The following is a 61,494-nucleotide window of genomic DNA, read 5'->3' on the forward strand; positions in this document are numbered from 1 at the left end:
CTTCTCGCCGGGACTCTGCCCTGGTCTCCCAGTCTGTCGATGTTTACAGAGTCTCTCAGCCAATATCTCCCTGCGTTACCTCAGTCGGTCGGGCTCAATGGACCAGCCTGGCTCCTCCCTCCATCACTACTGCCATGGGTCGCCTCCATCATGGCTTCTCCTCGGTTGCTCTGGGATCTCATCGGCCATCCACTCCTCCATGAGCCCTTCCACCATCATCTTCTCCATGGCTCCTCCTACTGTCAACAACTCCATAGTTCCTCCCATCAGCTCCTCCATAGCTTCTTCCGCCGTCTTCTCCGTCTTCCACCCTGGTTCCTCCCATCTACCACCCTATGGGTTTTTAGCGCTTCACCAGTCACTCGTCCACCTCCTGAACATCCACCCTTCTTCCATTTGAGCCATCCATCATGGCGTTAGACCGCGCCTTCCAGAAAGGGGGCGTTCTGTCACAATCTGTATATTTAGTTTCTCTCTTATGGACTTTTAGTTTCTTTTAGACATTTCATTTAGACATCTCGTGTAGACATCTCGTGTATTTAAGTTCCTCTGTGTGCTCACTTGGTATTGTCTTGTTTTGTATTTCACTTGGTACAAAACAGAGCTTGACACAGTCCTGACCTGCTTGAATGAAGATGGCTTAATTCCTGACAGCTGATTTAATCATTTTCTCTGATTAGCCTGAAGATAATCGGACGCAGGTAAGTGACAGATGACCGGAGGTGGCAGCCTGTGTGATAACAACAGCCTCAGATCAGATAAGAGAACAGACTGATGCAATTGAGCTAAAGCTCTGGTTTGAGTTTGTCCTCCTGTAAGCCAATCAGCAGGCTTTCCGTTCATGACGGAGAACACAAAACTTGCTCTTAGATCAGTCCGTTACAAAATCAGTCCGCACAGCGTCCAATCACGCCACCACTCGGCAATCTGTTCAACAAATTGTGGGCCCTCGACCAGGGAATCAAATTTGTCATTCTGGTTGGACCACCAGAGCCTGTTTCTCAGTCCATCCCTGCCTCCTTTAGTGAACTGAACATCTGCTGGCCTGCTGAAGCCACGACTCCTCAGTCACTCCCTCTCTCCGCATGAAAACAACAGAGGGACGTGTGAGCGGAGGGAGCCAGGAGAGTCCTTTACAGTGCAGATGCTGCCGGTCCGCCGCATGCTGCGTTCTCATTCACACTGTTTTCCTGCACAATCAAGTGGGTGAGATGCACACACAAACACACATCTCTTTTCAACACTGCACCAGGAGAGGCTTGGATTGGAAAAATGTCTGTGAGAAGAAAAGAACAAAACAAGATGCATGATTGAAAGACATCCACTTAGACATTCATTTCAAAACAGAGAGAGAGAAAGATGGACAGTGAAATGATCTGTTGACCAGAAGCATTGGAGCCCCTATGTAGCAATACTAGCATATGTATCTACTTGGAATGAGAGACGTGACAGAGTCTTTGGGGGATATTCGGGTTGTTTTCTTCATGCCTCATGCTTTTTTTCCTTTGTGATTGGGAAGAATCGCAGCCTGAGCCGAGCTTGGGATTCAGCACACATGATTAGAATTCTACCAACCCTGCTTGGCCTCTGAAGCAAATCATTTGCCAGGTCCTGAGGGGGTTAAAGGCAACACATTTTACATATTAGTATCTATCAGCTGACACAATGCAAGGGTAGTGATGCCGATACAACAGACTGCTGCTTGAAACAGCAGCAGCACACATAAAACACAAGTCGCTAAATGTTCTCCACATGAAATAACACATCCTCAGCCCTTAAAGGCACAGTTCACTCAAAAATTTAAATACACATCCTTAAACATAAATCGCACATTTTTGAAGAATCATTGGCTCTAACTATAGAACAGTTCATAGTGCCCATTACAAAAAAGCTTTGTGTGATGGACAGGCTGACATTTAGGTGATTATTTACAGATAATCTTGCCTTCCCATGGAACTCATGTTTAGCCTATGTTCATGTCCAGAATTTAAAAATGTCCAACATGCTCTCACGACTAAATTTGTACGAGGTGACTAAATTGTATATTGTAAGGCTTCAACGGGGCTAAAGGTGCACTGGGGTAAAAGGTGCATTTGACTTTAATCTCTTTTAAACCACTAGATGGTACAAAAATTCAGCTCAGCACTTTTTATGATGCACGTGGAAATTTGCCTGATCCTTGATGTGATCATGGACAGAAAAGATTTAATATTTCATGTTTTTTAAAATGTTGTAGATTTATGAAGCAAATGAGAATTGATACATTTCTAAATTTTGAGACAAAGGTCTTATTAATGATTTTCAGTTTTGTTCAAGGTAATTAAAGCAACAGTTTATCAATTACAGAAGAATATGCAAAAGTATAGTATTTGGGGTAAAACCAGGTGAACTGTTCTATAGTTGGAGCCAATGATTCTTAGAAAAATTGTGATTTATGTTTTTTTTTTTTTTTTTTTTTACTGTGGGACATAAGTTACATGAGTTACATAAGTACAACAGAACTTTTGTTTTTGTGAATGGATTTCATTTTTGTGAAAGGATGTGAATTTTCATTTTTGTGTGGTATTTGGTATTTGGGCTAAAGGCACAATAATTAACATGACAATAAACAGCCGGCTGACTTTTCCATTTGTTGACATGACATGGTTAGATTCAGATGGTAAATATCATATATTAAGCTGGGTGTCCACTTCAGAGATAATCACCATATTTATAATGAGACCATCATATTTAACAAAATATTAGATTAATCATATAATATAATAAAATTCTACTGTAGAGTTATATAAAATAATTATGGGATCTCATTCAATGCTTTCAGAATCTTTACTTTTTAAAATAATTTAGTTTCTGTATTTTTAAAATGAATATATTTTATGAAAATTAAATCTTTTATTTATCAAAATAAACCGAAAATAGTACAAATTTAGCTAAAGTGATTAGTTTGAACAAGTATTAACTTGGACATTATGCAAAACATATTATTTTAGCTATGTATAAATAATGTGTGTCTTTTGCCTCATGCTAGTGAGCCTGTGTGGGGTATAGGCCCACCTTTTCACCTCATACATTTATAAGATTTTTAAACAACATATTTTTTTTTCTGCAATCATACACTATGGGAGTAGTGAAAATCCCATTTTTCTTAGGGTGTGCCTGTAGCCCCGTTGTACCCTACATCTCAGTTTGTAGAAAAAAGGTTTTGACTTTTATGGGGTTTTTTTTCCCTATTAAAATCATGGTTAGGTTAGCGGTTGGACGTTATAGTTAGGTTTAATTTTGGTGGTGTTTTTATTTGACCCAATCCATCATTTTTTCCAACTTCTCATGAGACCAGGTTAGATGTGTCATGTTTGGTTAAAACAAATGTGAAAACCAATTGCATCTTGGCCTTAACAGCATCAGCACACATATTTTGAAATCGAAACTCATCTGTGAAAATTAGTGGATCATGACTAACCGTATATGCCTACTTCCCTACTATATAGGTGGAAAACAGTATGTGAAAAGTCATTATATGAATGCAAAGCATTTATAAAAGAGTAGGCAAAAAGTACTTGGATGACCTACTACTACCGCACTTGGACTACTACTTGGATGACCTAAGTGAGCATCTGATGGAGACTTTACTACCCCACCATTAGGCCACGGGAGAGGAGTTGTGAATGGCAGTAAAATGAGACAACTGACACTGACAGTCACATGACAATGACACTATGGTGGATGTATATACGGATTTCATTGATAAACACACCATTTAGAGCATAGTTTTTTAATAATCACAAATATCTTTATTCAAATGTGGAACCCACTTAGTATGTAAATTAAGATGCATGGTTGGAATATGGTGCGTGTGTTTTTTAGAGCTTATGTTTAATGATTGTTCAAAAATGTCCACTTTTGTGTTTAACAGAAGAAAAGAAAAATAGTATGGATTTGAAATAATCCATACGAGAAAATAATGACAAATCTTTTTTTTGGCAAATTATTCCTTTAACAAATTGACTAAGGATTGATTCATTCTGAGGAAAAAATACGATAAAGAACATTTTAAAAAGATGTACCATGCATTATGAAAGAGAGATGTCTGGCTCACAGCATAAATTGTTTCTGATAAATGTAAATCATTCATTGAATTCAACAGGTCATCAATTGAATGGCTTTACAAAACAGATCAAAGGATACCATTAATTAATTCAGTGCTGATATTTCCATCAAATCCACTTAATCTCATTTTAGGTGCTGCATATGTGAATATAAATCTCTTTTCTCACTTGAATTTCATAATCCTCAAGTTGTATCAGGAAGATCTTTGTCAAGGCATTGTTTGGCATGCGGGAGCATGGTAATCACCACTGCCAATCCTCAACAGTGAGAGACCATTACAAGCTAACCCATGTGCTGAAGCATCAAAACCTGGAACTGACTTTGTGTCCTGCTTGAAGAGGTGGCGCTGAATTAAGGATGACATCTCATTGGAATTTCTGGAAAAATACCAACACACAGTTTGACGCACTTCAACAAATCTGGACACATTGACATTGACACACTCCTTGGCTAGGGGATGTCCCTGGTCTGTAACAAAGGTACAGCGGTAAAGCATTAGTCTCAGTTTCTCTTTCTATCCACATAAGCCCCTGGAGAAGGGTAGGCACTGCCCCACCATCTGCTAACTGCGTCTGGAAGAGCCAGAATGGCTGCCAGGACCCAGATGACAGAACTGGCCAGCAAAAAAATCCATGCATGATAAACCTGCAACTGTACCTATTACCTCTTCCACACTATTCAATTTGTGATGCTTGGAGCAAGGAGAATAGTGTCAGAAGACCATGAGGCTATAATTGGTACGTACATCAATAGGATGTCAGATATATTCACTTGAACCAGCTGGATGCAAACTGGATACAGATGTGAACAACCTGGATCCAACAGGAAAGGGCTGTAACATGTGAAATGTGTATTCTCATTTATAGACATCTACCAAGGGTTTTTATGAGAATACCAGACAGGAGAGCATTATAGTCCAGTCTATAAATTAGTCAGTTTCCCTAGACTACTTAAGAGAGAAACTGTTTGCTTAATGCATAATAGATGACACTGCAGTTTTGGATGATACCAAATGTGGATCTCATATTCAAATATTAGCTTCCATCCCATCTTCCATTGGCTAGAAAACAGATAGCCCTTCCTCAAACTAATGCTATAGAGTTAGTTTAAGAGTTATAAGCAATGAAGCCAACGAGGTTAATTACAACACTACAAACTTAGTTTTGAAGCAAAAAATATTAAAAAGAATCATACAAAAAGACAAAGTTCAAAACTACGTACTTAACAGTTTTAATGAGGTTAAGTACTACAATATCATGAAGCAATGCAAAATGGCAAATTAAAAATGATCGAGAAATTTAAAACTACTCATTTAAAGATGCTCATTATGTATATAAAAAAACAACACATTTTACATTATTGCAAAGTATGCATACCTGTATTTAAGTCATTGAACATTTGCAGTGCTTAAGAAGAGAGGGCTGGTGCTAAATAGTTCTTTTAGGCCAATTTACATGGCACAATTCTCTGATTGGTTGAGATTTCTCTGCAGAATTGGTGTAGTTTTTCACCAGGATTTCTGCTGTTAAACGTGATCATAAAAAAAAAAAAAGTGCTTCAACAAAAGCTTATATCGATTAACAACCTTGTAGGCATGTCTCACAGTAGGCATGTCTTTAAAGGTTTATTAGTTAGTCAAACTCAGTTAGCCTATAAAAAAGGAGAGCCTTTTTTAAGAAAGCAGACAGCATATCTTTGCAGACGTTCTAACCAATTAGGAGCATCTCTCCTCTTGTTGCTCTCTATTTTCCCCTTTATCCTCTTTCTTTTCTTTCTGTCTTCTCTTCATTCTCTGTGCACCTCTTTTCATCTCTATTGGCGTGGATAAGGCAATCTAATGTGGGACTACTCCTATGAGCTCTCTTTATTTTGCACCTTTGCAAAATCATAGGGGAGGAAAGGGGAAAGAATGAGAGATCGCAAAGAGAAAGATGAAGGAGAAACAATAAAGAGAGAATGAGAGGAAAAGAGAGAAATGGTGGGGGCCTGGGAGTGCACGTCAGCGCTGCTGAGAAGAACCTCATTTTCCAAGACCATCTGTTACCAGTCCCTGAGCTGAAAGCTCCATTTATGTCATTCTTACCACTGCCACACAAGCAAAGTGTCCTCTCTACTGCTGCATGCACCACAACTCTTTCATCAGCAACTCACTGTCATTCTAACAATCATATGGCAGATTGATAGCCTAAACATAAAACAATATTTAAGCAATATCACACTAGAGTGCTGTTGTTCTGAATACTGCTGTAATTCGGCTGCAGGTATTGTCATGGATGATGTTGCTTTTATACAACACTTCAATAAGCTGGAAGTAATTATGGAGTAACTTACATTTTACACACAATTGCCAACAGTTGCCTACTTCTGCTTCACCAAGGAAAATTATGAACTAATGAATTCAAAACAAAACCAACACTAAATTGAGCAGCGTGTCTATAAGCAACACACTGTTTTTTTAATTCAATGAATCAGTTGAGTGAATGATTCAATGGCTCGCTCATAAGATTTTTTCGTTTTTGTTAAGAATTTGTTTCTGAATTAATCAGCAGTGTGAAAGACTTGGGCTGCGTCCAAAATCGCATACTCTCTTGAGTAGGCACTTATTTTGAATAAGTAACGACTTAAATATATAAAAAAATATGTTCTATATAGTATGAGTGTCTATGGTATGAACGTAATCCGGACGTACTACATTCGCCATATTGTCAATTTCACGTGACCAACCAGCGTCAGTTGCGTCGCTTCACTGTCATTCATAAAAATTCTCCCGTGGCCTCATGGGATAGTAAGTGTCCATCATATGCGCACTTCAGAATCTTTTTCTCGCCTACGATATAGTAAGGAAGTATGCGATTTCGGATGCAGCCTCGGTTTATTCATGAATCAGTGTTGTTTTAACAAATCGGATGTATGAATGATTCACTGACTTACGGGGACGGGGCGAACTGTCACTGGATTTTGTCTGCAATCTTTTAATTTACTGTTGGCAAGAAAAAAATCATTTAAAAAGGGCTAAAATCATGTAGTGTGTGGGGAAAATAAGGGCTTACAATGCTTTCGGGAAACGCAAAACTTTTGACAGTTCTTCTGAAACTCACAAAGTGGAGTGATACAAACGGTGAAAAGTTCCAGCGCTGTTGGATTGAAGCTAATAAAAATAAATAAATAAAATCTGTAAAAAGTTGACTTTTTCCAAAAATACCACAGCATGATTAATAATGCCAGAATGCACATGCATCTTGATGCACATGTAAAACTGTTTTATTGCTCTGCTCTGTTATCTCTGATATAAAGCATAAAATATTCAAATCAACAGCTGCCAGAACTGTACTTTTTTACAAAATGGCCTGGTTTCACTAGCCTGACTACGTCAGACTTCCTACTTCCGCTCAATTTCATTTCGCTTCTGTAGTCAGTCTGAGATAGCAGCCTATCTTTCAGTTTTCCAGCGGCCTTCGGACGGCCGGGCCAATCAACGAACAGAGGGCGGGCTGAGAGCCGTGACGTAGACGCTGATTGTCCCGTGGATGCGTAGATTTACTTCACATAATCTGCAAAAGTCGTTCACAGCCATGTTTACTCCGGTATTTCGCTCGATGGTTTTGTTTTCGCATCATACATGGGTTTACAGTGGAAGTTAGATGCGGCTGAGTATGCGCATAACACACGCCATAACCAAACGTCATGTGATTGGCTTACGGGTAACCAATGATTTTAACTTCAGACAAGCGACCCCCCGCGAGAGAGAAAACGCTTCTCTATTATGCCATTCCAGACTCTGTCTACGAAGCAAAGCGAAGTAGCAGAGTTTGGTATTACCAGGCTATGGTTTCACAGACATGGCTTAGATTAAACCAGGATTAGGCTTTAGTTCAATTTGGACATTTAAATAGCTTTTATAAGCACGCCTTTGAAAAACATTACTGGTGTGCATCTTGAGACAAAACAATGGCACTGACATATTTTAAGATATGTCAATGCAAGTTTCTTTCAGTCAAAACAGCTTAAGCATGCATTTTAGTCTAGGACCAGGCTTAAAACTTGTCTGTGAAACTGGGGGTATAAGTCTGAAGTGTAGCGAAGGCAACATAAGTAGAGGATTGACAGTGAATAGCTGAGAAACAGAGACGAAACACTGCAGGGGGTTAAGAAATAGGCACGGAAAATGGAAAAGGCCATGCATGCTGTGTTCAAAGCACTGCCTGAACACTGTAGTTTACCTGGCTGACTCTTTTCTATTGATGGGTGCTGGATTGTTTGCACTATACTGTGACTGAGTGAGACACTCCTTAAATCAATTTGTGGGGAGATCACGCTGTAACCTTTGCAGCGAGATGCAGGGGTGGTCAGGAGATATCGAACGTAAGGGCGCCCACACACTATACCTGTATTGAAAAGATGTCTGGTTAGCCTAACCTGGTAACCTAACAACATAGAAAAACTCTGTGTGTCCGTGCGTAATAGTTATGTAAATACAATATGATTGTACATAAAAATACTATAGATAATAAAAAAAAGTAGTTATATGCCATCAGATCATCACTTGCATTTGTACATTCTGTGTCAAAAATATGTAGACTAAACACAAATATCTATAGGCCCTATGTCATATAATAATATATATGTCATCAATTAGCCTAAGGATTCCCTTCCAGACATTTTGAAAGAAATTAATACTTCAATTTATCGCATTCAAATTATTAAAAGTGACTGTAAATATTTTTACATTGTTACAAAACCAGTCGTTCTCATGCACCGGTAGAAGTCTGATTTCCTCAGGCTGGTGTTTAACTTTCTTAACCGCTCAAAGCAAATTGTCAGCAAAAAGTTGAATTTTAGCATCGTCATCACATTGACTATGACCTTTTAAAGAAGAAATTTGCATAGAAACAGAGGTCCTTGATTACAAAAGATGCATGCAGATGACTGTCTTCGAGGTTACAAATTTAAAGAGGTTCGGCGAAGGCTCACAACCTGAGGAAAACTTAATTGGATGTAGTGATGTGACCATTGCAATATGACTTGACAGCAGATCTTTATCGCCTCTCTCTCTCTCTCCCTCTCTCTCTTTCTCTCTCTCAGTGAAACTGAGCTTATGACACACTTTACTTTGACCAACTCTTAAGTAGGTCGAACGAGTTGAGACGTCCTTGGTGTCTGTCTCAGTGCGCTATGAAGAACAAAACACGAGGTCTCCTTGACTTTCCCATACTGTATTTTCAGTCAGAAATATTTTCTATTCACCACCCTCTCTGCATCTGTGAAAATTATCTGTTAGCGTTCAGTCAGGTAGGCTACATAACAACCGGTATCAGGACACTGGTTATTTTCTTAACGTTTTAACAGTCATTATGGACTCCATTCTCAAGGGCACAATAATAGTCATAGGTGAACTCAAAACCTTTTCACCATTTGAACCTTTTAAGACCAAAATTTCAACTGATATGCCTACTTGTACAAGGTTTAAGAATTCAGGTAAACTGGGACCATTAAATTGAGATGCCTATTACTATATACAGTTCAAAAGTTTGGGTTTTTGAACGTTTTTGAAAATAAGTCTCTAATGCTCACCAAGGCTGCATTTATTTGAACAAAAATACAGAAAAAAAGGAGAAAAATCTATAGGCTATATATATATATATATATATATATATATATATATATATATATATATATACTGGTTTGCTATACATATATATATATATATATATATATATATATATATATATATATATATATATATATTGGGTGGGAGACATATAAGCCTGAAAAAAGTTTTTATTTTTTACTTCAAATATTAGGCATAAAAAATATTGAGTTTTGTTGTACTGACTCTTGCATTTCCCACAATATATGTGGTCTTTTAGATTTTGTATTTTAAATTGGATTTATTCACCAATTTGTTGCATTAGTGCCTAAAATTGTCATATGGTGTGACATAAAAGTTATTCTATATAAAATGAAAATGTGATATACTCTCCCAAAGTAACTAACTTCAACATAAATTGTTTTCATTACTATCTTAAGATTTAACATTTCTTTTGTGCAGATTCATTAGATTTTGTATTGTTTTTCTAAATCATCATGCAAAGTAAGTCATCTCTCCTCAACCTTTCCATATATTTTAGATTAATTATGTTAAACCCGGTTATAAATCTATGAAAATGCTTGTGACTCTTGCTGATACTATTTCTCTTGTCTTCCGTTGACTTTTTTATGATTTATAATTAAGAAAGTATTTTTACTGGCACAATTCTGAATGTCACACCACATGATATAGTGTCACGCTATATGATGAACTGCACCACTCCACAATTTGTCAATGCAAAAAAAAATTATTTTATTTGCATTCAACATTTATTTAATTCAATTCAGTTAACATTGATCAAAATATTAATCAAAAATTTTTAAAATTATAAGAAACTCATAAATATGAGTAAATCAAACACCATCTCACTTCAAGAACATTAAATTAAGTATAAAATTGAGAAGAAATACATTAATTGTATAGGTAATTTAATGTTCACTATTAAACATTCACTATTATCATTGAATATGTTTTGAATAGTTATTTATTTATCATTTAAAAAGGTGTATGTAATATTGTGTGACAAATATATCATATGGTGTGACTAGAAAAACAAGTCACACCATATGATACAGTGTCACACCATATGACGTTTTGTTCAGTTAAGCTAATCTCTTGGTTAACTAAAAACAGCTAGCTTATACTTGGCATGTAAATTGCCACATGGCAGGAATGATTTTTAAGAATTAAGAAGTAAAATTTGTATAAAAGTGTTTTATTTTTATGTAAATAATGTCACACCATAAGACACAAAACATTGACCACTAGTGAGCATATCAGATACAGAGCTTTTTAATTAAAAATTAAAAAGCCAGAACTCAACTCTTGACCTTGCAAACCGCTCCAGAGATGACACTGTAACTTCCTGGTTGAGTGTGGACCTCTTCATCATAATGATATCCAAATTATTCCCCGTTCAAAATATAGATTGCAGTGTCCCACCATATGACACCCATTTTACGGACAAAATGTATTTGGCCAGAACTTGCTTAAAAATCATCCACAGACATCAACACTTTCTGTGTCTGTTGAAATGGCCTAATTCTGTTACTTAAGCTGTAAATCAATCAATTATTTATACTTTTCTGATATATCTTGTCATATTAGTAAGGTCACACATATCCCGGACAGTCACACCACATGACAATTTTGATGTTTAGATAAAAATTTGAAGTAGAGGTCTTTATACACCAACTACAGTTATGGCATGCTGTAATAATATATTATCAGAGGAACAACATGAAGATATATATTTTTAACAAATACCTATTTTTAGTAGGTAATGACATCATGGACGGGTAGAATTGCATGTCATGTCTCCCACCCATATATAGGCCTATATATATATATATATATATATATATATATATATATATATATATATATATATATATATATATATATATATATATAGGCCTATATATATAGCAAACCAGTCATCTGTGTTTTACACAATCTTTCAGAAATCATTCTAATATTCTGATTTGGTGCTCAAGTATAGGCTAACATTAACAGAACTGGAAAAAGTCGAAAGTCGGAAACTGTGATAATTAATAGAAAATTTCAATGAACAGCATTCATTTGAAACAGTGGTTTTCGAACAGCTACGCACTTGGCAAAAAGACCACGACAAACTCAAGTGTGTGTAGAACACAGAGCAAAAGGAAACACCGCTCTACTATCGCCACTCACAAAGACGCATGGAAGAACACGCGATAGAGCAGCAAAATGAGATAATTCACTGTGATATTAATGATATATCTTTCTCATACGTGACATTCATTTAGAAAACCCAAACTGGCAGACGCCAGGTTCGCAGACGTGTAGAAGCAGGAGTGTTTTGACATATTAAATGACTGCAGACACAGTGGTGCTCTCCCCGCTCTGCATTCAGCCCACGTTTCCGGAACATTCTGAGCGCGCGCTCCTGTGGCTCTGCCTGACCCACCGCCAGCCCTCCTCAGATCACATTCAAAGTGATTGTGCTGTTCAATATTTCATTGACATCAGCCTCAAAGATTGTTGCTACAGTGACACCAGAGATAATTATTTTTACCAGTCTTTTTTGAGATGTTTTTACCCCCTCCTCTCCCTGGCTCCAGCCATTCCTGTGGAGAATTGTTCTGCATAAATCAGCTGATGGAATATTGAATCAGCCTCACCGCAGGGAATGTGTTTTTGTGTGTGGTATGTGTGACTGATTACTATTACAACGAGTCAATGCGCAAAACCAGGCAAACAGTGCCGCGAAGTGGGCAGTTCTGGAACACAAAACATGAACATTCAGTCATCGTTTAATCACCTTCATGTCGTTGCAAATGCTAACCCATATTATTAGCTATTATTATTTTTTTATTATTATAGTCCAGTGATTGACGTTACTGACTTAGAGGTTTGAAATCAATCAGGTTCTGGTGTAACAGATTATCTGCCTCGTACAGAAATCATATTGCGCGGAAAGAGCGCCGCCTTAAGCAGTGTCACAATATAATTATAATCATATTGCCCAAGGTAAGGACATCTGCCAGGCAAATAAATGTTATAATGCAATGCAAACGTCTGAGATCCTTGGGGAAACACTATTGTTATCCACAAGCTGTGATTATGTGCACATTTAATAGCTTTTTTACAGGCATTCTAATGAAATACTCTTCAAAAAAGATGTCGAACAGGTCTTGCACGCACGTTGCATAATATCCATAAAGTTGAATAAATAAATTTTGGCATTCCAGCCCCAGATCAACTGTTGGAGGGGAGTCAGTTTAGTCTAACTGCCAAAGAAACCTTGAAAGCAACAGTAGATCGTTTATTGTTTGATCTACATACATGAAACCAATTAGTGCAAGAAATTTGCTATTACAAAGTAATAATACAAAGTATTGTCTCAGAACACAGTGCATGCTTAGTATGTGCTTTGCAATGCACCTGTGCGCGTTGTCATTAAAATATTCCTCTGAGAAATGCAATACCCTGAGGAAGGAACACAAAGAGGCATAAAATCTTCATTTTTCCCCCTCCGGTTCACTGTTTTTATGAATCACTAATCACTAGGCCAACACAGCTCTCTGCAGACAGGCGCCCGGGGTTACTGTGGTTACATGGGAACCCTGCAGACATCATTTGCACAAGACTGTCAGAGACTGTTAACACCCCACCCCACATCAGGAGACCTTGAACAGGTCAGTGCTGCTAATTAATTGCATGGACACATATTTAAGAAGACTTGAGCTGTCCACACAGATTTTTTAAAAATGAACTACATTGTATAGAAGTACACAATCCCATTCATGTCTATCATAATTCTGCCGGATCGAGGGTCCACAGCCCAATGGTTTGAGTTCTTTCGTAGACCAACAACAGGCTGCAATGCAATAGTAAATCGATATGAGCTGACAATTACTCTGCACTGGAATCTTTTTTAGTTCAGGTTGACTTTGGTAAAATTGGTTTGCGTTTTCTTGCTCAGTTTGTTGTATCCAAACATTTAAAGGTAGGGTAGGCAATTTCAGAGAGGCTAGCAATAGCAAGCAGCTAGCCTCCCACCCTCCCTTCAGAGCTATCTAAAGCCACGCCTCCTCCAAAACACATGAACACACAGAGACAGAGCAGATTCTGCAAAGCATCACGCAATATGACTTTAAATTACCTCATGCCTCAAATCACATAACATTGCAATAATAATAAACGTAAACGACTTACAGAGCTCTTACTAGTACTGCTGCAGACTCATTTCAGCATTGATAGTGTTGACAGTAACGCATAAATCCGAGTCTGAGTGAACAGCTCCGGGTAGAATGTCACAGGTTGCCATCTCGTATTTACAGTTATGATGGCGTGAAGGCAGCATAAGATCGTTGTTTTGGTTCAGGAAGAACTGTAAAAGGCGGCTGCTGTTTGTTTTTGGTGCTCAGTGGCTGTCTGTGTCTACAACTATGAAAATACATATGTTGACAAGCACTCAAATGCAATGATTGGACAAACATTTTTTGGTCCTGAGAATTCCACATAAGATATACAGTAAGTAATTTTTTTATTATTTAGACCACTTCTAATATTGCCATCAGGATGTGAAGAGAGTTTCGAGCAGTATAGCAAAAATAAAACAAATTGCCTACCCGACCTTGAATTATATATTAGACTATTGCATCATATTTAGTGCGCAGTGAACACTTGATGCCATTTCCAAACCTAATTTTAGCCCTGTTGGAAGGGGCGTCTGCTGTGAGATTTTAATGTTAAACACCCACTGCTATGATTGGCTAACACCTGTTCATATTAAATAAGTATTACTTAAGGAACTCTCTTAATCTTTTTCTACGTTATTAATATTACAGCTGTCGAGGTTAACTAATCATGAAAAGTGTTGACCATAGTCGCATAGATCCTGTTGCATGAAAGGTTGCAGTAATGAGCATTGTAGATAACAGCATCTGTTGAGTGCATTGATCTCTTCATTCCTACTCGATTTCTGCACTCTCAGGAATGCTTGCTTTCATCATAACAGTGCAAACATTATACACACACACAAATTTCCATGACTTTTGAGGCAAATATTCACGACCTAACGTTCCAAGAATGTAAAATAAGAATAAAAATCCATGTTCAAATTTCAAATGACAGCATATCTTAACTAATTAATGACAAGCTAGGTTTAATACAAAATAAGACAGTTAGATAAAATACTGTGTCTGACCCTCGGAACTCCACGGTGTAGCAACGGATTAACATCATTTACTTACAATACGTAGACAAAGTGTCCAGTAACTTTACAAGGTGGCAGTGCCATAGACAAACTTTTGGAATACAAAATTTGGTGACTAAGAAGATTTTAAAACACCCTATTTGAATTCTCCAAAAAGTCAAGTTTATTTTTTCATTTCTGCAATTTACACCTAATTACAAACTGCAACTGCCACCCCTTGCCAGGATCAGAAATTAACTTTTCCATTAAGCGGCCCCTTCCAATTGATTCCCAGCAGCATTTTTATGATTACCTGTCTTGTCTTTTGTGTCAAATACTTAAATTTAACCAATTACTTAAAAATCAATCAGAATACTATATAGACTGTTACCAATAAAATGTTATCATTATCAAAAGCCATCTTTACACTGCAAAAATGGAACATGAAGCTGCATCTGAAGGTGCTCATTACAGGATCATTACTGTCGATTAATGCTCTTGATATTGTAATAATGATTATTAATGTCTATTAATAGAATAGGCTACATAAAATGTTTTTGTTTAGAAAAACTGTATTTATATTCTGGCTACACAGATAAAACAATCTAAGAACCATTTATTTAATTATTTTTATGCTTTTTACGCTTTAGAAATTGAAGACTTCACATAGGCTAATCTTACCATCATGATGTTAAGTTATATTAACTGGAATAAACTGTATACAGAAAGGGAGCAGAGAATGTGAACAATTGTAAAGCTGTCCATAACTTGGGTCTAGTGCGAGTTTAAGCACTCTCACTATCTTCTCTACCACTGCACTGTTCCACATGTAAATCCAAGTGTGTGTTGTATGTGTATAGTTAGATTACTCTTTCAACAGGTTAGCTATGTGGAGAGTTTTATAGGCTGTGTATAGTTTCTGTTTTATGTTTATTCAAACATTTACATTATGTAACTTGAGAGTTAAGACATTTCACTCCTTTGTATGTCTCCACATACAACTTGAACTTCAACGAGAGCTAAAAGCCTCAGAACCAAAATATCTACAAGTGACTAATAGTCCAAATTAAATAGGACAGCAATCAGGAGACTATGAGCTCAGGTGACGCAACAATTGTTGTGCTAGGTTTACTTTGTATATTGCTGACATTGGAGTCCTATGCTGTTTAACATTTACATGCTATTTAACATTCCCCCTGTAGTCAATTGCATCCTTTAAAACTCATCTTTGATCACCAAAATTACATTTAAACTACACCCATGCTTCATTTTGTATACACAGACCCATTAATATGCAAATTAACCCCACCTTCACCAGCTCAGAGATCCACTGTCAACTTTACTCAACTTACTGTAGTAAATGCTGCACAATGGTATCGCTCCTTACGTCGGACAGATAACATATGATTATCCTTTTGCTTGACTACTTTATCAAACAGCTAATAATGTGCTAATTCTAATGTTACACAAACCATGTTACCTTTCGCAATCTCAGTCAGACAGCTGCCTTGTAAAAATCTTGTACCTTGTAGAAAGGTAGTTCATCACAACATATACATAATTCACCTGACAGAAAAATATTCCGGGATAACCTGGCTTCTCTTGAGACTATGCTAAAGTCCACCGGCACGTTGACGTGATTGGTTACAAGGTAGTTTGTGACAAGTAACGCCAGCGATTTCAAACCATATTTTTTAGACTTTTCACTGCAGTTTTGAGGACAAAATACTCAGGTGTTGACTTATGAATTTCCACATGGTTTTCTTAAAGCACATTAAAAACACCACAGACAAAAAACATTAAAAACTTGATTTTCAACACAGGGGGTCTTTAAGCCAAAACATCAAAATCCAGCACTCAAAGACATCAGGATTCACTTTTTTTAAAGAATTTATTTGTTGACAATGTACAAGAACATTTTCAGGCCGATGGTCTTCCCTGAAGGTCTTACTGTAAGAGGAAAGAAAAGGCATTACAGTGAGATTTATATAAAACATTCCAGTCTTAAACTACTACAAACAAAATACCTATACAAAATCCCTAAATATCACATCTATCAATGATAAATGCTCACTTCAAGGGCGCGTATGACAGGGACAGGTTGTTTCTGAATACTCCAGGGGATACGGTCACACTTGCAGACATGCAGTCAAGTGGCTAGTTAACCTCAAATGAGTGAATGCTAACCACATGCTACAAATTAGTAGCGACTTATAGCCAAATAGGATGACTGGAACAATTTAAAGTACATAAATGAAAATAGATATTTGTATCCATGTTAGAGACACAGGATCTTTTAAATATCTGCAAGTGGGGTGAGGCATTAGGATTGAACATGCAGAGCACTTCAAGTAACTGGTAAAAGTGGATCACATCAGCACAACATGCCGATTGCCACTCTACTCTACCTTCTCCTGAAACCTCAAGTCTTTCACTTCTGTCAACATCCGAGGGAAGCAAAAGAGAGCAAAAGATCGGACAAAAGTGAGAACTTTCAACTAACACTAGAAATGTCTAGAAATGCTCTCTGAAATGCAGACTTTCCTGCTACGCCCCAGAAAACAGATTGTCGCATGAATTTGCAAATAGTTTTCAGAGAGCAACTACAATATAGCTTGTTCTACAGATTACTAAATATTCCAGCACTTCACTATTAGTGACTACACTACTTTCACTACTTATGGGGGACTATGGCCTATTGTTTTCTACCACATACTGGCCAAAAGCATTAGCCATCAACATAGTAGCTAAATGTCTGGAGTCAACTTTTCAGATCACTCCAGACTCTCCTTCCACAACAGTTAGTCTACTTGTGAAAGTGTTTACCTTCTACAGTCCAGATGTAGATTTGATAATGGAGGAAAGATGACAAGTTACATATTATGACCGAGAGTGACGACAAAAACATCTATCACGGGCAGAAGAAACAAAAGTGCTCGGAAGCCTAAACAGGAACTGATAAAGCAAAACTGAACCTTACCTTCTTGCCAGAAGCACCAACAGAGGCTTTCTTGATTCCTCTAACTTTCTTCATTCTGTTCTTGCGTTCCTTGCGCTGTTTTCTGGATGTCTTTTTCTTCTCATAAAGGCCATGCTGAGTAGAAAAGACAAAACAACCTTAAATGTTTGATTTTCAAGCTAACTCTAAATAAAGCAGCATAGTAGACTAACTACCAGTGCTGTAAGAAACTCCATCCACTTGTAGCAAGCATCAAGGGTTGCATGATTTGAGGAAAATAAACTTAGCGATTTTTTTCTGATAGAAAATTGTGATTGCAATTTAAAATGCAATTGTTAAAGTTTGCTGTGCTTGTTTGAAAGGACTGAACAATTTTTGGCCAAACATTGTGATTTCGTAACAAAATTACTATTAAAGCACATGAAATATTACTCTTATATTCACTAAAATAAGTTTAAGAAAAAAAAAATTCACAGTACAAGAGTCAAAATTACAATATTTATCGGTCTTAAATTTTTAAAACAAAATCAAGCTATTATTCTTGCAAAGACACGCAAAAAGTCCTTGAAATCAGCTAGGTTACAAGTGCTTCTCATTACAAGTTTGGGAAGATATATTCCCAAATGCACATTATATGAGACCCAAACTCAAAGTAGAGGTAGCACATATATTTAACTAAATTGCAGCCTTTACGGCTTAATAATCACACTAAATCACACTTCTATTTTGATTAATCGTGCAGCCCTACAAGAATCAGTCAGTGGCGTACCCTTTGCAGCCTGTATTTGGGCTCATTTTTCTTGGCGTAGTCCAAAGAGTCGTAGATCATGCCAAAACCTGTTGTCTTGCCACCACCAAACTGAGTTTTGAAGCCAAAGACGAAGACCACATCTGGGGTGGTTTTGTACATTTTTGCAAGCTTCTCCCTGATCTCGGTTTTGGGGACTGTTGCTTTGCCTGGATGCAGGACATCGACAACCTGAAACAATAATAGTAAAGAATGAATGAGCAAAACGCATTCTAAAAATCCACACTAAATCACAATAAGCCAGCATACAAAGTTTGCCACTGATTTACCATCTGCTTTCTCTGAAGCAGCCGGTTTGTCATAAACTTTCTGGTCCTGACAGTGACTGTGTCGTTCTGCAAAGAGAGACATTTGTTAGAACTCGATTAAAATTCTATCTAGATACTTTCTGTTGAAATATTGAGGTGGCTTGATGAAAAAATTGCAGAAAGGCACTTTTCAAAGCGCAGAATTAATATATGTTAGCAGCTTTTCTTACTCAGAACAGTTACTTAACAGTAATGTATGGTTAAAAACCCAATACTATCTATTAGTATTATTAAAAATGAAACGTGAACATCTTGTATAGAAGTAGATTAACGCTTTTCAGGACAAGACACTTGCAATTTATGAGCATGAAACCATGGTTAGCGCTTTAGCTACATTAGCTTGTCTGGACCCAGTATTTAGTATTGAGCCCAACTAATATCTATCTAATTCCAGGTTTACGGATACACGCTTATGACAACAATGTAACATTTTAACGCTGCTAGCCACTGTTTAACAGTAGCACGATGGTAAGAACCGAGACACCATCATCTTACGGTCCACCAAAACCATATCTGTACACATTATATCTTTTAAATGAAACTGTCAATTTATTATTATATATCCGTAGTGTGCTTCACGCTCGCAGTGACATTATAATATCGTTGGATGGAGAAGATTAAGTCAGATTTTCTTAATCATTTGTTCACATCGACTCACCATCTTGGCGTCGGCTCGCTCAGGGACGAGGAAAAGGAAGAAGGACCTGTAGGTGCCCGAGATTATGCCGGAGCGGTGGAATAGTATAATGAGGTACTGCCTGACTGAAAAGCGATACCAAATCAAATTTGTATTAAAAAAATGTTTAAATAATTGTTCTAATAAATATAAGATTGAAAGTGATATGTGAAAGTGAAAAAAGTGTTATTTTTTGAATATTTAATTAACATCACACCAACAAATTCATAGTTATCATTTGTAAGTCACACGACTGCTTTAAATGAAAATGTTCTAGTTATCTAAACTAACTTGTCACATTACTAACTGACAAATAAGATGGTAAAATTTCTAAACGTTTTATTAAACAACGAGTAGTAATCTAATTCGTTGATATTATGAATTTTCGATTTTCAACAGCTAGGTGTCAGTCGCGCGCCATTAAATGACATCGGACCTCAAGATAAAGGATTTAATTTTGTTGCTCACTATAACAATTACTCAAGTTGACAATGACTGACAAACCAAGCAGACACAAGGAGATCAATACGGTGTATCTGACAGAATAATTATCATATCATTTATTATTAATAATTTTCATATCATTTAATATTAATAATGAAATCATTTATATATACAGTATATTATAATTATTAATTAGGCCATGAGGCCTTTCTGTGTGAAGTTTTTACACGTTTCCTCCGGTGTCACCCACAGTTCAAGGACATACAGTTATACAGTTATACACACCCGTGTGTGTGAGAGCCCTGTGATGGACTGGCCATCTGTCCACAGTGATTGCCTCTGGCCCAATTGCCATAAGCAGAAATCTTATGAGTGGACTTGCAGACACTACATTTTATCACACAGCAAAGACAAAATATTTTCAAATGTATTTATTTAAACATTGTTATATTACACCTCTGTTATATTATATTATGCTTATACACTTATATTATATTATGTTATATTATATTATGCTTATACACAGGTTGAATTTTTTTTTTAAGTTGATTTTATTTTTTATTTTTTAGAAATTAATAACTTTCATTCAGCAAGGATACATTAAACTGCTCAAAAGTAACAGTAAATACATTTATATTGTTTCCAAAGATTTTATTTTTTAAATAAATGTTGTTCTTTTGATATTTCTATTCATCAAATAATCCTGAAAACATTTGATCAATTTCAACAAAAATATGAAGCTGCACAACCGTTTTCAACATTGATAATAAAAAGAAAATATTCTTGAGCAGAAAATCAGCATGATTTCTGAAGGATCATGTAACACTGAAGACTGGCGTAATGATGCTGAAAATTCAGCTTTACCATCACAGGAATGAATTTATATTTTAAAATATATTAAAATAGATAACCGTTAGATTAGATATCTAAGTTTCCAGTATCTAATACATCTTGCATACATTCTATTGCTCTCAACATACATTCTCTCCTTCAGAGATGACAAAGATGTTCGCATGTTTGATCTTGCAGATTGCTCAAATATGTATTCTGGGCATGACAGAGATATCTTCATCCTGTCTGGCAGACTTACAATAAGTAACTTTTGATTTGTCCTTCACATCTACACGGTGACTAGACCTCCTAATGCAAAGGGAAAGAGTGGACATGCAGTTCTTCTGGAAGTTCTCATTCATGAAAGCGTAGATAATAGGATTGTTGAAAGAATTTGAAAAACCTATGGCCTGTGTGACAGCAATAATCATATTGATTGTGATGTCATCATACTTCTTGTTCAGGTAACCTGGAAACAAGAAAGCGAAGCTGAAATTTGAAAGAAGACACACTTTGAGACTGTAATGTGCACAGATATTTGGTTACACTTTATTTTACGGTGTCATTGTTACAGTGTAATTATATATTTAAGTACTGAGTAATATTAATTAAGTGCATGTACTTACTACAGAGTTAGGGTAGGATTAGGATTTGGTTAGTTGCATGTAATTATGCATAATTAATACTATTGTAAGTACATGTAACATATGTAACAAGGACACTGTAAAATAAAGTGTTACCAGATATTTTACTAGACACTTTGATGTTCTTACTGTACTCAAACAGCATATGAACTGTATGGAAAGGTGCCCAGCAGACAGTAAACAGCACAACAATGGTGACCATCATCTTGATGGCCCTTCGCTTCTTTCTGTTGCATTAAGAGGGATGATTGCATAATGAGTGTCTGATCGTAATCATTAGCAGCACTTAAATATTTAGTCAGTTACATATTAAAAAGACAACATTATAAAACAAGCAATAGTCATTTAGATCAGAGGCAGTCATATACAGCGTGTGCTGATAAGGTAAAAAAGATTACCTGAACATTTTGCTAACCTCCCTTTGGTTCATGGCATTGAGAACTGAGTCCCCAACTTGTTTGCGAATCCAGAGCTCAATGCCAATTCTGGTGTAGAGTATCAGCATGGCCGCAAGTGGCAGGAGGAAGAGGAACACTAGAATGAAGGTGGCATACTCCTTCCTGTGGGCGCTCGAGCTCCAGCGCTCCTGACAGCATACATGATGGAGATCATACAGAAAGTCATATTTCACCTGTACACAGAGGGATTTGAAATAACAAAGTAGACTATGAAAACCGAAATGGACTGATGTTATTATGTGAATAGCCTACACAGTGGTGGTCAAAAGTATGGAATAATTAAGATCTGTTCATGTTTTTGAAATAATGTTTCTTATTAAAGTTTCTTATGCTCACCAAGCTGAATTTATTTGATCAAATAATATTGTGAATTATTATTATATATTTAAATTTATTCCTGTGATGGCAAAGCTGTATTTTTAGCATCATTACTCCAGTCCTTAGTGTCACATGATCCTTCAGAAAACATTCTAATATGTTTGAATTAATATCAATTCTTATAGGTGGCAAATTAATAATAGTGGTTCTTATTATGATCAATGTTGTTTTTGCTAATTAATATTTTGTGTAAACTGTGATATATATATATATTTTTCAGGATTCTTTGATGACTTTTGGTATTTGAAATATATTTTTTGTAACATTAAATGCATTTACTGTCACTTAATGAGTCCTTGCTGAATTAAAAGTTATGACTAACGTTTTTAATTAAAGTTCAAAGTTAAAATAACTTGTCTTTTTTCAACACACCTACAAACACCTACAAATTAAAAAATATTAATTATTCCAAACTCTTGACCACCATTGTATATACTTTTTTCCACAAGGCACCTGACAACCTTTAACAAGCTAAACCCTGGGGAAATCCTCAAGTTTGTAATGGTAATACACCCACAGAAATCACAGTACATCTATGCAGTGCCTGAATGCTAATGTTTGAAAAAGCTGGCTGGGATGTTGAATTAAAAAAGGTAATGGAATGTAATTTTTCAGCCAAAAAAAAATCTGAGCAGTACCTCTAGTTGTTGAACAAAGAGCATTGGGGATCCAATCACCATGGCTGCAATCCAGACAACCACTAACACAGAAAGAAAACACTATTGAGAGGCTTTATTAGATTTGTAATGCAAAGTATGCATTCAAATACTGCAAAAACAAATCTACATACCAAGCATTCGGTATGCTCTTGGTGGGGTGCACTGTCTTTTGATTTTCAGAGGGTGTACAATCCCCTGGTACCTCTCCGCAGCGATGCAGGTCATAGTGAGAATCCCAGTCACAATAGCAGTGGTCTGAACGAAGGGGACTGTTTTGCACACCAACACACCTACAAACATGTACATGTTTAAAGAGTTAAATTCCAAAGACAGTCTTTAGCTTAGACAAAAATCTTTTATTACATTCAATCAAAACTTTTGTAGAATTTTTTATTTTTATTTTTATAAATGATGAAACAACATTTAATCAAAGATTATTTGGAAGAACTTGGCATGTGTGTTTTAAATGAGGTATAGAAATTTTCGCATTTTTGTCATTTAAGACGAATTGAAATCAGCTAAAGCTGTATACAGTATAGGCTAACCCAATTCGCTGGAATGAAACAGAGGAAGTCAACAGCAAACAAAACGTGCAAAACAACATACTGCAAATTCACATCTGCATACATCCTTACAAACTTTGTTTTATAGACTAATACAAATTATTTCGAAATGACACTCACCCCCAAACCACTCAGAGGAGATGTTCTGTAGCAGAGTAAACGGGATGCAGAAGAAAGATATCAGAAGGTCGCTGACGGCTAGAGAGCAGATGAAAATATTTGTGGCAGTCTGGATCCCGCGCTTTATTAAGACAATATAGACAACCAGACTATTGCCAATGAGAGCCAGGAGAAAAATCACAGTGTAAACAATAACAAATGTTGTTTTGGCGCTGGCCGGTAACTCAGGGATGTAAACCAACGGCTGAATCTGGTACGTCTCAATAAACTCCCGACGAGTAAGATTGTATAATTGTAGTAGTTGCTCCAACACTTCGGGAGTAATCTTCATATCCCCCATTAAGCTGTTTTTTTTTTTTTTTAAATGGGCCGAAAGAAATCGAAGTTCTACAAAGAGCAGACTGTTAGTCAGTTCTGCTCTGCTTCTATTTCGTGTCTCTTCACTAGGACTACATAAGCAGCTCCCGAATCCCTTGGTGTGGTTTATTTCATGCGACACGTCGGCTGTGTGTGTGTGTCTCAAAACCTATAGTGAGTTGATTTATCAGCGTCATAGACTGTCTAGGTAAGCTCACTGAGTGTGGAGAGTGAGACAGTCATTTGCTCAGTGGAATCATCACATAGGCTATTTACTTTTTTTACGTGTTTCACCTTTGCAGAAGGCAGATTTAGCTATTACAATTAAAAGAACGAATAAATATTAGATGTGAGAATATTAGATTAGAATATTAGAATATAATTATTATTAGATGTGATAGTTTCGTTAAACACCTTGTAAATCCAAATACAGATTCTTCAGACATGGGACAGAACTTTGCTTAGAATTAAAATAGCCAAAATAATTTATACTGTCTAATCAGTGAGGGATTATCTCAAGAATTTGACAACACTGTCGTCAAAACTCGTTGGCTGGCTCGTCCCATCTTCTCCCGCTGGTCATGTGCATTTGTTTTCAAAGAACCCGGCGAACACACGGAGCCATGTCCACTGAGGTATGTATGATACACAGAAGGCTAGCATATAAATGTTTAGATAGTATATGTGTGCAGTGCCGTAAAGCAGTTTGTTACATCGCGAGACCTGATATCACGCGATACTTCCTGATGCTGCGGCCGGCGGCCCGCCGGCCCAAAGTTGCAAGGGTGGTTTTTCGTCTCACAGGCGCTCGAGGGGTGCGAGAAGACCACCATTCAACCCGAAAACAGTCATATAACCATTCCAATGACTCCGAAGCTGTTCGGTTAAGGTAAAAAAGTTACTTAGTTCACCTTTAATACCATAGACAGTAAAAGAAATGGACACAGCGACCCCATTGGATTCATCTGAGAAAAGTGAAGTCAATTAGAAGCAAACTGAGCTTGATGACGTAGATGTGACGTGAGCAACCTGTCTGTCTTCTAGTAGCTGTGCCAAGAGAAATCTGAATCATTCCCTTCCGAAACTTGCAGAGACAGAGATTGTGAATAGGTGTCCATGAGCTAGGAGCAGGAGCAACTTTTGCTAAGTATTCTGATTATTTATTTGATCATTTTGCCTCCATGTCCCCCCGATTGCCCGCAAGCTTCTCCTCCTGTCCATACGGTAATTTCTCTACTGTGCGACAGAGAGCCGCGTGGTTATGACGCAATCGTTAGCCTATTTTTACAAAAACTGCTTCTACGGGGCCATAACGTAAGATACAAGGTAATGGAGCCTTTTATACATTTTCGTGTTTCTTTAGAAAAGAATAATGGACAAATGGAGTCTTTAAACGCCTCAGATGTAAAGTTGTTCCCTGTCAAAGTGACGCCAAAATGAATGGGAGTCAATGGAATGCTAACAACAGGTGATGGTCTGCTAATCAATGGCGGCGCCCGGGGAAGCTTCAGTTTCCGGCTGATAGATTACCCCCTTGGTTAATACAGGCCTTCTGAAGCAAAGCGATGAGTTTGTGTAAGAAAAATATTATATTTAACACGTTACAAAGTAAAATTCTAGCTTCCGGCCAAACGCAGTCTACTTGCGCCTAAAGCGCAACTTGTGCGAGTAATGCAACGTACTGCTGATATACGCTATGCCATGACGCAAGTTGCACTTTAGGCACAAGTAGACTGCGTATGTTTGTTTGGCCGGAAGCTAGTTATTTTACTTTATACATTTTTAAATATGAATATTTTTCTTACACAAACTCATCGTTTTGCTTCAGACGGCCTTTATTAACCCCCCGGAGCCGTGTGGAGTTCTTTTGTGATGGATGGATGCACTTTTTTGAGCTTCATACTGATGGTTTCAATCTACTGCCATTATAAATCTTGGAAGCGTCAGGATGTTAATTAATGTAACGATTGTATTCGTCTGAAAGAAGAAAGTCATATACACCTAGGATGGCTTGAGGGTGATTAAATCATAGGGTAATTTACATTTTAAAGTGAACTATTTCTTTTATAGTGCATTAGATGTCTTTTTTACGTTTTAGGTACAAATGAGAAAGAATTAATCCATTATAAACATATCAAGGTTAACATCTTCATGTTATTAGCCCTCCTTGAACCCATGGAGGCTCCATCTCCATTTTCCATTGGCTTTCATCACTGGGGTCTGTGATGATGTAAGTATTACCATGGAACCAGTCAGTCATTTCAAACCTTCACAATAGAATATTGACAACCACCAGGAGCAGCTTGTACATCATTAGTGCATCAATAGGGCTCTTTGTATTATTACTCTTAGAGATTTCAAGAAAATAGGTTGTATCCTTTGAGGTGCACTTCAAAAGTGTGAAAAGCCATTTCTATAGGTGTACTCCATTCAAAAACAAAATGAAAAGATGACTGCTAAACTCAGTGGCAGCTGTGCTGCATGTTGTTGACATCAACCACAATACATTCTCTTATGAGAGATATAACACATGATCAATAACAGAAAAGAATTGCATTCAGATTAAAATATGGCATAGCAGGCAGCTACTTCTGTTCAAAGGATTGGGGTCAGTAAGATTTTTTTTTTCTATTAATCCAAAAAATCCTGAATACAAATTTTATTTCAGAACAACTGTTTTCAACATTGATAATAATAATAAATGTTTCTTGTGCACCATTAGCATATCAGAATGATCTCTGAAGGATCATGTGACACTGAATAGAATTATAATGACTACTGAAAAATCAGCTTTACCAACTTGGGAATAAATAGTAGTTTATTAAATATATTAAAATAGAAAACTACCATTTAAATTGTAAAAATAATGCACAACATTAATGGTTTGACTGTTTTCCATATATTTGATCAAATAAATCCAATGCATTTAAAAAATCTTACCAACCCCAAACTTTGTAACGCATTTTTCTCAGAATTGCATGATGAAACTTGGACATATAGGAAAGAAAATAACTGATAATGAAATTACACATTCTTAATCATGACATTTCAGATGTCATGATGTTCAAATACATATTATCTTTTGTCACATTAATTGCCAATTACCATTTGACATTAGAGCACAACATTGCATTATGACTGAAAGCCTCTCTCAGTTGTAAATGGCCACAGAGCAGTTTTGGGGCATCAACAAACCTTAGTACTAATGAGAAGACTGTTGATCTGTTGAACTGCAGGACCTGCTCCACTGTCTAAAGGGATCATGCGAGCATGAGATCCATGTCAGCTGCAAGGTCTAAACCTACAAGAGAAGATCATTAAATCACTTTATTTTTTATATGGAGCAATGTTCTGTTTATGCATTTATTTACCAGATTCCTTTAATTAGAGGTTGCAGCATACAGTATTTGTACTTGTATTAATAGTGCTATAATATTACGATGAGCCTTCTAGGGGTTAGAATAAATTTAGGATCAAAGTGCTTCTCATTGTCGAACACGGATGAGGATCATTACTGTGCGAGTATAATCAGCATCTTAAAATCAAACCACATGCAGTTTTCAATTAGCTGACTATAGAAGAGTGAACATTTGAAGAAACCATTAATCTGATGAAATTCTCCCTCATTAGTTTCAATCTAAACACAATGGCATTTCCCAGGCAAAACAAAAAATGATCAACAGACTGCGACTGATCACACATTATTTCTTCTATATGTATATATACATAATACATATATATAAAATATCATTGACACATTTACATTTCTGAAATCAGTCTGTTCATTGCATCAGTTTGTGTGATTGAGAATTTAGGTAACTTGTTTTTCTGTATATAAACATGATTAATGTGCAATGCCCACATTATGCAAACTATCAAACAAAAATATATCTTCAGTTTATTATTTATTAAGGATTCAGTGACTAATGACTACAGTGATAGAAATGAATAAATAAATGGTTTTACTTAAAATGTCACATTACAAAAATGACTTGACTGTATGAAATATTTGCATTTTACTCAACAACATTTAAAAAACACTATTAATTTTTGAACAATTTAATTAAAATAAAGCAACTAACAATTTCACCTTGAGCAATATTTAAGCCATTTCAGTGAAAAGCGTTTTTCTTTTATGAGACGCTCTATTATTTCCAAACATTCTTATTAAAATGCATAAGATTAAATAATTACCTCTCCATCATCTTGCTGGTATGGCAGTGGTGGTAAAAATAAAATAAAAAGTCCTTTAGCATCATTCTGTTCAATGCTCCTGGCAACCCTGTCCTCATTATACAGTCTATTAAACCCGAATGCAACCTCAGCTCCATGTTGTTTCCTCATGCAATGAATTAACTCTGAATTCAGAGCTGAACATTTCGACTGTCAATATTCTCTATTATTATATGTGAAATGAAAGTACAGGACAGGTCACTGGAACGTATGAACAGCTAAACTCTAGATTGTGTCATGACGAAACATTGGGAAAACTAACAACTATGTTGCCCTAGAACAACAACATCATTTTGAGTAGTTTGATGACTATAAATGACAAGAACTGTCAATTAAAATCAGTTTGTTTTCATTTACAGCTACAATCGCACTGACTCATGAGTGGCAAGGTTCTTGTAGATTTGGAACAGTGATGTTGGCAGTATTTTATTACATAGACAGGATATATCTGAGAATATTTCACAACAGCTGTCACTGCCTCACATCCAAATATAAAAATGCATGGGGCTGATGTATTATTTAGCTAAGATGGAATTTGGAATATCAGCAAAAAAAGAATTCTTAAAATATCTTTATGCCAAAATAAAAAACTGAGGATTGAAGGAAGTAAAATAATCAAAGAATGAAGCAGACAAAGTTTTCAGTCCCCAACAGTGAAGCACTGGTCTCCTGACACATGCAGGGTTGTTTATAATCATGACATGAGACACAAAAATAAAAAGAGAATGCTGGGAGGACACTGCAGATGGTAAATTACAATATGTATGAGATACAGTTTCTCAAGCACATGGCTTTTCAGTCTTCACTGTTCCTGAGAGCCAAGCAGGGTTCATTTCGACTTGTCCACAATCCTTTGCACGCAGACATCAGCAATATGAGCTTGGAAATAAGGGAAAAGAAACAAGACGCGTTCTGTGCCTTAAAGACTATAGGAGTTGTTTCTCCCTGTACCTTCCTTTTGTGAAAGAAGAATTTTTAAATGAATCATAAGTTACTAACATTTATTTTTCTTGCAGGCTTGACATTTATATGCTTTTGAGACTAACACTTTTCTAACAGTTTAGTGGAAGTTGGAGGCTAGACGGTATGTCTAAATATAATGACCTGAGTAACAAGCTGAAGTAATCAAAAAAAAAAAAAAAAAAAGAAGACGAGAAGACGTCCAACGTTATTATTATTATTATTATTATTAATACATGGTATACTTGACTTTGATTGGTCAATAGCGTCATCCAGGTAATGGTCAGTTGGCCATTATTGCAAAATAAAACCGGTCGAAACTCAGAAAGTGTATTGGCCTAATTTGAAACAAATTTTAATAGTAACTTTTTTTTTTTAGACTGATATATGGTCGAGGGGCAGCAGGAGGAGGAAATAAATGACATCATGCTATTAAAAAAATAAAAAAGCTGCATGTGCTCTTTTCTTCCATATTAGCTCATTCAACTGAATGACATTACGAAATGATCCTTAATGGGCTATAATGGAGAAAAACCCTACTTTTATGTAATGATATAATGAAGCTAATTGTTCTATAAATATATATAAAAAGGGTAATTTAATAACCACATACTTTAATGCAAATATATCACTTAATCACTTAAATGTTTTATATAATGCGGTGTGCAAATGTACCTTTTAAAGGTCAGCATTATACATTTTATTCATACTCATATGTTGTTTATTTTAAGCTATCAGTCTTCTGTGTTTGTTGTCTTGTGTTTTTTAAGGGCAAAACATAACCCTGCAAAGCCAAAAATGTAAGATAACAGGATGCATTAAACCCCTTCTTGAATTAATGAGTCTGACAGAAATTGTAATAAAAAAAAAAACATTTATAAAATGTGAGTCAGTTCAACATTCTGTGCATTTCTAAATAAGTTCCCCTCGCATGGGAATAGACTGGACACTGTGTGGGAGCCAGCGGAAACGGAGCCTGGTCATCGGAGAGTCGTCAGGGTTCTCAAACTCAGAAAAGCCCAGATGGTTGAGGATGGTATAGATGCCAGCTCTAGCTGCCACCTGCAAACCAGCAAAACTCATGAATGCATTTCAAACACATTTAAACATTAAAAGGAGTAATAAATTATGCTATAGGTTCTTCATTGGGATCGATGGTTCCATGAAGTACCTTCAACATCCATTGAACCTTTCCATTGCACAAAACGAGCTAAGATAAGTCTCGTAGCTGTTCACTTGTTCTTAAAGGATGGCAGGATGATGGTAAAACACTTCTGAGGCCTTGACAGAATGCTTAATTTACTTCACAAATAAGAAAACACATATAGTGCTGCACAAGCTGAATCTACCTTAAGACCATAGGATTTTTTCTGTGTAAATCTGAGGAAAGATTGTTCAGAGGGCAAATAAGGTGATGATAACCTCTTGTGTAACTCAAGCTCAACTATATCTGTTAGAGCAGGGTTCGTCAAACTGCCGTCTAGAAACCAGCAAGTTGCTAGGTCTGTGAAGAAAGAAAGCAAGCGAGTCTGGCTTCACCTGGTACATCCACTGGCTGAAGGATCGCCTCCAGGAGTCTTTCTTCTCCAGATGGAGGTAGCAGTTAAACAGGATGAGATAAATGTAGCGCTCGAGGTACTGTAGGCTCCTTAACCGCAACCACTGAGCATCAGCCTCCGATTTAGCCATCTTAATCTGAGGAGGGAGAAATATCTATTGTTATTCCTCTTATTTGTGACAAAATCCTGACATACAGTAGTTTATCAATGAAGATTATCAGTTCAGTTATAATCTTCAATATCTGTTCAATTCGGTAAGTTTGTTTTGTGGGTGTTATAAAACAGCGTCTGAGATCTACACAAACGGGCTAAACAAGTGGTCACACCAGTGTTTAAAATTAGGTGCATATTGCTGAATTGACTGATAACCATATTCAACAACTTCTGCTCTAGAAAATTAGTTCCTTAGTAATCTATTGAATATAATCTCATGACATTTCCACTAGACTCATTTAAAATAGATAATAACAAACAGCCTCAAACAACCTTCAAATAAGGTTGAATAAGGTCGGTTAATGTTACATGTAAATGATTCACCCAGCAGAGAATTTATAAACTTTTTTCACCTTTTCTATGTTTTATCAGCAGAGAAAGTAAGGGAGATGACAGGAAAGGACAGGAGAAGGGGAGAGGAGAAAACAGGATTGGGGATTTGCGTCACCTGCATGAGCATCAAGGGACATCGTTTGACTTAGTAATTTAAATCAAGTCACTTTTGACCTGTTATCAAAAGTGCGCTACCTGCCAGGCCATGTCTGAGAGCAGTTGGAATATGTTTAAAGCCAAGTATCTTTCACAGTTGGTATAGTTTTCACTTCACCCTTTTCTTTTGACTTTAATATTCTACAATGGGTTCCAAGAGTCTAAGACCACTAGTAAAAAAAAAAAAAAAAAAACAGTTTCATTACAAATAAATGATTACTGATTAATTAAAAATGTACATGAATATAAATCCACAGGTTAAAGTTTTTAAAAAAAGCCCAGACTTTCAGCATGAGGTCTTCAGATTTTTGGCCAAAAACAGCTGCAAATTGACAAGAAATTCACACAATTTCACAGAATTAATCAAGAACTTCAGATGATGCATATCATTTAGAATAAGGCAGCGGTGCCTCTAAACTAGACTGTACATAAAATCTCTATAACAGGCCTTGCAGAAATGCGGTTCATGCAATGTACAATTGTTACATAACTGTCATTATGTAGGTGATCCAAATGAGTTGCATCAGTACATCAGGCCATATCTTTTTTTGAAAGCTCTCTGCTTATTTACGTCACTGTTTTCAAGGCCTTTGAGTAATTCAGCCTCAAATTAAACACATTCAGTGTGCTTTCGCCTAATGCATACTTTCAGATGCACTGCAATGGGCATTAATAATCTCTTTGGCTCTTTGAGTGCATCAGTAAAAATGAGAAAATTGTACCTCTATGAACTTCTCAAGGTACTATATGTTAGCTACAAAGACACGAGCTATGGAAGCAATCTATTATTCAACATGACATCTATAATTCACTTATTAACTACCTTTTTTACAGTCGACTTTTCATGTTGAAGATTATGCAAGCAAACACATAAAAAATAGTCCCACGAACCACATAGGAGATACAATAAAACTATTATATATAAATATAATATTAATTTATATAAATATATATATATATATATATATATATATATATATATATATATAAGGTATAAGATATATAAATATTAATCAATTTACCTGTCTGTAAGTGGATATGATGATTTCCCGTAAATGGAAATGCATTGGTGTCATTGTCTCACTAACAATATCTAGAGCAGCATCCACTTCTCTCTTCACACAATGGCCATCAGGTAACACCCTTACCACCTGCATCACCACCTGAACACATACACGTGGGTCAAACTTCATCATATAAATATATATCTACTGTATCATATCATTCAATTTGCATTTACAGATCACAGGTGGGTTTAAGTTTATGAATTATTCATTTAAAATGTTCAGATATTACAAAATGTTTGTTTTAAGGTTGGCAGTGGCAGCTGTTTAAAGATACATGACCTGAAATTGTACCTCAAACTCTCCTTTGGTGTACTTGGCGTCTGGAACACTTACAATCTCGTCTTCTTCACACTCAGGAAAGCCCTGCAGGAAACAGGGTGAGGTATATGAAACTGATTTGAGCTCAGTTCAGACATTTTTCATTCATCTAATCAGTGGAGGTGATGTGAGGTGAGGTGAATACCCTGGAGGTGAATACTTGAACTCTCGCTTCCTCTATCCACTTCAACAGCCGATAGCAGAAAATGACTTACATTAATGTGCCACAGGGTGAGAGTGGCAATGACCATAGCTGCAGTAGTTCGGTCTTTCCCATCATGGCAGTTGAAGATGAAAGCGCAGGTAGGGTCTTCAGCCAGACTACACTTCATGGCCTCCAACAACTGGTCAAAATCCTGAGAAAGAGCAACAGCATTTTAACTAAAGTGTCAGATCTATACCTTGCTTTATAGTGTACTGTCTTACCTCTTCTTTAGGTGCACAGCAGTCCGACAGGGGAATCCGGTGGTAGCTGAGACCTGGATGAATGCTCTTCTGATGGATGAAGAGCTCCTCTATGGTGTGACAACTCCTAAACATCCTCATCTGTTTATCCTGCTCTGTAATCACCTCCAGCCACTTCTCACACCTCAGGACATCCTGCTTCAGTACCAGCTCCATTTCCTGTAGAGACAGCCATTTACCATTGCTAAAACTTCTCAGGGTCTTAGATCACAGCAACAAATCTTGTAGGTGAAAATTTAAAAAAACATATCACATTTCAGACAAAGCTATTGTACATGTAAACAAAGAAAAAATATTTAACAAGACAGTATGAGGACCAAATATTTAATTACTTGTGTAATAAAATATGGCCTAAAATAAGACTGAGTAAATGTGGATAGGAGCAGGCTTCACTCAGTGTGTATACTTATCAACTTTAAGAGTGCTTGCCTAGGTAATTAGAATACATAAGGTGGGAGAGAGGCCGCACTATGCTTAAATATATTTTAATTTTTATTTGCACAGACGCGTTTCGGCGCGTGCCTTCTTCAGTGTGCGACAAAGTAACAATGTAGCCAATCTTACATGCCCACACCCATTATCACACCCATATTAACACAAACCAATAATGTTAAAGTGATATGCAGTCAGTAATGTCACTAATGTTTCAAACAGTCCATTGACAAAAGACAACGATTGTTATACATATTAAAAAATGGGGGGAGACCGTGAGAACCGCCTCCTGCAGCGAGAGCCTTGGTATATTTTTTACTTAAATACATGTATCCTGAATGGGATGAATGAAGATCTGTCACTAAGTTGTTTCTTATAAATGGAACACACAAATGTGCATTGTAAGTTAAATTTTTTAATATGTATAACAATCGTTGTCTTTTGTCAATGGACCGTTTGAAACATTAGTGACATTATTGACTGCATATCACTTTAACATTATTGGTTTGTGTTTATATAGGTGTGGGCATATAAGATTGGTTACATTGTTACTTTGTTGCACACTGAAGAAGGCACGCGCCGAAACGTGTCTAAAATAAGACTGTCAATGAGCCACAATGTGTACACTGTGAGTATCTTCTCAAATTAAACCCCAATCATTTTGCACACGAAAGTATTCAATGTTAATAAGGCATAATAACACTTTTTTTAATTGATTGAGTGACTCACCTACTCGTGTAAATGCTTACACCAGTAGGTAGCAACAAGTATCCTTTTGTGTGTCATCACTTTTGATTTAGATTTAAAACGTTGGGGTCAGAAAGACTTTATTTTGAAAGAATTTAATACTTTTAGTAAGCAAGTATGAATTACATAGATCAAAAGTGACAGTAAAGAAATTCATAATGATTTCTATTTCAAATTATGTTTCTTTGAACTTTTTATTCAATAAAAAATTATGAAAAACAAACTAAGCAGCATAACTGTTTTCAACATTGATCATAATAAATGTTGCTTGAGCACCAAATCAGCATATTAGAATGATTTCTGAAGGATCATGTGACACTGAAGACTGGACTAATGATGCTGAAAATTCAGCTTCACCATCACAGGAATAAATTACATGTTAAAATATTAAAATTAAAAGGTCTGTTTTATTCTATTTAATGTATGATCAGTGCTGATTTAAAAGGCTTACTTGATGAATTGCCATCACAGGAATACATTACATTTTAAAATATATTAAAACATAAAATAATTATTTAAATAGTAATAATACTTTACTGTTTTTATTGTATTTTTGATCAAATAAATGCAGCCTTGCTGAGCATAAGATACATCTTTTAAAAACATTTAAAAAATCTTACCAACCCCAAACTTTTGAACAGTAGTGTATATCTATAGGCGTAACATGTTACAAATCTTTTTGGTGAACCGATTCAAGTCACTTGGATGAATCAGAATCCCCACCACTATACATTTTAAACACACATGATTTGTTGTTGCAAGCTTTAGCAGGTTTAGCCCCTGTATACATACTGCACATTGTATTGAACTGTAAATTGTACTGTGTTGTATTCAGGGCTTGACATTAACACCCGCCAACCCGCCAAATGCGGGTGGATTTTGCTCGTGGCGGGTAACACAGTCACTCCAACTAGCCACTTTGGCGGGTTGAATAATTGTAGTCTTTTCAAAAGGCATCTGAAATAAGTGTGACACTACGACACTACAACACTACAACTCCCGTGAGTATTAGGGCTGTCAACGAATATTCTAAATTCGAATACTTTAAAAAAAAAAGAATTTCGAAGGTGAAAATGAATATTCGAATGTGGAAAACGCCCGCGGTAGCAGAGGCGCGGCTGTCTGCTTTGCGAGTGGGCGCGCTGCCTGGGGGATCAGGGACAGGTAACAGGAAGAAGCGTTGACACATTAAACAGAAACATTACTAAAGTGTAGGCTACTGTACTGACTGAATAGATATTGCATGAATAAGGTACGTTAGATACAGCAGTTTCATGCACTGCAGGCTTCTACTGGTTTGATTATTTACCGTTTCATGTCAAGGAAAAGTTCCATGTTTACCACAGCACAGCTCGCTCGGAGCGTTCAATGTAGGTTCTATATACTGTGAAACTTCAATTAATGTTAATAATATTTGTTTCAATCACTGAATAAAGCCTGCGACCTTTAAGTCGCGACCTTAAATTGCTAGCACAAAACTCTTGATCAGCACTCAACATTTGCTTATTGTTGTTTATCCTTTAAACCGTTATGTGCAGAGAGCGTGACGCCTCATTCGCGCCGCAAGACCTCCAGACGCACATAAACGCGTCTTTACATTGAAATCACTCGCGCCTGACGCGCTATTCGTGTCCGGCGTGAACGCAGCAGGATGAGGGCGAGCGAGAGAAAGTTGATTTACTTTTTTGTGTGTAGGTAATACGTTGTCAAATATGTTTAAACTTAAATAAACTACCTATACAAGTAGTTATGTCTCTTTCTATTAATTTGTCCTGTTATTGACGTAAGCGCGCGTCATTGACAAAATGCGCAACCAGATGTTCGAATAGTTCGAATAGGCAATAGGCTTGGCTATGTGTTTAGCCTATTGCCCACTAATGTGTGGTTTTTTTTTAGAGGGAATATTCGAACGTCATTTTTGAGCAATTTTGACAGCCCTAATGAGTATTACATGCACACAGTGTTGCCTTGCGCGCTAGTGACCGACAACACAGAAACGAAGAGACAGCTAGCTGCCCTGCTGGAGTTAGTCGTATGCCGGTGTGGAGCTATGTGGCGACATATAATAGGCCTACATAATACATGGTTTTATTTTAAAAAAGGAGCTTTACACACAACCTTATCAGAGCTAATGATAATGACCTGTATTGTTATATATTTATGTAGTCTTGATTTGGGTGTGTACAGTGGTTTTACATTTAAAAGGGTTGCAAATCTAGTTCAAGTAAATTTTAGCACGCCATAGTCAACTTTTATCAGGTAATTTCACAACAACAAAAATGTGGCTAGTAAAAATGCTGTGTGGCTAGTAACTTTGGAAAACCACTAGCCACATTGGCTAGTGAGCAAAAAAGTTAATGTCAAGCCCTGGTTGTATTACCTACAACAACTTTGTCCATTCCAGTCATATAAAGCCACAGAAATAAAGACTATCCTCTTTAATTCCATTTAATAATACATACTACTACTACTACAGATCTCCCCTGAGCAGAAACGCACCTGGAGCTGCCGCGGATGTTGAACACAGACGGGAATAGGCTGTTCCAGACAGTCTGGCTCTCGTGGGGTGAACATTAGTCCATTTGCCTCCAGCGCAAGCTCCTCCTGCAGATTCAGCCAGAGAATTGTGGAGTGCCCTCGCCTCTGGTCTGTCAGGTAGGACATCACAACAGCAAGAGCCTGAAATGGGCACAAACAAGCTTTGATTATTGTACAGACAGATGCCATTTAGAAGACCGAGCAGCTGAAATGAGCTTCAGAAAGGATTTACCTCAGAGTTTGGCTGGCCCATTCCATACAGGGCCATTTTTGAAACACGTCTGAAATTGGCCACTTTCATCTCCTTGGCTGTACTGAGCAGATCCGTTGCTAAAAACTCACTGGACACCTTTTAAAAAAAGTTATTATGTGCATAAGTGCATGCCTATGTTTTAGGAGAATCTGCTGTGCTAGGAGAAGGAGGTCACAGTTCGCATCTGATAAGACCCGGGCTAGAAAATCTCATGATAATGAGATTCAGTCTAGGCTTTTAGAAAGACTGACATATCAGATCAACTCAAGCAAGAAAAAACTATAACATTATGCAAGTGAACAAACTCTAGTTAAACTATGAACATTTTATCTGTTATAATATTTAATCTATGTCATCACCACAGACACAGAACATTCCCCTAACATTAGTGTATGTTTCCCCTTCGGTTATGTTTTAGGGAAACCACTTCCTAACATTCAAGGAACTTTATTTTTTAAGGTTTAGGCTTTCTATAACCATAAACTAATGTTCTGGGAACCAAAAATCGTTGGTTGAGCCCTTACCAGAACTCGAATCCCATTGGTTATAAGGTTTGCTGGTGCTGAGAGTTCTGAGGTGTCCATGCTGGCCAGAAGTCTGTAGATCCAAGCGTTCATACACATCCACTGACTGAAGCTCTGGGGAAACGCCTGTGGATACTACAGAGATGGAAAAAGACAGCTGATAATGCAGAGATTATTCAAATTATGGCATATTCTGGCAGACATTACTGCTTTTAAATATGATATGTCGAATTTAGTTAGCAATACCTGATCATGAAGATACGCATTGAACACTAGTAGGTACACATAGCGCTCGAGACTCTGCAGGGTTCTTTGCAGGAAATAGCCTTTTGTGCTGCTTCCCTGAAAACAAAAAAGTGTGAATGACACAAATATGTGACCATTTAACACTTTCATTTTTACATTAAAGCAAGTTTAATAGCAGTTAAACAAAACAGACACATTAATGTTTTAGTCGATACTCACTTGAAACTGGAAGTTTTTTCCAATGCCTTCCAGCTTTAGTTTGTTTTCATACACAGCATCTTTTATGTTATGCATCTCTGAACACATAGCAATAGCATCATCAACCTATGGTGTATACATAAAAAAGCACTTAATATGATTTACATAAAACCATTCATTAAATCCTAAAGTGGTATGTTTTGTAAGAAGTAAAAGGCTTGGTTTCTGTTTACTTCTATTACTTTTGCAAATGAATACACCCTTGAAAGCAATTGGACCACTTCATGAACCATGAGTTATACAAACATCATTAATACGCTCTAACCTCATCAAGGAGTTGTTGACCTTTAGGTAGGCGACTGATTAGCAACTGAATCACTTGGAAATCCAATTTGTGTTCACTCTTCTGTATTTCCTGCCTGTGAAAGAAATGGAGACTAAGTAGAACTAAAACAGAGAAATGACTTTAAAACAATTTAATTGCAGAAAAGTGGTATTAGTTCATAAGTAATTCTCTTCTTTGGTAAACAGTAAATGAAACGGCACTAACAGTTTACTATAGGTACCTGGGGCTCTTTGATGCCCCCTGCAGGTGATGTAAGACTAAGGCTCCCAGAATTAAGCCAAGATTGGTGCGTCCCACCCCCACCTGGCAGCTGAAGAGCAGTGCAGGCAGAGGTCTGGAGCTGTCCCGCATCACAGAGAGGTTTGGGTTCTCCTGGAGGGCACAAAGGTGGGTGAAGAACATTGGCCAAACTAAAATACAAGTCAATAGCATAAAACTATGTCATTCATACCACAAATACATAACATGTGACCCTGGACCACAAAACCAGTCACATGGGTAAATTTTCTGAAATTGAGATTTATACAGCATATGAAAGCTGAATAAATAAGCTTTCCATTGATGTATGGTTTGTTAGGATAGGGCAATAGGTCAATATTTGGCTGAGATACAACTATTTGAAAATCTGGAATCTGGGGGTGCAAAAAAGTTGTCCATTTATGTTCGTGATTGTGCTGCATTCACTGATGTGTGCATACATCAATGGAAAGCTTATTTTTAGTTGTGTACTTACATTATCCCGACTGTTTCCAACAACTTTCAAACCAGGAGAAATTTTAATTTAATTTTTAGACACGGCACGTTTCTTTATTTCCGTTTTGTCGCAGTCAATGGCATCATATCCGCGTTGTCCCTGGTTTCCGCCTATGATTTCCGCTCGTACTGCCATGGTAACCAGAGCTATGAGCAGAGCCCTCTGATTAACCAAAGCGACAGACGCAGACAACTGTGGAGTTCGCAATGTCTATTTGCACGCTGTTGTTGTTTCGTTCAAACATTATGGACCATGGCAAGCAGACTTTGGATAAAAAAGGAGAACTAAAACGAGAATCAATATCAGCGCTGTGTTTTCGAGATGCCTAGAGCTCCCATAGTCAGTATATAAACGAGAGCTCCACGTCCGAGACTTCGACCACTCCTACATGTACTTTATTAAACAGGTGAGCACATTTACATAAAACTAATCAATGTTATATAACGTTAGTTCAACAATGATAAAATGTTAGAATATGATCTGTATGTTATTCTAATGTTGATCTAGCTTACTGCTAGTCTCATACAGACAAACTAACACATACTTTTCAACACATTCAAATGCAGTTTAGTGTGCTAGTGTAATGTTAGACCAGGTGAAACGTTTAATTTGTCTAATAAACTGGCCTGTGAGTTGTAATTCTGTATGTAGTTCGGTAGAATGAAATGTCCATATTCCTTTTATATCCGCGGGAGCTCACGTCGCGTGTGGAGCTGATAGCTGTCTCTTAGCAATCCCGAACTGCTTCATATCACAGTCATGATAAAAGCATCGATGTATTCAGTCATCCATAAACATTATTAGATCGGCCGGCTTGACGTTGACGATAACATCCATAATTCTTAGCATGTGTTGCGTCATCAAACTACGCCTTTGTTATTGTAAAGAGGTTAGCGACCCCTAGTGGCGAAAAATTCCATACTGTACGTTTAATATCCTAATGTTTTTTGGCATTAAAGAAAAATCGATAATTTTGACCCATACAATGTATTGTTGGCTATTGCCACAAATAAACCTGTGCGACTTGTGACTGGTTTTGTGATCCAGGCCACATATATTGTATTTGTGATATGAATGACATAGTTTTATATTTCACAGACAGGGCTAAGATTAAGCCAGAATTAGGCCTTAGTTGAATTAAGACATTTAAAGTCCGCGTGAACCGGAAGTTGCAAACGACTTTTCTCCAGTGTTGTGACGCATTTCCCAGTGAAACGGAATATTGAACAGAGGGCAGAATTTTACTCTAGCGCTCCTCCTCTCCATCTCTGCTCATAACAGACTAACGGTTTGAGGGGAGTGGTTAAGCGTTGCCCAAACCAATTCCTCAAACCTACGTCATCAGAGAAGGTCCTCCAATGCAGAGGGGAGGGGCATTTTCAGATTTTGATTAAAGATTACGAAGCCAAAACATTTTTTTGTGTGGATTGACTTGCATGGATGAATTGTTCACCACAAACCGATCAATTTAGGCAAACAAAGTAAATATGGTCAATTTTGATTTCATGTGGACTTTAAGTAGCCTGTATAAATGTGCCTTAGAAAAAAAAACTTACTGGAGTTCTTCTTGAGACAAAACAATGGACCTGTCATGGTTTAAGATATGTCATTGCAAGCTGCTTTCAGTTAAAACAGCTCAAACATGCATTTTAGTTTGGGACTAGGCTTAGGCCTTGTCTGTGAAACCGGGCAAATAAGTTACAATTCTGTATACATTTCTGTAACCTCAAAAGAGAATACATATTCATTCTTGGCTGTGTCAGTCCAACTCTGATAAAAGGAACATAAAATTAAGATGGAAAAGATGGAAAAATCTTGCCATTTCCTGATCATGAGCGGATACCTGAAGACATTTTTCATGGTGTTAAGTTAACATTTATAACTTTTGTCAGCGTTTATATGGTTTTCGAAGATTGATGATTGGTTACAGTGAAATATAAATAAAGTTTGCTGGCTATTGCTGGGTTCTTGGGATGAATTATTGGTTCAGTGACACAAATCATCAGATATAAATAAACCAGAGCTCACATGGAGTTATTTTAAACTTAGAAAGAAGAGGGAGAAAAAGGATATATAATATTCATAGAGGTCTTACCCTGAGTATATTAACAAAGGAATCAAATGTCTCCTCCAGCGGTGCTCCTTCCATGGGAAGCGGTAATCTGTAATATCTAAATTCATAAAAATGTATAATCAAACAGTACATAGAATTAAAAAAATCTAAAAGGTAAGATTCATTTTTATTCATATATACATGCCATCATCGTTTATTTTTTATACTTTTCAAATGCCTTTTGTGTACAGTATTTTTCAAAGGTTTGCAGTCAATAAGATAATTTATTTCAAATAAAAATTTAAATAATTCATCAGTGAATCCTGAAATCAAATGTATCATGATTTTCACAAAAGCACAACTGTATTCAAAATAGTAATAATTGAATAATAAGAAGTTTCTTCATGTGACACTGAAGACCGTAATAATGTCTGCTGAAAATTCAGCTTTACCATCACAGGTATAAATTACATTTTAAATATTTTAAAATAATATTTCACAAAATTAAGTTTTTTGATCAAATAAACACAGCCTTGGTGAGCGTCAGAGACGTCTTTAAAAAACATTTAAAATCTTAGCGAGCCAAACCTTTAAAAGTTTGAACACATTTATTGTGTAATAAAATATGAGGAAATACCTGTGTAACAGTTGACTGAAAAGTGGTCTTTTGTAGACCTCCTCAGTGACATGAATGTCCTCCTCTGACATAATCTGAACATGCTGAGGTTCATCTTTAAAATGCTCGACGTCATTATAGACATAGAACATGTTTTCACTTAGCTTGGCAAAGTCACACAACTGGAGAAAATATCAGAGAATTAAAAACTGACATGGAACAGACACTATGACACATTTCGCCATAAAAGGATTGCAGTCAATCCTCCTCACACAACTAGTTCTGCTCTATAACTGACCTCTTTTCGGATGGAGAGCTCTATTTGCTCTGCACTGAGCTCTCTGTCCAGGTCATGCAGGTTCTCGTGGAGGTTTTCTCTACTTCTGGGAGTGTACGGAATAAAGTCTCCATCTGAGCGGAAGAACACCACTGGCTCCTCCCTCACGCAGATGAAAATCACCTCCTGTTCACATATTTTGCGAGATAAACAACATTTCATCTGAGATCGTTATTTGAAGGCCTATTTGCTGAACATATGGTAGTCAAGTTTGGGAGTCGGGACAGAACAAAATCACCATTTTATAGGGGAATACAGACATTTGATGTAGGTTTATGCTACTTAATAGCTAACAAATATAATGGTTCTTACAGCAAAAAACACTTTGGGACCCTAAAGTGTACTGTATCCGTGCCTCCTACTCAAAGGACCACTCACTGACCTCACAGCCGTCAATCTGCAGTCTCTGGAGGACCTGTTTGAAACCATTCAGGCTAGGTTGGCCCATTCCAAAAAGGGGGTAGTTTCCCTTGACCTTGCGGAAGTTGGGGGCCCCGTGGCTTTTTGTAGTATTTAAGACATCAGCTCTATTGTATACATCCTGTATCATAAAAAACTCCCCCTGGAAAACATAAAAGCAAGTCATAAAACATATTTCATCGTAAACGACAAGGAATTTCCATGCACTGATCTACATCTCCTGGTCATTACTGCATTGTGGCTTGAGGCTTTTCAAACATAAGCATTAAATATTTAGTTTAAATCTCAAAAAGACAAACATACCAACACTAGGTAGTGCTCAGGCAGCAGGTCAGATATCCTTCCCATCGAGTAGTTGGAAGATTGGATCTTGTCATGAATCTGAAACTCTTCCCTGCAGTTATTTCTGTATAGAGACAAAACTCAACGTTTTTGAAAAGGCATACAACTGATAATACATGTTGGTCTTATCCTTTAATTCAAAGTGAAGTTGTTGAGGACATCCACAACTGTTTTCACTCAAAGAGTAACACACAGGCGTGACATTTTGTGCATAAGTGGGCACTTACGGACAGTTTTAAAAAGCATCACGTTGCACTTGTCACTTACGTGATGACAACAGGGGCCACCTTGTTTGTGATGATGGACTTAGCCTTGCTGTTGCGAATGTTCACCGACAGTAGTGAGCGCCTGTGCTCGGCCATGCTGTTCCCTTGGTGATCAGCCTGGTGTGTAGGTGCAAACGGAGCAGCCTGGGAAGTTGCACTGGCGCTCGTACCCATAATCTGCACAGAGCTGGAATGAGGATTTATACTGTGACTAACATAAAGTAAACAGGCAGACATGTTAGTCATTTTACATGGGGTTATTTCTAACATTGGCACATTTTAAAGGGCCAGATGCACTTTGTGCAGTGAGACCATAACGATCCAATGTCCACAACAAAAAAACCCTAATAAAACACATTATTGAAGCTTTAGAATCTCTTTGAATATATTCCACACACCTAAAAGTAAGTCAGACTATTAAATTGCATGTGCACAGCATCTCTGTCATGTTATTTGATTGTTAAAGGAATGGCTTACGGTCTCACAGCTGTGCCGCGTGTGTTCACATCCTTTGGTTTTTGCATCTTATTTTTCAGCAAGGGTTCAGGTCTCTCTTTAAGTGTAAATCCCGCAAAACAAACTCAGTTTCTTGTTGCTATCAGAATATCAGCATAAACTTTTGTTTCAAAACAAACCACCACTGAAGTTTTGCTAGTGTCTTTCTTCTCTTTCTCGCTCAGTGCTTCTCTGGTTCTCTTCTCACAGTGACAGGGTAACAGTTCCAACCCTTTTGGGGGCCACTGAGAAATACAGTACATCTGGCAACCAGACGACAGTGTGGGCGGCTCCAGACATGCACTGGGACAGCCCATTCAAAGGCCATGACGGAGACATTACAGAAAGCCAAAAGTGAGAAGAGAGTGCCAGATCAAACATGTCTGATGCCTTTGCATCTACTGAAATCAATTGAACGTGTTTGATGTCAGTCATGAAGCAAAACGAATATCCTCCATGGATTTCAGCGATAATGCAGTTAATTAAACAAATCCTGTTTTCCCCCTCTACTCCTTCATAAGATCAAGTTTGTGCCAGAGAGATATCACTGGGAAATTTATGATAGTTCTGTGAATGTCATTAGGACATTCCTGCTTAATGTTTATATAACTGGCTGGTCTATTGAATGTTTGGGATACTGAGTCGCTGGCACCAAGAGCAGGGCTTGATTTAAATTCCAGTTGTGCCCGAGTATCACGGTCACAGAACAAAAAACAACAACAACAAAAAAAATCTCTAAATATGGATGGGAAAGGCCCCGGGATGAATTTGTACAAGGCTGCACAGATCAGTGCAGATATTCACTGAGTGGGAGTGACTAGTGATTGGCACATCCCTCAGTCACGCTGAGAAACGAGGAGCTTGAAAACGACAACATTTGTTCATTTAAGCTTTCAATCCACATCACATTCTGAATTTGAAAATACTGAAACAATGCAGGTACAAACATTAAAGGGATAGTTCACCCAAAAATGAAAATTGTTATCATTTACTCATCCTCAACTCAAGTTGTTCCAAAACTGTATGAATTTATTTCTTCAGCTTTACACAAACGAAGATGTTTTGAAGAATGCCAGTAACCAAACAGCTGATGGGCCCCATTGACTGTCTGGTTACCAAATACCTTGAATTCTTTAAAATATCTTCTTTTGAGTTTGGCATAAGAAAGAACTTCATAGGCTACAGTTTTGGAACATCTTGAGGGTAAGTAAATGGTGACAGAATTTTCATTTTTGGGTGAACTCGCCCTTTAAGAGGCTGTGTAATAATTAGACACTGTAACAATAAAAGGTTTTATAATCCAGGCGAGTCAAGGGACCCAAAAAACAATATATTGAACCAATGCTTAGTAACCTTCGATAATAACAATAACAATCTTTCATTTAATTAGGCTAACTAAGAGTTAACTTATCGTATATTTTTCAATTCACTACCTTTACAAAGTATTGCCACTACGGCGAGAGATTAGTTTGTTTAGGCCTACTGATATATTAAAGCTTTTTTTTTTTTTTGCGGCAACTGTAAATATGATGTCTTCATTTGTTTCTTTTTAGCCCTAAATAAAATAAACTATAGAAAATGTGGAAATAAAGAATATTTAGGTATTTTATTTGTTCACTTTTTCTGCATGCTACATCGATACGCCAGTAGATGGCGAGAAGTGACAAGGTGAGTCATGCATGGAATGATTCACTCAACCGATTCGTTCAAAACACCGATTCATTCAGGCACGCCAATATTCATCTTCTGTGGCTTCGTTTGCAGTTATTGTCGTTGTTCGTTTCGGAGGAAGTATATAGTATATATACCAATATAGTGTCTAAAATGTTTATTCAACTGTAAAAACAATGTCCCACTCACTAGATATCTTTGTTTAACAATGTTCTGAAAGTTTATTCGACTCAAAAAGACAATTATACACTTAACAGAGCAACTGTCCAGAAGCCAAGACAAGGTAATAGGGACAGTAAAAATATCATAAAAAGTTTCCTCACCTGGCTACCCGTTTTCTCAGACACCTGTCAGTATTTGACAGAGACAATTTGCCTAAATGAAGAAGACCAAGTCCATGTCACACTCATCTTGAGTCCTGTCAATTAATGCCCCTCACAGGTCCAAATACATGCAAGTCATAGGTGTGATTCCAGCAGAGCGAGTCTCAACATCTTACAGCAGTGCGGATGAATAACTCAGGGGGAGGAAAGAACGGCCACCTCCTTCAGCCGCCTCTTTCACTGGCAATACATGTTATGGGAGAGGAGGATGGTGGGTGGATTCTCGTCTTTTCACCAGTCAGCACAGCTCCATCTCCCAGCAACGGTGCTTCACACATGCCTGAAATGCAGAAAAGCCTGAGGTTTGGGGGACATAGTATGCTTATACTGATAAACATAATCAGTACAATTTCAACAAAATTCAGGATTAGCCAAACTTGGGGTTTTTTTGTAAACAGTGTTGCCTATGTATTCAGTATGTAAATTAAGAAGTGCACAAAGTTTGCAGGAAAAGCATCTAGCCAAGTTCTTATTTCCCTGACTGACACTAATGTCTTTCATAGCATTGAAAACAGCCTCTGCTTAAACTGCTGGTGTGGAGTGGACACATTGTGTTGCCACGAGTTTCCAAGCAACCAAGCTCTCTTCACATGAGGCATTCATGTAAGGGCTTCTAGCTAGAGACAAGAAAAAACGTTGAAAACTCCCTTTAGTGTAAACAGTTTAGCACTTACAAAGCTAGGCTATTCGTAAAAAGCCATGAAGATATGGTGATAATGACAATTACTGTGGTTATTATACTTAGAAAACATTCCCACTCACGACTAACTTAAAGAGGACCAGAATCTTTTTTCTTTCTTTTCTCGATTTTGCAGTCCACTTACCCCAGTACTCCATCTAGTGGCAAACCTACTTTTTCAAACCCAATAGAAAGTTAAAATTACATTCACGCATTTGGGAGAGAAGACAGACAGTTGATATCAAGGAACTTTTATTGATTTTGCTGTAACAGTGTCCACTGGCATTGGCATTTCATTAAAATTCAACCGAATAGGGTCTCAAAGAAGAAAGAAAATACAGAAAGAAAATTTCCGCCACATTAGATTAAACACTTCCATCCAAAATCCCCTTATACAGAGCTAAATGCATTCCTGATAGTTTCCGAGAGCTGGGAAAATTAAGCAATGATTTAAAAATAAAAAAAAAAGAATCTTAAATTCCATATTGCAGAGTTGAAACGAGCTGGGATTTGACAACTCAAATATATTACAGAAAGGCAGTATAACATACGTTTTCTTTACTGTAAATCATTACTTGAATGTGACTTTTACAAAACTCTATGATTTAAACCGTAAAAACTGCATTGAATTGTCAAGGACTTCACCAGTATTGAATACATGATAGAAAGTTTAACTGCGACTGATCAAAGTGGAACCTAAACTACATTTCTTTTTTTAACCAATCCGTTACTATTACAAACATTACACTGCTGTATGTGCAAATATTCCCTTCTCTGTAAGAAAGTAAATGGTAACAAACATGTTTCCAAAAATATAAATGTTTTCTAGTAAAACATAGCAATATCTTGATCGTATCTTCAACTTGGAAAGAAATGAAACAAAGGAACTGATCCTGTTTTAAGGTATGAAAGAGAACTGTATTTGACACAGTTGCTCAGCTTAGTAAAGTAAGGCATGGATACAGAGGCTAAGCACAAAAGATCACTGTGAGAGAGAGAAAAAACATTGTGCTTCAGAGAATGACTGGAGCACAGAAAGAGACAATTAAAGTCAGGAGAATAAGTCTTATCCTCTTTAAGTCACTTTGTTTGGATAATCTCTTTGCTTAATTCTCTTTCAATATAATCAAACCTTCTTGTCCCCACCCCCCCGCAAAAAAAAAAAAAAACATGTGACATGTGAACTAAAGACCAAGAAGCAGACCAAAAGAACATGCATAGAAGAGCATTGGAAAGATTCAATTCAAGTTTTCAAGATGTTTGATCTGAATCAAAATATGAATGTCTGGTCACTACAAAACTATACACCTTTTGAAGAATCGTTCACATTGTGTGGCTGTGAGACAGACAATAGTAAAATGACCAAAACAACACTTCAGTGCTTTCCTACCTTTGATTTGATTATCAAGGTTTGTAGTAATTGGAAAGTGACAGCAGATGTCACAGCTGATATTAATGTTAAATATTCACCGAGCGATTTCTCCCATGAAAGGAGCCATAAGATGATGTGTACTTGTTAGGTACATAATGCTTCCTGAGACCAGCTCTCTTTTTGTCGTCATTTCATAAAGTATATTAAACCCTTCATCCAGTCCAACAGTACTGGGTATTGTCTACCTTTTACCAGAGGATGTTACAACAGAGCTGATGTTGACGCTACACGTATCTCGCCATGCAAAGGTAAGTACAAACCATACTGTTAGCAGGACAAATCTAAACGGAAACATTCTCTCTGAAATAAAGTAACAGTTTGGTCTTTCAAAATTGTGATCAGATGTTATTTACCTTAAGGAAATTTGAAGAATTTGCTCATGCTCATTTTGGGGTAGTTCTAATAAGATTCGAAAATCTATATACATTTGTTTGGGATCGTAATCATGTAAAAATTAAATGATTGATTAAGGACTGTGGTTTTATTGTTTTTGTACAATTCTATAAAACTATAGTTTTGAGCTGAAAAAAAGTTAAATGTTTTAACATTTTTTAATCAAAATTATGATGATAATCCTGCTGTCCCTTTAAAATTAAAATGGTAACTGTAACCAGTAACTTTTTTTGGATGAAAAAAAAAAATTACATTTGGTAGGACATCAAGTCATTTCCTGACTTGACTGCAAATCAGTTTACATGTGAACAAAGTAGACTGCATTAAGGGTATCAACTGGAACAGTGTACTCTGAACTATCAGCAGTGAATCTCTGATGGCTGATTTGTTTATGAGTCTATTACAGTAAATTGGTAATATATCCGGGCACTTACAATAAAGAATTTTTCCTTTGCTCTGTGACTTAAGCAAGCACGGCTGATGGCAGCCCTGAAACCTAAACAAAAAGAGCTCATCAGGCTAACAGGTTAACTTTCAGGGCTCCACTGGGCAAACTTAAGTCATTTATCCCCATGATTATGCAGCACCCAGCAGCTAGAGAGAGCTAAAGGTGAGGGCTCACAACATTGGTTTCTACAAGCCAAGCCACTGGCACACAGGTACCAGGTAATTAATCGTTCTTCACGTTGGTTCCTCTTCTTTAGATGTCCATCTCGAACTGAGCATCTTCAGCTGCAACACAAAAGAACACAAAAACTCATGTGCATCATGCATGACCACTAGTAAAGTAAAAGAGAAGGGTGCGAGTTAACACTATAGCCTAAACCTCCGACCAGATACATTACTGTTTGTGTATATTAGATGAGCGAGCACAAAGCAGGGTGGTTCCAGTGAAAACAGTTCCAGTTCGGTCGGTTTTAAAGACAAACCTTGCGCTGGTTTGGCATCATGGTTGTTGATGTTGTTAGCTTCATTCCTCTTGAGTTCATTGAGGATGTTCTTGCCCGTCACTCCTGGGATAACTGGCAGGTGTGCTGGTGGGGTCTGGGCGATGGGCGAGTTGCGCCGGTCTAATAGGAACTTACGATCATAGATTATTCGGGTTCCTGCATTGTCACAACAAACATACCGTTATAATCAAGTTTTATTGCATAACTACCAGCCTGGCACAACAATCCTAAAGAAATATGACATCTTTCCTTTTGTGTTACTCAGAAGTAAGCAAGTCATATAGGAATGAACACATGAAGGTGAATAAATGATGATCATATCCCTGAAAAAGGGTGAGATAGACAATAATATGACACATTGTCGTGCATTTGAAATCACAAAGATGATTAATATGACTAATTTAGTATGAATGGTCACAAAAAAATAAGAATACAGTCCTTCGAGCGTAATTAACTCAATGCAAATCAGATGCACAACAATATTTGTGTTGATCAAAAGCAATCAAGATGCACACTTGGTAGGGTATATACTGCTATGTGTAGCGCTCTCTGTATTGATTTAGTGGAATGCATTTCTTTGTTCTGTCCTTTTCTGTCCATCAGTCACTGCGGACCAATCAGGTTGATCAGAGCGAAGCACAGGCGGCGCTGTTTTTGTTTTGAACTACATGTCTGTGTCTCAAAAGCCCAGTCTGTTGCCTTCCTAGGCAACATCTTTGGCCATCGCCGATTTAAAAGTCTTAACATTTTAAGCATACCCAGACTGTCTACATGCAAAAAACTAAACTTTCCTACAAGCCCCAAAATTGCTATCTAAGCAGCAGGCAGAACAGAACGTTTTGAGTCACAGCCTTTTATGTGGTTACTGCTTCCTGGCCAACACAGGCCACCCTCTAACATTAGACTGTCTCCATGTAAACAACAAGCAAACGGCTGCAGATATCAGCCGGGACATAAAGCACACGTCTCAGGCGGGTTATTACCTCCAGGGGTGGTGGAGAATAAAGTGCCTCCAGGAGTGGTGCAATAGTCGTGAGGTAGCTGCGTTGAGTCGTTGATCAGCACCGTCCTGGTCGGGATGGTCCTGCTCTCACTAAACTGACGACTGGACGACATTGCACTTTGCTTCGGGTGCTAATCAGAGTCGAGCGATAAGTTTTCCCGATGCAAGGTAAAAACCTCGGGCCCTTTCCCCTCGTTTCTTATCGCTTTCCCAAGGCTTTCTTCACGTTCAGCTCGTCCTCCCAGCCGTCAGCACCGTCCCCTCCCTCCGCCAGGCAGGAAGCGAAGAGCGCTGGGAGGATATGACGTCAAGGGAGAATTACATCGCATCAACGCCAACGGCAAAATATAAAAATATATATATTAAAAAAATAGAGTCAGATTGGGAGATCACTTTGCTGACCAGCTAAACCAGGTGAACATCAACTTGACCAGGCTTTGAACCAGAGCAACAAAACAGCCTTTTTACTGCGTTAAAAAAATATATTTTAAAATTGTTTACAAGGTCTTTTTTTTTCTTCACCGACCATCATTACCGATTCACAAATCAGATGTACAAAGACTTCGCTCTTATGCGCAATTCAGTCTCTGCGCAAGTGCGCATGCGCGGTTTCCCTAAGCTTGAGCTGCTGTCCTTTAACACACAGCCTACCGGAATCAATACACAATAGCGCACAATATGAGTTTCTCCGTTGAAGAAAGAGGAAACCCTAACACTTTGAGCTATAGGCTCTATTTTAGTAAGTATGAATTATGTTCTTGAGGGATTGATGATGAGTTTGTACGGTCTGGGAGGTTCATTGAATTAAGATGAAAGGGGTTGGGCCGCAAGTCCCACGTGTCGCTTTTCCTCGCGTCATTTATGACCTAAACTTGACAGTAAATGTGGTGAATTTACGATATTAAATTGATATTCAGCCCAAAAACCTATTTTAATGGCTAATTATTTGTAGGTTTGTTTAAAGTTATTCTTAGTTCAAATTAACTAAACCTGTTGTACCGGTTAACGTTACATATTAAAAACTGAAAGTATCAAATGGACGACAATGTAGTAGGCTATTACCAAACAGAGAAACATCGCCAACTTTTTTTTAACTTTTACGTCCATTTAAAATGTGTAAATGAAGGACGGGCAAATACAGGGTCGCTCATTGCATCATATTATAATAGAATATAATTTTTGGTCCTGTTATTTTGTCTGCTCTGTTTAAAATGACCTCAGATAAATAAAATATGAAGTATATTAACCAGATATATACTGAATGAGTCTCCTCAAAATTGGGTGTGCTTTGTTTATTTTAGTTACCACCTGTGCATTAGACATCTCACCCTTAGCAGCAGCATGACATCATCACCTCTCTTGACAAGTAACAGTGACAGATTATAGGCACACTGGGGAAAACCATTGACATCATTATCATTAACTCATTGAACATACTAATTTAAGATTCAAAGTCAACCCCAACTTTCCTTCTTCTGTAGAACACCCAGTTCATAACACCTGAGCTTCTTGCTTTCATACAATTAACATGAATAGTGGTGTGATAAATTCTAGCCTATGTTTTCAGTTCTTTGATGTTCTGACTTGTCTTGCTTAAAAAAATGCATAAAACAAACTAATTTAATAAAGTTTGAATGCCTGGGCTTGACCAGAACATATTTATGAAAGTCTAGTATACACTTTTGTAGAAATAGTTTCCTAAATTATCACGCAGGCATATTCATTTTTAATGGTTACCTACAGTACCCAAAAGGAACTGCATAACAGTGCCTATAATCTGTTAAAAATGAGTCTATTTCTGTGTACCTTTATAATTACTAAAAATATTGCCATGAAATTCTTGCTTGACAGCTGTGGTCACTTTTGTGTGAGTGGAAAAGAGCAGTTTTGACATTCTACTCAAGTAAACGATGCAGATTTGGGGAAGGGTAAACTTTCTCTTTAAGAGTGAAGGCTTTAAAGATTTCAACTCATTACATGTTATTCATGATGGACATTGTGTGCGAATAAGAGCTAGGTAATATTATTATTTTTATTTGTGCCTTAATATGGAAAACTGTTGCTCGGCAAGGTTTTAAAGGGATAGTTCACTTTGAAATTAAATTTTGCTATGTTTTAGCTTACCTCAAGGAATATTTTGAAATATTTTATTTGTAGAGCAATATTATGTAACATATATAACTTATTTTTTTCAACAGAGAACTCAGATGGAAAGTATATTTCACCATTCCATGACATACCCATGTGTGCAGATGAAGCTCAGGTACAGAATTTTAATGTTCCTAGTTTCTCTTGTCAGGGTCACAGTGTTGATACCCGCCTCTCTTGGGGGAGCCTTTTGGCAGTGTATGGTGATTTCACAATCCAGCACAGTGCAGTGTGTATCAGCTCTTTATCGGGTGAAGGGACTTAGTCTGTGAGAGGAATGATCTTTACCCTGTCAACAGTGTCATTTTAAATTGTTCAATACTTTGGACTGTTCTGATGTCTTATGTGTGTCAAACTTTATGATTAATCATTCTCATGGCTTTACATTTTTTTTTAGAAATATGACTGTTAATATGAATTTACTTACTTGCTTCTTTTTTCTTAATAAATCCTTTTTATTTACTCTGTAGAACATTTTCCACGTGGTTGTTGAAGTACCAAGATGGACAAATGCAAAAATGGAGGTATGAGCAACAGTAACAGTACAAAACTACACCACTTGCAATATAACACAATAAAACAATAGAATAGAGGACTTTGCAACAGGCCTTATATTTTGTAAGGCCATATATTTACACACCTAAAACATTAATGGATACAATACATTTACAAGGACTAAGTGGTAACCTACATTTGAGGTGTATTACATTCAGACAAAATCATCAACCAGTTGGTGTCTGCAATATGAATATTGTGCAAGTCAACATTATGCTTTACTTTTCAGATTGCTACAAAAGACCCTTTGAACCCCATAAAGCAAGATGTGAAGAAGGGCAATTTGCGCTATGTGGCCAATGTTTTTCCACACAAAGGGTATATTTGGAATTATGGAGCAATCCCTCAAGTAAGCCTTTTAAATCAGCACTGATCATACATTAAATAGAATAAAACAGACCTTTTAATTTTAATATTTTAAAGTGTAATTTATTCCTGTGATGGTGAAGCTGAATTTTCAGCATCATTACTCCTGTCTTCAGGGTCACATGATCCTTCAGAAATCATTCTAATATACTGATTTGGTGCTCAAGAAACATTTCTTATTATTATCAATGTTAAAAACAGATGTGCTGCTTAATATTTTTGTGGAAGCCATGATACATTTGGAAACCATGATACACTTTTTATTGGTAGATTTTACAACAACTTTCTTTAAATATTTTTTTGACAGACTTGGGAAGACCCCGGGCACAAAGACAATGACACAGGGTGTTGTGGTGACAATGACCCGATCGATGTCTGTGAAATTGGTAGCAAGGTATTGATATTGGTGTTTGTCATTTGAAGTATTGAATGAAATTAAGCCATATTTATAATGAAGCAAGTTGTTGTTGTTCAGTTAAATTTGGATTAGATGAACAAACTCCACAATTCTTGATCTGCAGGTGTGCAATCGTGGCGATGTTATCAAAGTGAAAGTCCTGGGTGTCTTAGCAATGATTGATGAAGGTGAAACTGACTGGAAAGTCATTGCAATCAACGTTGATGACCCTGAAGCAAAGGACTTGAACAGTAAATAACACTCGTTGCTTTCCTGTTGACTCAGAAGAGAGAGGCAGACATGTGATTGTTTTCATTCATCTGATGTGAAATATAGGTATTAATGATGTGAGAAGACTCAAGCCAGGTTACCTTGAGGCCACAGTTGACTGGTTCAGAAGGTACAAGGTACCTGATGGAAAACCTGAAAACCAGTTTGCATTCAACGGAGAGTTCAAAGACAAGGTATGTTGCTCAGAAAAAGTGCTGTGCACAAGCTTTCATTTGTGATTGGTCATAAGCCTTCACAGCACTAAAAATATGCTACATTTACTCCAGGACTTTGCCATTGAGACAATCAAAACCACCCATGGCTTCTGGAAGGCACTTATCTCACAACAAACCAGTGCTGGAGAACTAAACTGGTATGGGAATCTTTCTTCAGCAGTCTGCATTTGTTTGCTCATTTGCATAGTATTTTATTTCAGCTCTGCACTGTTTGCGCTTTCATTCACAATCAATACAGATAACATATTAAAATGTAGACATGGTTTACAACTGAAATAAATAAATGTTATATAAAAATAAAGAGATTTTTTCTGTGCCTTGTATTCTTTTCACCTCAAGTCATTGCTTTTTTCTCTTTCACTGTGCAGCAAGAACACGTGTGTCTCAGATGGAGACAGTCCATTCTGCTGTTCGGCAGATGAAGCCAAAGCAGTTGTTAATGGAGTATGAACTATTTTTTATTTGAATTCACAGGACTTTATTCACTATTTAATAAATTGTATGTACAGATGTATTACTTTTATAGTGGCAACTGAAACAAATTTTTCTTTCTATTATCAGTCATGCCCATGTGGAGATGCCAGTGAAGTTCCAAGCTCAGGTTTGATTTTTTTTTTTTTTTTTTCAGTGACAAGATCTCTTAAAATCTGTCATTTTGGTTCTATATTATTATCATTTTTAGTTTTTTTACTGTTGTGTATCTATTCAATTTGAGTTTACAAATGAATAACAGTTTTCTTTGAAGATATGCCATCATATATAAATTGTTTCATTTTCTTTTTCAGTTGACAAGTGGTTCTACTATGCGAAGAACTAAAGAACAGAACACTGTTAATGGACCAGTCTGATCATGTTTAGAATTTGTATGTCAGTTTCGGTTTAGAATAATGGATATTAAATGAAAACATGGGCACTTAACACCTTATCTGGAGACTGAATCTCAAATGAACAGTTAGAGGAGCTAACCAATGGCTTGCTAAATTATGTTAATCTTGATAATGGTTAGATATTCTGTGTAACAGATACTAAAGGTAGAGATACTAAACAGTCTAAAGATACTTAACAGTCTGGTCAAACTCAGGTACTGTATGCTGTTGAACAAATGCTTAATAAACCTTTTCTCATATGACACTGCTGCTTCTTTGTTAATGGATTTTGTTTTGTATTAGATTGCCTTTACAGAAATGAAATTTTAACAATAATGATTGCGATATTTAAATATAATTGTCACGAATAAGAGTGAGCTGATGTATAAGGATCCATAATGCAGTGTGGGCAAAAAAATAAATAAATGCTGGTCCTTTAGAGCTGCTACATCCAAAAGCATTACTATAGTTCACCCAAAAGTGACACTTCTGTCAAATCACTCATGTTGTTCCAAATCCATATATGACTTTCTTTTTTTCTGTGCAACAACAGATGTTAGTCAAACTATTAGGGACTGACAGCCTCATTCACTTTCATTGCACAATTTTTTTTTCCATACAGTGAAAGTCAATGGTGACTGGATATGCCATTCTTATGTTTCAGTTCTTTTAAATTGTAATCATATTTTACAATATTACTATTTTTACTGTATGTTTGATCAATGAGCATATAGGACCTTTAAAAATAAAATAAAATAAAATAAAATAAAAACACTGGAAAATTCTAACCAACCCCAAACTTTTAAATGTAAACCTTAGCTGTCAGACTCCACATTTGCAGGTCAGTCAACATTTAGCAAGCAGATGACAACGCATTAACCTACAATCGATCTGAGACCACCCTATGCAGCTACGCAGTTCCGGTGAAACGTCAAATTCGGGCTGGTGTTTAGCAGGAGAACACAGACCGGACTGACTGGTCTACAAGCGGACGTACCCTTTCAGGTACTGGCACGAATATGCACTGTCTTCTGTTTTATTTACAAATGACGCAACTGTTAAACTATTTATGTGACTGGATGTTTAATAGACAAATTTCAACACCAAAAGACAGGTTTTAAGGTTTTATTTATAACGTCATCCTGAGCATGTTTACCTTCACAATGCTCTGTTTTGCTCATTTACCCAGCATCAACCTTTCTGGCTGTTGTTTTCGGTGTGTTTTAAAGCGCCTCCACTGTATTGACGGCGCTTTTCTAGAAAACGCGCGCTAAACATTTGGGCTGTGTATAGGCTACTGCGGTTACAGTTAAGGTACAGTTTGGGAACAATAATATTTGGTTGCATATGTATTAAACATAATTACCAACATTTTGAATGTATAGAAATGCTCTTGGAGTTGAGCTTTAGTTGCTGTCACTTGAGTGACAGCTATGTCTGTGTGCTATATCCATGGCGTCAAGTGACAAGGTCTCACAACTAGAAATAGTTTCTTGCTCAAGTTGTGTGCGGGATATTGGTTGTTATACTAGGGGTTTTGGTCTCTTTTCTTAAATGCTCTCTTGAAGGCAAAATGTTAACTTGGGTCATTTTAGTAACGTAGTACCGGTTGTTTTTCACATGCTTACAGTAGATTTAGGTAAAGAGCTTATTTTGGAGTTAGCAGAGCCCATTGAAAAGTCTTGGATCTTGCAGTAGGCTAGTCCATTGAAACAAATCTCTCATTTTGTTGCTATTTCATTTCAGGGAGCAGGCCACAAAAATGTCTTTCATATTTGATTGGCTGTACAGAGGATTCAACAGTGTGTTACAATTATTAGGTAAAGTATTAGCCAGATATTTAAATACAGATGAGCACAAATCATCATGTAACTGTTTTTTTGTGTTTTCATTCTCATATTTTCTTTTAGGACTCTATAAAAAGTCTGGGAAATTAGTTTTTCTTGGATTAGACAATGCCGGAAAAACAACATTATTGCACATGCTTAAAGATGACCGACTTGGGCAGCATGTTCCAACACTTCACCCTAGTAAGTAGTAAAGTGCCACACAGTTTACTGTTTTAATATGTGGTGTATACATTTAGAAAGGAAAGTGAAAAAAAAAACAGGATTTCTTATTCTTACAAGCTGAATTCTACATTTGTTGGAGCAAACATTGTGCACAATGTACTGTATCTTGTCCTATCTGCTATAGCATCTGAAGAACTGTCTATTGCCGGGATGACTTTCACAACATTTGACCTGGGTGGTCATGCTCAAGGTAAATATAGAATTTAATAATAAATGATTAATACATCTGGAGTTTAAATTTAAGAGTTAAAAAATGTATGCTATAATTAAACAAAAGTAGATTTATAAAACAAAATAGATTTTTTTGTTGTTGAAATTTTAGAACAACCGAACATAATGCAAATGGATCTTGTCTATTCTTAATTCTCAGCAAGAAGAGTTTGGAAGAATTATCTTCCAGCAATAAATGGGATAGTGTATCTTGTTGACTGTGCTGACCATGAACGACTACAAGAAGCCAAAATTGAGTTAGATGTAAGTCTACTTTTCCTTTATATATATATATATATATATATATATATATATATAGGTCTGAGACCACTTCTGTCCTGATATATATATATATATATATATATATATATATATAATCAAGGGTTTTATTAAGACAAGATAGGCCCTGTTTACATTTAGGGTGTGTTTTGGTCGACCGGATCCCAAGTAGACGAGGGAGGCACAGTCCTGTTTACACCTGGTGTTTTAATCCGTCTCTTCTGTTCACTTTCAACCACTTCTGTCCTGATTTCTTTGAGGGAAGGGTTTATGAGCGGATAAATGTATGGCCTTTTTCAGATCTTTTGAGCATGCAATTTACATATGAATGCGAAAGGATATGACGGAAAAACACGGAAAGCAGAAGCTTTCGTTTCTGCTCTGACAGCCGCAAGACTGTGCCGAATGCCGACCCCAAATTGGGGTCTTCAGCCGACAAAGTTTAAATCCCATCTGTCTAGCTACCGCACTTCCCATAATGTTTACGCATTAAGTCAGTAGGCAGATTCGAACACATTCGACCACATGAGCGTTTACACTATGAAAGCAAACCGGTCTAATGCGTTTTCGACTACCTCTGGAAGTGGTCGAAAGTGGACAAGCTCAAAACATTTAGACCCCGTTTACACCTTGATTTAGCATCGCCCACTTATCCGATCGACCAAAACACGTCTTAATACCAGGTGTAAACAGGGCCATTGTTACATATGAAAGTTTAACCTTGAACACATCAAAAGGAATGTCACAGCACTGACTTCAAAGCACTTATTTAAATTTCTTCCCTATTCCACCATTCAAAACAGCCATATATTTGAATAATAATGATTGCTCTTTATATCATAGGCCCTCTTAACCGATGAAACCATCTCCAATGTGCCAATCCTTATTTTGGGGAATAAAATTGACCGGCCAGAAGCAATTAGTGAGGATGCGCTGAGAGGAATGTTTGGTCTTTATGGACACACCACTGGAAAGGTAGGTCAATGAGGGAATATATTTAAAACATGTGTTGCACAGTTTGGTATGTAATGTTCAATCAAATGTTTAAAGTTTTCTGAAGCAATACAAGGTCTTATTTTGTCTGTGTGTCCACACAGGGGAATGCATCACTTAAAGAACTCAACCTGAGGCCAATGGAAGTCTTTATGTGCAGTGTGTTGAAGAGACAAGGATATGGTGAAGGTTTTCGATGGCTATCTCAGTATATTGATTAACATATTTAATGTGGTTATTAATTCATAACTCATGTATCCTTATTTATTAATTGATTATTTATCTTGTAATGAAACTAAGTAACCAGGGGTGTTATACACAGTATATATAGATATTATCTGAGCCTATGAAATCTAGTGTGGTGATAGGTCAGATCAGTATCTGAGATATGCATTGAATAATAAGCTACAGTAGCAATTACTTACACTTTTATTTCTTAAAGACATAATTTATGCTGTTTACTTTTCTAAAAGGGTTAGACATACAGCATCCTTAAACAGTTGACTGAGCTGGGTTATTTTAAGGATTGGCGTCCTGTAACAAAACACGTTTTTCACACGGGTGTCAGTTTTATACCCTGCCAAAAAGTTAAACATACCTTTGTACATTTGAATCACTTATAATCAGGTGAATTTAATTTGTGCTGTGAATTTCTGATGTCACGTTCATTAGATGATACAGAATCAGTGTTTTTGTTTTCATGTTACATTACCTCAGTGCCTTAAAATGCTGGTGGCTTTTCCTAGAGCTGTATTTCCCACCTGTTCAAAGGAAATTCTTCTGAAGGTGTGGACTGCCAATGTATACATGCTTGCTTATCAAATTTGGCAGAGATTTTCAATGACATATTTATATAAAGGTTTGATTTGTATGTAGTATTTTAATTCGTGTTGATGTATTACTCTTCATTTTCAGTGATGTTCTACATTAGCCAGTTTCAACACTAAACTACCTGAATAATTGTGCAATGAGTACTTGTTGACTGTCAGCTGTGATTTATTTGCAGTTATGGCATGAGAGTACAAAGGCTTTTTTAGTTCATATTACCTGAGCAATAGAAAAATCGGTCATATTAATAGGTCACATTTACCCCTATTTGTAAATAGGCTTATGTGAAAGGATTGGGATTTTCAATGCTGCTTATCTTTTGAAATGGCTAATTATGTGCGTGCCACTTGTATCACCTTGTAGCATTTATGCACTAAAGTAGGCAATAAAAATTAAATATTTTGAATTTTCCATGTGTGCTTTGCTCTTTTCCAAAAACATATAGATATGTATATAAATCGTAGAAAGCAATTTGAATAAACATTTTAAAGAATAAAACATTTGTGATATCCTAGTCGAGTCAAATAAAAAAAAGCCATTTAGCAATACTGAATCTATACCTTTGTTGCGTTGGGTAAGTGAGCCTCAGAATGCACACAAACATTATGCATAATGTAAACTCAACAACTATGTCAACAAATTTGTCAATGAAACTTTCTGTCTAACTCAACTTGTAAAGGTGGAAAAAGTACACAACTTCCTTACTTGAGTGAAAGTACAGATATTACTGGTCAAATATTACTGCGTTACAAGTAAAAGTTCAGATCATTTCCTCATTACTTTCAATCTACAACTTCCTACCCGTGCACCACCAACCCCCCTACCAGTCACTTTCAGACGAAACCTGCGCTCACTTTCTCCCTCCCATCTTTCCTCTGCTGTCATCTTCATATTTCCACAAGAAGATCAACAGCTCCTCAAACACAACATTCACTCTTCAAGACATTCAACTCTCTCCTCTGTCCACCTCCACCACCACCCGCCTTCTCTTTAACTGCTGATGATTTTGCTAACTGCTTCACCAACAAAACAACTATCAGCAGTCAGATCTCAGCTCCACACACACAGGAACCCAGACCAACCACACCCTCAGCCAATAACCCTCTATCCTCCTTCTCTCCCCTAACCGATGAAGAAGTATCTAAACTTATCCTCTCCAGTCATCCTACCACCTGCCCTCTCGACCCCATCCCCTCACACCTTCTACAAGCCATCTCCCCCACACTTCTTCCAGCACTCACACACATCATCAACTCATCCCTCCATACTGCCATTTTCCCTACTACTGCATTCAAGCAGGCTCGGGTAACTCCACTGCTTAAAAAAACAACATTAAACACATCACTTGTCGAGAATTACCAAACTATCTCTCTCCTACCATTCATTGAGAAAACACTTGAACGAGCCGCTTTCAACCAAGTAACATCCTTCTTGTCTCTGAACAACCAGCTGGATGTTAACCAATCCGGCTTCAGGAAAGGGCATTCGACTGAGACTGCATTATTGTCGGTCACAGAAGCCCTACGGATCGCAAAAGCTGCTTCCAAATCTTCAGTTCTCATTCTCCTGGATCTGTCTGCTGCCTTGAACACTGTGAATCATCAGATCCTTATGTCCAACCTCTCATCACTGGGCATCACAGGAACTTCCCTCCACTGGTTTGAATCCTATCTCACAGGTAGGTCCTTCAGGGTCGCATGGAGAGGCAAGGTATCTAGAGCACATCAACTGACCACAGGGGTTCCTCAGGGTTCTAGTTCTTGGACCCCTCCTCTTCTCCATCTACACCACATCACTGGGACACATAATAC

At 37.0% G+C, this 61,494-nt stretch overlaps 6 protein-coding genes across 12 annotated transcripts; 2 read left to right on the top strand and 4 right to left on the bottom strand.

Moving 5' to 3' along the window:
* Positions 1-16,748: 16,748 nt before the first annotated feature.
* Positions 16,749-20,046, bottom strand: rps24 (ribosomal protein S24). 2 transcript variants are annotated; one of them, XM_081350710.1, is made up of 5 exons: positions 19,610-20,046; positions 18,913-18,978; positions 18,605-18,814; positions 17,857-17,970; positions 16,749-16,826 (listed from the first exon to the last, which is right to left on the bottom strand). In XM_081350710.1, exons 1-5 carry the CDS (start codon positions 19,610-19,612, stop codon positions 16,824-16,826), a joined length of 396 nt encoding a protein of 131 aa, XP_081206836.1. In that variant the 5' UTR covers positions 19,613-20,046; the 3' UTR covers positions 16,749-16,823. The 2 variants fall into 2 exon arrangements, with proteins under 2 accessions (XP_081206836.1, XP_081206835.1); XM_081350709.1 differs by lacking the exon at positions 16,749-16,826 and adding an exon at positions 17,280-17,313 and having other exon boundaries at positions 19,610-19,664.
* A 1,059-nt stretch (positions 20,047-21,105) lies between these two features.
* On the bottom strand, positions 21,106-24,064 carry qrfpra (pyroglutamylated RFamide peptide receptor a; the record flags this gene model as incomplete). Its single annotated transcript, XM_081351213.1, has 6 exons — positions 21,106-21,371; positions 21,676-21,773; positions 21,945-22,177; positions 23,021-23,082; positions 23,173-23,331; positions 23,725-24,064. The coding sequence occupies 6 exons, from the start codon at positions 24,062-24,064 to the stop codon at positions 21,106-21,108; spliced, it is 1,158 nt and encodes a 385-aa protein (XP_081207339.1).
* A 4,762-nt stretch (positions 24,065-28,826) lies between these two features.
* On the bottom strand, positions 28,827-46,805 carry pald1b (phosphatase domain containing paladin 1b). 4 transcript variants are annotated; one of them, XM_081351156.1, is made up of 20 exons: positions 46,123-46,805; positions 43,459-43,644; positions 43,153-43,255; positions 42,812-42,991; positions 42,391-42,555; positions 42,114-42,274; positions 41,519-41,594; positions 38,890-39,041; positions 38,649-38,742; positions 38,345-38,449; positions 38,126-38,221; positions 37,880-38,014; positions 37,335-37,451; positions 37,064-37,243; positions 33,347-33,544; positions 33,136-33,276; positions 32,894-32,965; positions 32,558-32,698; positions 30,814-30,969; positions 28,827-30,336 (listed from the first exon to the last, which is right to left on the bottom strand). In XM_081351156.1, the coding sequence occupies exons 2-20, from the start codon at positions 43,629-43,631 to the stop codon at positions 30,187-30,189; spliced, it is 2,595 nt and encodes an 864-aa protein (XP_081207282.1). In that variant the 5' UTR covers positions 43,632-43,644; positions 46,123-46,805; the 3' UTR covers positions 28,827-30,186. The 4 variants fall into 4 exon arrangements, with proteins under 4 accessions (XP_081207282.1, XP_081207281.1, XP_081207280.1 ...); XM_081351155.1 differs by having other exon boundaries at positions 45,947-46,805; XM_081351154.1 differs by lacking the exon at positions 46,123-46,805 and adding an exon at positions 43,935-44,464.
* A 119-nt stretch (positions 46,806-46,924) lies between these two features.
* Positions 46,925-50,996, bottom strand: eif4ebp2 (eukaryotic translation initiation factor 4E binding protein 2). The gene is made up of 3 exons (XM_081351160.1): positions 50,444-50,996; positions 49,440-49,616; positions 46,925-49,242 (listed from the first exon to the last, which is right to left on the bottom strand). Exons 1-3 carry the CDS (start codon positions 50,574-50,576, stop codon positions 49,211-49,213), a joined length of 342 nt encoding a protein of 113 aa, XP_081207286.1. The 5' UTR covers positions 50,577-50,996; the 3' UTR covers positions 46,925-49,210.
* Positions 50,750-55,564, top strand: ppa1b (inorganic pyrophosphatase 1b). 3 transcript variants are annotated; one of them, XM_081351158.1, is made up of 11 exons: positions 50,750-50,877; positions 52,662-52,726; positions 53,082-53,135; positions 53,396-53,515; positions 53,840-53,926; positions 54,054-54,180; positions 54,266-54,393; positions 54,487-54,572; positions 54,804-54,879; positions 54,997-55,036; positions 55,221-55,564. In XM_081351158.1, exons 2-11 carry the CDS (start codon positions 52,706-52,708, stop codon positions 55,250-55,252), a joined length of 771 nt encoding a protein of 256 aa, XP_081207284.1. In that variant the 5' UTR covers positions 50,750-50,877; positions 52,662-52,705; the 3' UTR covers positions 55,253-55,564. The 3 variants fall into 3 exon arrangements, with proteins under 3 accessions (XP_081207284.1, XP_081207283.1, XP_081207285.1); XM_081351157.1 differs by having other exon boundaries at positions 50,759-51,202; XM_081351159.1 differs by lacking the exons at positions 50,750-50,877; positions 52,662-52,726 and adding an exon at positions 52,849-52,956.
* A 581-nt stretch (positions 55,565-56,145) lies between these two features.
* sar1ab (secretion associated, Ras related GTPase 1Ab) lies at positions 56,146-60,089 on the top strand. Its single transcript, XM_081350511.1, has 7 exons — positions 56,146-56,306; positions 57,048-57,121; positions 57,212-57,331; positions 57,498-57,563; positions 57,744-57,847; positions 58,706-58,837; positions 58,960-60,089. Exons 2-7 carry the CDS (start codon positions 57,064-57,066, stop codon positions 59,074-59,076), a joined length of 597 nt encoding a protein of 198 aa, XP_081206637.1. The 5' UTR covers positions 56,146-56,306; positions 57,048-57,063; the 3' UTR covers positions 59,077-60,089.
* Positions 60,090-61,494: the final 1,405 nt, after the last annotated feature.

Source organism: Scardinius erythrophthalmus, assembly GCF_964197995.2.
Source record: "Scardinius erythrophthalmus genome assembly, chromosome: 21".
Taxonomy (NCBI): domain Eukaryota; kingdom Metazoa; phylum Chordata; class Actinopteri; order Cypriniformes; family Leuciscidae; genus Scardinius; species Scardinius erythrophthalmus.

Bases quoted from the DNA above. Each gene is read 5' to 3' on its own strand.
- ppa1b (XM_081351157.1), top strand. From the start codon at position 51,142: ATGAGTTTCTCCGTTGAAGAAAGAGGAAACCCTAACACTTTGAGCTAT. The intron at 53,927-54,053 runs GTATTGATATTG...CTTGATCTGCAG, and splicing joins TCTGTGAAATTGGTAGCAAG to GTGTGCAATCGTGGCGATGT. The intron at 54,573-54,803 runs GTATGGGAATCT...TTCACTGTGCAG, and splicing joins AGTGCTGGAGAACTAAACTG to CAAGAACACGTGTGTCTCAG.
- rps24 (XM_081350709.1), bottom strand. The intron at 18,815-18,912 runs GTAAATCAGTGG...TTATTGTTTCAG, and splicing joins TGCTTCAGAGAAAGCAGATG to GTTGTCGATGTCCTGCATCC. The intron at 17,971-18,604 runs GTACGCCACTGA...TTTTCTACTCAG, and splicing joins CCAAATACAGGCTGCAAAGG to CATGGCCTTTATGAGAAGAA.
- eif4ebp2 (XM_081351160.1), bottom strand. From the start codon at position 50,576: ATGTCGTCCAGTCGTCAGTTTAGTGAGAGCAGGACCATCCCGACCAGG. The intron at 49,617-50,443 runs GTAATAACCCGC...GTGACAATGCAG, and splicing joins ATTCTCCACCACCCCTGGAG to GAACCCGAATAATCTATGAT. The intron at 49,243-49,439 runs GTTTGTCTTTAA...TTTGTGTTGCAG, and splicing joins TGATGCCAAACCAGCGCAAG to CTGAAGATGCTCAGTTCGAG.
- pald1b (XM_081351153.1), bottom strand. From the start codon at position 43,727: ATGTTAGAAATAACCCCATGTAAAATGACTAACATGTCTGCCTGTTTA. The intron at 42,275-42,390 runs GTCAGTTATAGA...TATTTTCTCCAG, and splicing joins AGCTCTCCATCCGAAAAGAG to TTGTGTGACTTTGCCAAGCT. The intron at 38,743-38,889 runs GTACCTATAGTA...TTTCTTTCACAG, and splicing joins GGGGCATCAAAGAGCCCCAG to GCAGGAAATACAGAAGAGTG.
- sar1ab (XM_081350511.1), top strand. From the start codon at position 57,064: ATGTCTTTCATATTTGATTGGCTGTACAGAGGATTCAACAGTGTGTTA. The intron at 57,122-57,211 runs GTAAAGTATTAG...ATTTTCTTTTAG, and splicing joins CAGTGTGTTACAATTATTAG to GACTCTATAAAAAGTCTGGG. The intron at 57,332-57,497 runs GTAAGTAGTAAA...TATCTGCTATAG, and splicing joins TGTTCCAACACTTCACCCTA to CATCTGAAGAACTGTCTATT.